Here is a 72,089-nt window from a genome sequence, read left to right as displayed (position 1 = left end):
CCCGGGAGGCACAAAAGGGTGGCTGACCAAAAACTGAGACGTCAGGTCTTCAACTTTGAGCCTGGTCGTGTGCCTGCTCACCTACATACATAATATAAATAGTGAGCTGGAGCCCAGTGAATAATAACAAAATAAAGGGGTTTTAAATGAATGATGTCCATAATAGGTACTGAAATCAGAGTTCATATTAAAAGCAGATATATTCATGTTCTTGTTTAACTACATACAAAAATCGGAGTTCATGCTTCATTATACATGGTACATCTGTTAGCATTAACTTGCTTAGTAGTTCCATTGGGAACCTCTGGTACTAGGAATACTTGTAACTTGCTCTAACCACAGTATTGTTACCCACGGGTAAGGGCCATGAGACCACAATATTATTACCCCCGGGCAAGGGCCTTGCTTATAAGGCACGGTATTATTACCCCCGAGCTAGGGCCTTGTGCTAAGGATGCCATGAATACATTTTAGAAACTTGGACAACCATTCATTACACAAAATATAACATTTCATAAAACAAATCTTAATTCATATCATCCAGAAAATAATTAAAGTTAAACATATTTTTATTAAGTTATTACTCACAGATGACTCCACTTTTAGAATAGGCAAATCAAATAACTTGAGGCGCGTGACCTACACATACATAGCAGAAGCACATAATGAAACACACATTCGGTTGGCACTTAATTTATTTATTTTTTTTTCATAGTATGTTTCTAGGTCTTAACGTCTTATTGAGTCTTAATTATGGCCTTGGAGTGCCTAGGATGCAATGAGGACACTAAAATGTACTTAAACACATTTAACAAAACTTGCTGAAATCAAGGGTCCCGCTTGAGCGCAACTTCCCTTGCTCGAGCGGACATGCAAATATGTGAGGGGACCCTCGAGCATGATTTCTCCCGCTCGAGCGGTCTGTAAATTTTGTAAAAGTACTGGTTGTGTGAAATTTTCGCTCGATGGTCGCTCGATCCTCGCTCGAGCGTGAGACTCATGCCCTCGCTCGAGCGCAACTTTCGCTGCTTGAGCGGTCTGCAAAACATGCAAACTTTTGGGAGCATGCATTTCACACTCGAGTGTACTTAAGGTCGCTCGAACGGAAGTGCAAAAACAAAGGTGGCTGGTTGAGCGCAGAATCTGTTGCTCGAGCGGAAGTGCAGAATCTGGAATTTCCAGATTGCACTCTCAAGCTCCAAGCTCGAATTCCACACCTCAAAACTCAACTTCTTGAGCCAAAATTCTGGAAAACATTTAGGAACTTGTAAAATATTATGATTTGAAGATCATTTATGGAAATCAACGCCCAAAAGCATGTTAATTGACCAAAATTCAACTTGAAATGTACAAAACATGCCATGTATGCATTTGTTTGACTCCAAAGCTTCCAAAGCATGATCAAGGGGTATAAATTGATGCAACACAAGATGAATTCTCAAAACACATGTAGGATGAGTACATGCAAGTTGAAATTCCTTGAGATCAACCTCCAAACTTCATGAATTACACATGCATATGAAAATTCTTTGATTTCAAACTCAAGATGCTATGATATATTCATGCATGTATGGAATGACTTAATCTTCTTCAATTCTAGCTCATTTACTTATAAATTCACCTCATTCTTGGTTCCATGCATAAATCAACTACATTACAAAGTCAAAGATTAGAATTCTTACCTAGAGTCTCAATTGTACAAGTGTAGAAGTTCACCTCTCAATTCTCTAGCAAATTCCTTGTTGAAGACTTCTCCTTGGTCTCTCACTCTCTATGTGTTTGTGAGCTCAATATATGTTGGAGAGAAAGAAAAGAATGAATGTGAGCACTTGAGAAGCCTTAAATAGGCTTGCCTAATGATAGTTAATTAAGACTAATCAAATGAGCCATTAAATTAATCTAATTTAATCGTTCTGAACTGAATTTTTATTAACCCTACCATAAAATTCTAAAAATTCTAATTAGCACATAAATCAAGTCAATTTCTGAATTGGATGCCAATAAGGGCTTTAATTTGCAAACCGAAGCGAAAACATGAACAGATCTTTTAACGTAAAACAGATACAAACACAAATAAGGCAACATATGATGCAAGATTTCACTTTATTTTCTTATTAGACATAATTAAGCATGGATTAACGTTAATCATTGGTCAGGATTGTTACATGTTGTATCCACTACCCTGTTTTCTATTGTAAAGGAAATAAATTCATAAATTTGAGATATAAACTTGGCATTGCATGGTTTTGGAAAGAGATATAAAAGGTTTCAACCCGAGCATTGCTTGTGCATTCACCTTATAACTCTGTTAAGATTCATACATTGTGTTAGAGTATTTTTATTGGGTTTTGGCTCACTTTATGTAGAAAATCATTTTCTGGTACTAATGATATACCTCCACCAAGGCAATAACTTCAGAGGACTGGGAGCCAAGAGCTTTTGTTTTATTTTGTTGTTGTTGTTGTATTTATTTTATACTAGCCCAGAGCTTTATTTGTATTGAGTTCTTACTTTTGTTGTACCAAGTACCGTCTTGGAAAGTTGTAGCCAATAGGGCATTGCTATATCTGTTTAACTCTTATTTCGTATCTTTTGCCCTGACACATGCTATAGATTCTGGGTTAGAACTTGCAAATGTATTACTGTATGTGTTACACATTTGTAATGAAATGAAACTTCATAATGGAAGAACACTATATTTAGGGATATGTTACTATTTAATATCTGTCATGGGATAATCTTATTGTAATATTATCGGGCTTTACACATTTCTACTTGCCAAGCACTTCTCAATATCTCATTTCCACTAGTGGATCCTAACCGTGCCAACCCCAAGGATCACAGAGATCATACAAATAAAAAAAAATTACATTTGAAATGTCTAAATTGCCGTGTGGCAGTATTGTATTTAGGTTCAAACATGGAGCCAATGTAATTTTTGATAGTTGTTGACAGAAGTATAACTATATATTATTTATTCAATGCACTCTCACATAAATTTTAGTGAAAAATCAATGCATAAAAATTTTACAATAAATTTAAATAAATATTTTTTTTTGTAAATGCTTATTATTTTTAACTTTTATAATTTTATATTTATCTATTAATTTTAATATATTTATGACATAATTATGACATCACAGGTCAATTCCTATTGATCCAACGGTTGAACCAGTGATCCGTGACTTGTCTACTTTTCCGATTTGATCAACGGTTCGGGTTTCAGAACATTGCCTTGGAGCACTTTACCCCTTATCGTTCAAATATAGACATAAAACCCTCTTATGTTTTGGACTAAATTGCAATTCTAACTCTGTTAAAAGTATATGTAAAGTGACCAAAATACCCCTTCAATCTTATGTTTCATTTTACTTCTTTTTTTTTTTCTATTTTTTCTCTCTCTTTTATTATACATAATTTCTAACCTAAACAACATTTATTTTCCATATTAACTCAATTAAATCGTAAATGTAGACGTCCCCCGAACGCCCTGGGAGGAACGAGTCCCCCGTTCCATTCGATATTGGGCTCACTACAGTTCAGGACTCTAAAATTGTCACGGTTCTAAGTCTGAACCAAAGAGTCCAAATCCGGCAAATCGTTTTGAGAAAACAAATTTTGAAAGAAGTGCCAAACATGGACTGCTTTGCCAGATACAGAGTCGCCACCTAAATATTTTATTTTGGGGAAATTTAGGAAACCCTGACTCGTTTGCCTAAGGCCACGTGTCCGTCATCACCAAAGTTGCCTCGGCTCGGGAACTTGGGTACGATTGGGGAAGGTCACTTCGTGAGCACCCCCGCTCGCCCGATCAAAGATCGGCCTCTACTAACCATGATATCTATTTTTGAAAACATTATGTGTTCTTATTTCGGTTATTAGCCTAGATTTACTATGTGATGCGCACAGCATACAAGTATAGACTGGATCGCCTGAATTGGAACAAGACATTTCATGTTTGTTTGTTTGAAAATGGTTTGATGGTGCTACCCGCAAGTAGGCTAAGACGTGGATTTGCCACCCTCAGGTGGGCTTAGAAAACATGATTTTGCCACTATCTAGTGGGCTTAAAACACAGATTTGATGAATTGTTCCAATTCAAATAACCCAACCTTCACCCACAGGCATTCAGGCAGTTATATCACATAAGCATATAGCCTCATGGTAAGCATGCTATTCATGGTAGTCACTCACACGCATGCAAGGATGCTAAAGCATAAAACTTACGAAGTACTCCAAGCCAAAACAGAAGCTAATTAGAAATCCATGCATGATCCTAATTATACGGAAATGCCTAATGCAACACATGCAAAAATGCAACTATAGCAGGCTCGGCTATTCTAAACATGGCATATGAAATGCTACAGCTAACATGTATTCAACTTAGAATTGAAAATACAATGCAGTTAGTATGATGCGCCGAGCCCGGTGCATGCAAAACAGATGAATGAATGCAAACATGCTATCATACTGTATGCTAATTGAAACATGCCCTAATCTAACCATCATAAGCGGGTAAATAAAAGGGAGAAAGACGTGGGGTTGGAAGACATACATCACACACACGCACGCTTATTACAACATTGCCCTCGCGCAGAGGGTCCGAATAAAATAATATACAGTCCCAAATAAATAGTACAGTCCAAATAAATAATACAGTCCAAATATGTACAGAATCCAAATTAAATAACAAATTTAACTAGGAAAGCGGTAAACTAGCATGCAAGCTAGGGACTGCCTCGACTCTGTTCCGAATGATGGATGATGCATGCTCGGGTTGCTTGGCACGGAAATCCACTACGATACCCCAATTAGCCTCTGTTTGCGATTGATGCCGGAATGCTGTGCAAGGCCTTTGAAAGGCTACTGATTCTTGATTTGCTGCAACAGAGAGCAGGCAAAAGGGCATGGCAATGTATTTTCACAAATGTATGCATGCTTCGATCCTCGTGCCACCAATCACGCATCTCGATGCATGATGGTTGAGGAGTCGAACTGCACAACTCAATATGAAATGAATGCACATATAAACACAACAAAACCTAAACTCTATCACAGATAATCCGGAGTGTAGGTGACTGGGAATTGAGACACGTTCCGTCACTCGAAGTACGAAACGTCCCTCGTTTCCCGTGCTCGGGCTAACTCCTACCCCAAACACAATGCAATATGCATGACATGCATGAAATGCAACTAAGATACAACCTATCATGCACAATGCTAGGAAATGGCATACACGATGCATGAGGTAACATGGCATACACAATGCGCTAACATACAACCTAGCATACGCAATGCTATGAAATGAAATGGCATACTCAATGCACAATGGACTTACACCAACATGAGTGGACCTCAGCCACACTCACGTAGGAGGCCATGAGATGAAAAATGAGACACTCGAAATGCATGCACACATGCACGCAAACTGAGGACCGAACCTAAGGCACCAAATGCCACTCTAACAAGACATGGCAAGGCATGGAATACGGCATACTAGCATGCAAATTTCGGTAGCAAAATATGATGCAAAACAGCCCCGAAACATGGCAACATGGTACCCGATGCATGGAATGAGACCCGAAATGCAAAACTAGGCACATGCAATGGCCTATAGCTATACAAAGCATGCATTATTTGAACATGAAGTGTGAAGACAGAATCAAGAAAGTCCCAAAACAAGCATATTTACAGTTTTAAGAAAGGCCAAACAATGGACACAAATAGGATTAAACTAGCATGCAAAAATGGCCCCAAAAAAGAGATAATGAAGCAAGTAGCAGCTGATGGCCCTAAATGGCCAAGAGCCCTTCAACAAAGTTGAAGAGGGGTTCAAAGTGAAGCACATTCCAGTTTACAGCAAGCCACGAATCTAAACACAAACAGGCCTAAAACATTGTGCAAGAAATGAGCCAAAAGGGAGACAAAGAAACAAGTGATGGTTTCTGGCCTCAAACATAGGAGGGCCCTTCAATAAAGTTGAAGAGAGGCTCAAAACATGGTGTTTTACAGTTAGTGACCAAACCCAAAACAGTGCACATGCAAACTAAAAATACTATGCAAAATAAGGCCTAAAAAGAGGTTTAAATACAAAGAGAAAAAAGGGAGCCTCAAACAGCAAAGGACCCTTGATCAAACATGAAGAGGGGATTAAAATAAGGCTATTTATAGTTTGGACCAGAGCCCAAAAATATAAGAATAAGGGGCTAACAAAACATGCAAAAATGAGGCCAAAAGAGGGATAAAGAGGCAAGTGACAAAAGGAAGCCTCAAACAGTGAAGAGCCCTTCAAAAATTTTGAATAAGGGCTCAAAATAAGCCACTTTACAGTTTATAACCAAGCTCAAAACAGTTTACAAATAGTCCTAAAATACTATGCAAGATAGAGGCATACAAGAGAGGTAAAGAAGCAAGTGTTAAAAGGAAGCCTCAAACAGGGAGAGGCCCTTAAAGAAACATGAAAAGGAGCTCAAAACAATAGTATTTTCAGTTAGGGTCGGATCCCACATATGCAATCAAGTATAGCTTAGATTGTATGTAAAAATAGAGCCGAAAAGAGGAGAATGAAGACTCACCCTTGTAGACAAAGCTTTGACAACTCTTGGACCAAGTTTGGTGGCTCCTTAGCTCTAGAAAACAGCTCCAAGTGACTGGAATGGATGGTGGTGGTATGGTGCTAGGTGGTGGTGTGGAAATGGTGTAGGGTTTGGAGAGGTTTTGGTGCTTGGAAGAGAAGGAGAGGGAGGATCAATGCAAGAGGCTTAGAGCAAATTTTTGTAACCCTCAGATAGGAGCTGGAGCTGCTGTTATATAGGTAAAAGAGGGGAGAAAAGAGGGGAAAAATGGGGGGGAAAGAATTCAAGTTTTCCCCCAAAAGTGCAGCCCCCCGGATACAAAATCTGGGGAGAAACAGAATGCATATCTGTAAAGTACCTGGAGAGAGGATCATGGCCGGCCGGGCATTGGAGTTGCAGGTGGCCGGTCGGCCTTCCCCATGGCCGGTCGGCCAAGGGTCAAAAGGGTCAAGAAGCATTAGTGGCCGGCCACCCCAGATTGGTGGCCTCCCATGTGTGCACAACACAACCATGTGGTCAAAAACTGGAGAAAGTAAATCAGGAGAGAGAAAATGCCACTTTTAGGAGGGGTTCAAAAGGGTCACACACAATTACTGGCCGGCCATGTGATATTGGTGGCCTCCCAGGTGTGTACAACACAAATATGTGATTTAGGGCTGGAAAAAGTGGCTTTAGGGTGGTCAACATTGGCTTTCAAATGAGAAAAACGGGCGACGGAGGGCGATGGAGGAATAAAACTGGTTGTTAGAACAATTACTGGCCTCCCACCCTTCTACGACCTTCTTAGCAGTGAAAATAAGGTCTCCACCAAAAATGAGCCCAAACCGATGCAAAATGAAGGTTCGGGGGCCGAAACGCGCAGCCCGAGGCCCCGAAAACTGACTGTTGGGCACCGGAAGTGGTGTTCGACTGTGAAGTTGGTCTCTCGAGCCACAGTGTCCCCCAAAAGGGAGCAAATAAGATGCATTCCAAAAACCGGAGCAAACGGAGGTGGTTAAGCGGTCCCGAACCGAGGCACACGGCCAACGGCTCTGGAAAATCGGAAACCGGACTCCAAACAGGCAAAATGGCCTATGACCATGAAACGTAGTCTACGGCCACTGAGAGATGATCTACGAGACCTCTCCCTCCCTTTGGAAAGAGAAAATAGAGAAAATAGAGCCTGGTTCGTAAACCGAGGCAAAACATGAAGGAGTCCGGAAGTCCGGAGGCAAGGCTCGCAGCGGAGACTCTGAAACCTCTGAACGAGCACGATATGCAACATCACCAAGCGCTTAATCGGTGACATCTGAGTCTTAAGGTCGGTCAAAAATGGGGTGTCTACAGTTGCCCCTCTTTGACAGAACTCGAAAGTTATAAGTGACGGGAGTGAATGTCAAAGCCCAGAGACGACCCATTTTTGACAAGGCCGAAGACTTAGACAAACAGGCAAGATAACAAAGATGTGCCCGCAGGCATGCCCGCTGGCAGGGGGCAAGATGCAAAATGATATGCAGGAAGATTTTGATAATTGGACTTATACGCTACGCGAAGCCGTTTTGAAAATTGGATTTATACGCTACGTGAAGCCGGTTTTGAAAGTTGGACTTATACGCTACGCGAAGCCGGTTTGAAAATTGGACTTATACGCTACGCGAAGCCGGTTTGATAATTGGACTTATACGCTACGCGAAGCTGGTTTGATAATTGGACTTATACGCTACGCGAAGCCAGTTTGAAAATTGGACTTATACGCTACGCGAAGCCGGTTTGATAATTGGACTTATACGCTACGCAAAGCCGGTTTGATAATTGGACTTATACGCTACGCGAAGCCGGTTTGAAAATTGGACTTATACGCTACGCGAAGCCAGTTTGATAATTGGGGATTCATGCAATGCACTGTAATGTAGTGGCTAAAATGCAATGTAATAGCTAAGAGGTAAAGGTACCTTACAGGGGCAATTGGCAATGTCTTACCTCATGCTGTTGGGGATCTTTCGCTTCTCTTTGGTTGAACCGCAGGTACTACTTTTCTCCCTGACTATGGTCGCAGTTTTCCCTATTCTCCAACAAGGTGACAGACTAGGTTGGTTCAGTATCCAGAATTGAGGCGCATACACATGCTATCTTAATCTATGGGGCTACCATACAGATTTCAAGCCGAGGATATACCTCTGGGTATTTAAACCAGACTTTAGTCTCGGAAATCCCGAACCTTTGCGTTCTAGGCATGAGCCATTCGAACTCTAGTTTCCACCGTCTCAGTTGGTCTTCTAGGAACTCACCGCAAACATAGGCAGGTGGCTATACCAGACCACGGGAAGTCGTTCGGGCACGACAAACACCAAAGGAATTGCACCTTTAGAGGATTTAAGGTCTCCTAGACCAGAAAGTGCACAAGACGGTGCGAATAAATGCAAGTGCGATGCGCAAAACAACGCGAATGATGATGTAGGATTTAAGGTCTCCTTAGACCGAACGATAAAACAGATATGGTGCAATAGATGTAATAGATAATAGATGCGATGCAACAGAGAGTACAATAGATGCAAAATGGTGACATACTCCAACCACGTTGGACTCGTGAGTGGAGGAAGAATAAAGAAAATTAATCAGGAGCACGCTCCATGCATCCTAAGATAAATTCCAGACACACTGGAATGGTGTGAGGAAGGGGACAAAGAGAGAAACATAGGGACTTATCCCAGTGTTTCGGAATGGTATAAGTATTGGAACGTATTCCGAACGCTTTTAACCGAAGAGGGAGAAACATAGGGACGTATCCCGGTGTTTCAGAATGGTGTGAGCATTGGAACGTATTCCGAACACTTTTAACCGAAGAGGGAGAAACCTAGGGACGTCTCCCGGTGTTTCGGAATGGTGTGAGCATTGGAACGTATTCCGAACGCTTTTAACCGAAGAGGGAGAAACATAGGGACGTATCTCGGTGTTTCAGAATGGCGTGAGTATTGGAACGTATTCCGAACACTTTTAACCGAAGAGGGAGAAACATAGGGACGTATCCCAGTGTTTCGGAATGGTGTGAGCATTGGAACGTATTCCGAACGCTTTTAACCGAAGAGGGAGAAACATAGGGACGTATCCCGGTGTTTCGGAATGGTGTGAGCATGGGAACGTATTCCGAACGCTTTAACTGAAGAGGGAGAAACATAGGGACGTATCCCAGTGTTTCAGAATGGTGTGAGTATTGGAACATATTCCGAACACTTTTAACCGAAGAGGGAGAAACATAGGGACGTATCCCGATGTTTTAGAATGGTGTGAGTATTGGAACGTATTCCGAACACTTTTAACCGAAGAGGGAGAAACATAGGGACGTATCCTGGTGTTTCGGAATGGTGTGAGCATTGGAATGTATTCTGAACACTTTTAACCGAAGAGGGAGACACATAGGGACGTATCTCGATGTTTCAGAATGGTGTGAGTATTGGAACGTATTCCGAACACTTTTAACCGAAGAGGGAGAAACATAGGGACGTATCCCAATGTTTCAGAATGGTGTGAGTATTGGAACGTATTCCGAACACTTTTAACCGAAGAGGGAGAAACATAGGGACGTATCCCAGTGCTTCAGAATGGTGTGAGTATTGGAACGTATTTCGAACACTTTTAACCGAAGAGGGAGAAACACAGGGACGTATCCCAGTGCTTCAGAATGGTGTGAGTATTGGAACGTATTCCGAACACTTTTAACCGAAGAGGGAGAAACATAGGGACGTATCCCGATGTTTTGGAATGGAAAGAGAAACATAGGAACGTATCCCGTTGTTTCAGAATGGAAAGAGAAACATAGGGACGTATCCTGTTGTTTCGGAATGGAAAGACAAACATAGGGACGTATCCCAGTTTTTCGGAGAGAAGGAAGAAACATAGGGACGTATCCCATTGTTTCGGAATGGAAGAAGAAACATAGGGACGCATCCCGGTGCTTCGGAAAGGTAGGAGAAACATAGGGACGTATCCCGGTGTTTCGGAAAAGAAGGAGAAAGGGAAACATAGGGACGTATCCCGGTGTTTCGAAAGAAGGGAGAAACGGAAACGTAGGGACGTATCCCGGTGTTTCAGAAAGGTATAAGAAACAAAAGGACGTATCCCAGTGTTTCCAAACAAAGGAGCGCGCAAAACAATGCAATACAGGTGCACAAGACAGTGCGATAAAATGCATTTTCTATGCAAGTATGGGGGCATTTTCTATGCGACATTGAAAGCATATTCTATGCAGAAACATAACGATGCGCAACACGCATGCAACCGAAGTGTATATGAAAGTTCACATTCTATGCAGTAGAGGAGCATCAAATATGTACTCTGGTGCCTCTGACTTACCTCTTAGAGGACTTTGCAACACACTCAGCTCAAAAAGGGCACACCCTGTTCATATTGGCGAGAGATAACATCTGCTGCTGCTTTAATTGCCATTCTGACTTGAAGCATGCTTAAGCTTGGGGTCGAGATACACTCATACTCCAGAGAAATAGCGAGGCCTGAGAAGGTGCACCTGGAATGCAATCTCGGATTTTGCTAAAGTTGAAACATGCTAAGATGCTCCAAATTTTCCCTCTTTTCTTTTGCTCTGCAGTCTGGAACCTAAATAGCTTCAGATAGGTCCTGGTTTTACTGTTCTCACATGACCTGGGTTGAACCGTGCAGTTTTATGAAAGAACGAATCTTGTTTTACACAAACGTGAAGAATGGCACAGCACTCTAAGCACAAAGCGATTTTATTTTTGAAATTGAGAGATGAGTTTTCGACCAGGTATTGAGCCTACGAATGAACACAGCAAGACAACTCAACACAGAAATAAAAGGCACACAACCTAAACACCACTTAACAAAGGAAAAACAAGGTAAAACAACCTAAACACATCGAGACACGCTCGGAACGACTCAAAGCAAGAATCGAGACAAACAAAACATGAGACAAGACACACAGACATGTTACAAAGACGAGAGACCTCTCCGTACGTGAGGAGCCAGTTTCTCCAAGTACTATTTCCCATCCTTTCTCATTTGTGATTCTCACATCACTCGGCCCTCAAGCTCTGTTTTTCTGAAAAAGCCCTTTTCTCACTTTTTCTCTCAGCGCACACTTCTCTATTCTTCAATCTCTCATTTTAAATCCCTCCCCTAGGCGGTTGATGGATAAACAGAAAGTTGTGGGCCCTTGCCCCTAGCATTCCGCTAGATTCTTCTTCTTCTATACGCAGTTAGTGAGTTTCTCCCACAGAGGGGCTGTGCTACAACTGGGTGTGTAGCAAATCTGCAGCTGACATCGGTTGACGATGCTCTGCTGGGGAGTTTGGACGTGATCAGATCTGTCCAGATGAGGGAGTGGAATATCTTGATCCATTCCAGTTCGTGCTTTGCACTTGGCTTGACACCTCGTTGCTTGGAGGATGCGAGAGCTTTCTGCCCTTTTGCGGATAGCTTCAGTGGTGCCCTTTTCTGGCAGGTATGGTGCCCTTTCTGGAAAATGCATTGACGACAGGGAAAAGACAGGAAGCCTGACTCAACTGTGCCCCTAGTTCATTATTTTGACCATTTTTTGTTTTGGTTTTCTGCTAAAACAATTTTGACCAACATGAGAGTTAGATTAACATGCTTGTTCGATTTTCTGATTTGAAATCATGCGAGTTAGGTTATGAGCACTGAAAATTTTCCTTTTTTGGGTCCAAGAAAAAGGTCTAGTTTTGGAAAAATGGAATAGTTTTCGAGAGAAACTCAGTCAACCTTAGTAAAAATCCTCAAAAACTGTTTTTGCAAACGGCCACTGCTCAACGAGCATAGAACCCACTCTCGAGATGCACAACCTCAGATTCGAAGGAAAATTGCCCCTTACTTGAAGAGAGCTGCACGGCAACGGAAAGTTGCCCCTTGTTTGAACGGCACCGCAGCGCATTAAATGGCAACGAAACGTTGCCCCTTGTTTGAATGGCACCACAGCACATTGAATGGCAACGGAAAGTTGCCCCTTGTCTGAATGGCCCCGCGGCGCCTTGTAGTCAGTCCTCAGAGTGACGAACACAACCAAATTCTCGGATACAGAGAAAGCAAAGATGATCAAAACCATTACATGGGCATAATCGATTTGGAGTGTTTTACGGCTGGACTTCAGAATGAAGTTGCCTACGTATCCCAAAGACGGGAATCAAGCCTTACGTAGTTCGGGGGTTAAGGTACACTCGGGTATTTAACCTCTCATTTTGCGCTCTAACTTTTGCCAAGGCCGCCCTTCCGGGTTTTCAACCTTGCGAGCTATGTTCTTATTTTCTTTTCAATTCTTTTCATTTCTTTTCTATTTTGTTCATTCTTTTTCAGAATTTTTCATTTCTCTTTCTTCATTTCTTTTTTTTTTGTTCTTTGCATTTTCCTTCTTTTTTTTTTTTGTTCTTTTTCTTGCTCTAACTTTTGCCTGGGTCGCCCTTCCGGGTTTTCGGCCCAGCGAGCCTCTCAAGGGTAAAAGTGTAGCTTGGTCCATGCCAAATGGTTCTGAGATCTTGAATCCGTCTGAATCCAAGAGAGTGGCTGCTGTTCGCTGACGATGCAGGAGTCCATCTCATGGAGGCTGAATTTGCCCTAGTGTTGTAGATCAGAACTCAGTTTTTCTTCAGCAATACTTTCTTCTTTCTTCCCCTCTGGGATTTGGCATTCTTGCTGATCTTTGTTAGCTTGAGAAACATCCTAATTTTTTGACTCTTCAAGCACATCTGACAGTTTTGCCCCTAGTTTGAGGGCTTTTGATCTAGCTTCGCAAGCTTCCTTTGAAAACACTTGATCTTCTTGATCTGACTCTTCTTGCCCCTAGTTCGAGGGCTGCTCCGAATCTGGCCACGCAGGCCTCACATCGCGGTTGACCATTGAACACTCTGAATCCAAGGTCCAGGTTTTGAAAGCAAGGGCTCAAGTCTCAACGCTGAGAGCGATCCTAAGCTGCACAATCTCAAGAGCGATTCCACACAAGTCTTCGCAGGACCGCGCAAAACATTTTTTTTTTTGAAATCTTTTAAGAAAACGACTAATCGCTCGCACTGAAGATAGTGTGAAACCAGTCTGGATCAAGCCAGGGTCCTTCTCAGTACTCACGCTAACAAGCATGATTTCATTCATTAAGGGGCTTAGCACGCCTCTCTTTCTCTCAATTGATCAAAATTTTGCAAAACCCGAGGAATTCCTTCCTCTTCGTTTTCACCGCAGTGTTCAAAAAGTTTTGGAAAACTTAGGTCGATGCAATGAATTCAAGGCACAGAAAAAGACACAGCTTCTAGTCAGGTACTGCCATCTCATTTGGAATTTCTGGTACAACTGGCACACGGCAGAAGCAAACATAAAAGTATGAAAAACCACTGCTGTTTATTCGAATCTGCTGGCGTTACTGGCTCCAAGGTAGAAATAGACTCAAAACAAAACAAAAAGACAAACACAAAACAAAATGGCGACGCCCGAGGTAGCACCCCCCGGAATCACCCGACTCCTATACAACAGGACTGACTCGATACGACAAGACAAACCCAAAACAAAAGAGACTGACTCAAAACAAAAAGACAGGCTCAAAAACAACAAGACTGATCCAATACCTAAGTCAGAATGTACAAAAACCAGCATTCACAAATGCTCAAAACAGTGCGTGCCATACACCATATCTGAAATAAACTGAACACCGCCCGCAGGTGGTTCATTCCTCGATCACATCACATTATCCCCTACAAGTTCACTAATCAAGTGCCGATAGACTTTGCAGGACCTGGTGCGGGGATGACCCCGTTGTCAATCAAATTTTGTATCTCGTGGCGGAGACGGACGCAACTGTCGGTGTCATGACCGACTTGTTGATGGAAAGCACAGTACTTAGTCGGGTCATGTTTTGAAGGGAGAGGATCGGGTAGAGGCCGTTGCTCTAACGGTTTCAGATGTCCTTTCCTGAGTAGGACCCCTAGGGCTTTAGACAAAGACATATAGAGTGGGGTGAAAACCCTCTTGCCTCGGGGTAGATAGTCTGAAGTTCGGGGGTTTAAAGTGGATGCACCAACAAAGGGGGTGGCTGCTCTCGGTGTGGTGGTGGCGACCATGCCCACTTCGGAAGATCTTGCAGCTGCGTCACTGCTGGTGGTCGTATTCGAACTGCAGGTAAACGCCCTCCTGGGCTGCTCCTTCTCCTAGTCAATGAGGCCTTGCTTCATAGCATCCTCGATCTGTACTCCCATCTCATACAAATCTGAAAAGGTAGGGAAGGGGAGCACGATCATTTTCTGCATTAGTTTGGGCTGGAGGTTGCGCACAACCATCCGTATTTGATCCTTATCCGTTGGCCTAATGGTCATCATTGAGGCCTTGGCCCTCCAGCGGGCCACGAATTCTGAGAAGCTCTCCTTGGGCTCCTGCCTCGTCGTCTCAAGATCACAAGTCGTAATCTCAATTTGGGTATTGTATGAATATTGTGCGACGAAGGCCTCGGCCATCTCCTCCCAGCTTCGTTTCACTGAATCCTCTAATTTGGCGTACCAGATGGCCGCAATACCCGACAGGGTCCTGCCAAAAAGGGAAAGCTTCTGTAATCTTGTCAAGCCCATCGAGCGCAGAACATCTGAAAACAAACTCAGGTGGACCATGGGATCTCCTGACCCGTCAAAACAGTCGATGTGAGGCATCTTGAACCTGTCCGGCAGTGTTACAGCTGCGTCGGTGTACCCGTCCTCAATGTCCGGGATGGACTTTACCCCCTGGGATTTTTTGAACGACTTTTCAAGCTTGCTCAACTTCAGTGCTGTAGGGTCTAACTCGAACTCAAATGGTGAATCCGGCAGGTTGATCGGTGCTTTAGACAGCTGGGGTAAGATTGGGGGCAGAGCCGGCCTTGTCGGAATGTCCGTACCTTCCTGGACATTTGGCGTCTCCCCGGGTGCTGGAACTCCTGGTGGGGGAGGGGCTTGGTGCGAAGCTGATGCTCTGTTTTGCTGTTGCAGCCTGGTGATTAGCTCAGCCTGCTAGGCCATGATCGCAGCCTGCTGTTTGGCAAATTCCATTTGCTAGGTAGCGTCTTGCTGCATGAGTTTCATACTTCTTTCTTGCATCTGGCGCATCATTGCCTCCATCCCTGATGTGTTCTGCTGATCCATCTAACTGACTGGTATCTATCACTGCAGTAGAAGCTGAGACCTCAGCCTGACTGTTCACTGGTGGGGTGGATAGGGGCCACTGATCTAGTAACTGCTAAACTGGTGATTTGTGCCTGACTGACCCTTTTACCCTACCTCTGGCAAAGGAACACTGATTGCCCTTGAACTGAATCTCTGACCTGACAAAGTCTATCAGCACAAGTTCGATGAACCTCGGGGGATATCGGAGCCTTCTGAAGCTATGGTTCCCAGACTACCTAGCAAAAGAGAAAACATGCAGCATCTCAGCTCAACTTCACCAAAACAGATACGAGTGTAACAGGATGACTGTGCCCTCTATTGAATTCTGCCTCCAAAATTCAACCTCAAATCTGATACCCTCAGGTAAACTGAATCCCAAAATACTGAACTGGTGCCCGCAGGCCTGATGCCCAAACTTGCAAACTAATACATGCATTCCTGTAGAGACGCACTCTAAAAGAACATAACAGATAATTGAGAGCCAAAACGCCCCTATGGAGGGGTAGGGTTTCCCTGTCCTATTTTGTCAGGAGCTAGGGTTTCACCACGCACGCAGCGGTTTCAAACAACCTAAATCGGGTAAGCAACCTGTCCTAGCTTGGAATGGTCACTATAGATTCCGAATATGCACTAGGTCAAATGGTCAAAAGGGTGCCCCGGTAAAACCGGGGTTTGTGTTCCCATACTGGCAGAGCCCACAACCGGTCAGCATTATGGTCATGCCTTGACAAGACAAGCCTTCGGCAAACCGTTCAGGAATAGCAGATGGCAAACACGGTGTCCTAGGCGCACCAATGCAAATGCAATGCAAAGAAACACATAAGTGTAGTCAAAACCAGATATCATGAGTTTGAGTCAAGTTCTCTAAGTCCCCAACAGAGTCGCCAGAAACTTTAGACGTCCCCCGAACGCCCCGGGAGGAACGAGTCCCCCGTTCCGTTCGATATTGGGCTCACTACAGTTCAGGACTCTAAAATTGTCACGGTTCTAAGTCTGAACCAAAGAGTCCAAATCTGGCAAATCGTTTTGAAAAAACAGATTTTGAAAGAAGTGCCAAACATGGACTGCTTTGCCAGATACAGAGTCGCCACCTAAATATTTTATTTTGGGGAAATTTAGGAAACCCTGACTCGTTTGCCTAAGGCCACGTGTCCGTCATCACCAAAGTTGCCTCGGCTCGGGAACTTGGGTACGATTGGGGAAGGTCACTTCGTGAGCACCCCCACTCGCCCGATCAAAGATCGGCCTCTACTAACCATGATATCTATTTTTGAAAACATTATGTGTTCTTATTTCGGTTATTAGCCTAGATTTACTATGTGATGCGCACAGCATACAAGTATAGACTGGATCGCCTGAATTGGAACAAGACATTTCATGTTTGTTTGTTTGAAAATGGTTTGATGGTGCTACCTGCAAGTAGGCTAAGACGTGGATTTGCCACCCTCAGGTGGGTTTAGAAAACATGATTTTGCCACTATCTAGTGGGCTTAAAACACAGATTTGATGAATTGTTTCAATTCAAATAACCCAACCTTCACCCATAGGCATTCAGGCAGTTATATCACATAAGCATATAGTCTCATGGTAAGCATGCTATTCATGGCAGTCACTCACATGCATGCAAGGATGCTAAAGCATAAAACTTACCGAGTACTCCAAGCCAAAACATAAGCTAATTAGAAATCCATGCATGATCCTAATTATACGGAAATGCCTAATGCAACACATGCAAAAATGCAACTATAGCAGGCTCGGCTATTCTAAACATGGCATATGAAATGCTACAGCTAACATGTATTCAACTTGGAATTGAAAATACAATGAGTTAGTATGATGCGCCAAGCCCGGTGCATGCAAAACAGATGAATGAATGCAAACATGCTATCATACTGTATGCTAATTGAAACATGTCCTAATCTAACCATCATAAGCGGGTAAATAAAAGGGAGAAAAACGTGGGGTTGGAAGACATACATCACACACACGCACACTTATTACAACATTGCCCTCCCGCAGAGGGTCCGAATAAAATAATATACAGTCCCAAATAAATAGTACAGTCCAAATAAATAATACAGTCCAAATATGTACAGAATCCAAATTAAATAACAAATTTAACTAGGAAAGCGGTAAACTAGCATGCAAGCTAGGGACTGCCTCGACTCTGTTCCGAATTATGGATGATGCATGCTCGGGTTGCTTGGCACGGAAATCAACTACGATGCCCCAATTAGCCTCTGTTTGCGGTTGATACCGGAATGCTGTGCAAGGCCTTTAAAAGGCTATTGATTCTTGATTTGCTGCAACAGAGAGCAGTCAAAAGGGCATGGCAATGTATTTTCACAAATGTATGTATGCTTCGATCCTCGTGCCACCAATCACGCATCTCGATGCATGATGACCGAGGAGTCGAATTGCACAACTCAATATGAAATGAATGCACATATAAACACAACAAAACCTAAACTCCATTACGGATAATCCAGAGTGTCGGTGACTGGGAATTGAGATACGTTCCGTCACTCGAAGTACGAAATGTCCCTCGTTTCTCGTGCTCGGGCTAACTCCTACCCCAAGCACAATGCAATATGCATGACATGCATGAAATGCAACTAAGATACAACCTATCATGCATAATGCTAGGAAATGGCATACACGATGCACGAGGTAACAAGGCATACACAATGCGCTAACATACAACGTAACATACGCAATGCTATGAAATGAAATGGCATACTCAATGCACAATGGACTTACACCAACACGAGTGGACCTCAGCCACACTCACATAGGAGGCCATGAGATGAAAAATGAGACACTCGAAATGCGTGCACACATGCACGCAAACCGATGACCGAACCTAAGGCACCAAATGCCACTCTAACAAGACATGGCAAGGCATGGAATATGGCATACTAGCATGCAAATTTCGGTAGCAAAATATGATGCAAAACAGCCCCGAAACATGGCAACATGGTACCCGATGCATGGAATGAGACCCGAAATGCAAAACTAGGCACATGCAATGGCCTATAGCTATACAAAGCATGCATTATTTGAACATGAAGTGTGAATACAGAATCAAGACAGTCCCAAAACAAGCATATTTACAGTTTTAAGCAAGGCCAAACAATGGACAAAAATAGGACTAAACTAGCATGCAAAAATGGCCCCAAAAAAGAGATAATGAAGCAAGTAGCAGCTGCTGGCCGTAAATTGCCAAGAGCCCTTCAAAAAATTTGAATAGGGGTTGAAAATGAAGCACATTACAGTTTACAACAAGCCACGGATCTAAACACAAACAGGCATAAAACATTGTGCAAGAAATGAGCCAAAAGGGAGACAAAGAAGCAAGTGATGGTTTCTGACCTCAAACATAGGAGGGCCCTTCAACAAAGTTTAAGAGGGGCCCAAAACATGGTGTTTTAAAGTTAGTGACCAAACCCAAAACAGTGCACATGCAAACTTAAAATACTATGCAAAATAAGGCCTAAAAAGAGGTTTAAATACAAAGAGCAAAAAGGGAGCCTCAAACAGTAAAGGACCCTTGATCAAACATGAAGAGGGGGTCAAAATAAGGCTATTTAAAGTTTTGACCAGAGCCCAAAAATATAAGAATAAGGGGCTAACAAAACATGCAAAAATGAGGCCAAAAGAGGGATAAAGAGGCAAGTGACAAAAGGAAGCCTCAAACAGTGAAGATTCCTTCAACAATGTTGAAAAAGGGCTCAAAATAAGCCACTTTACAGTTTATAACCGAGCTCAAAAAATTTTACAAATAGGCCTAAAATACTATGCAAAATAGAGGCATACAAGAGAGGTAAAGAAGCAAGTGTTAAAAGGAAGCCTCAAACAGGGAGAGGCCCTTAAAAAAACATGAAAATGATCTCAAAATAATGGTATTTTCAGTTAGGGTTGGAGCCCAAATGTGCAAGTAAGTATAGCTTAGATTGTATGCAAAAATAGAGCCAAAAAGAGGAGAATGAAGACTCACTCTTGTAGACAAAGATTTGACAACTCCTGGACCAAGTTTGGTGGCTCCTTAGCTCTGGAAAACAGCTCCAAGTGACTGGAATGGATGGTGGTGGTATGGTGCTAGGTGGTGGTGTGGAAATGGTGTAGGGTTTGGAGAGGTTTTGGTGCTTGGAAGAGAAGGAGAGGGAGGATCAATGCAAGAGGCTTAGAGCAAATTTTTGTAACCCTCAGATAGGAGCTGGAGCTGCTGTTATATAGGCAAAAGAGGGGAGAAAAAGGGGGGAAAAATGGGGGGGAAAGAATTCAAGTTTCCCCCCAAAAGTGCAGTCCCCCAGATACAAAATCTGGGGGGAAATAGAATGCATATCTGTAAAGTACCTGGAGAGAGGATCATGGCCGGCCGGGCATTGGAGTTGCAGGTGGCCGGTCGGCCTTCCCCATGGCCAGTCGGCCAAGGGTCAAAAGGGTCAAGAAGCATTAGTGGCCGGCCACCCCAGATTGGTGGCCTCCCATGTGTGCACAACACAACCATGTGGTCAAAAACTGGAGAAAGTAAACCAGGAGAGAGAAAAGGCCACTTTTAGGAGGGGTTCAAAAGGGTCACACACAATTACTGGCCGGCCATGTGATATTGGTGGCTTCCCAGGTGTGTACAACACAAATATGTGGTTTAGGGCTGGAAAAAGTGGCCTTAGGGTGGTCAACATTGGCTTTCAAGTGAGAAAAACGGGCGGCGGAGGGCGATGGAGGAATAAAACTGGTTGTCAAAACAATTACTGGCCTCCCACCCTTCTATGACCTTCTTAGCAGTGAAAATAAGGTCTCCACCAAAAATGAGTCCAAACCGATGCAAAATGAAGGTTCGGGGGCCGAAACACGCAGCCCGAGGCCCCGAAAATTGACTGCTAGGCACCGGAAGTGGTGTTCGACCGTGAAGTTGGTCTCTCGAGCCACAGTGTCCATCAAAAGGGAGCAAATAAGATGCATGCCAAAAACCGGAGCAAACGGAGGTGGTCAAGCGGTCCCGAACCGAGGCACACGGCCAACGGCTCTGAAAAATCGAAAACCGGACTCCAAACGGGCAAAATGGCCTATGACCACGAAACGTAGCCTACGGCCACTGAGAGATGATCTACGAGACCTCTCCCTCCCTTCAGGAAGATAAAACAGGGAAAACAGAGCCTGGTTCGCAAATCGAGGCAAAGCATGAAAGAGTCCAGAAGTCCAGAGGCAAGGCTCGCAGTCGAGACTCTGAAACCTCTGAACGAGCACGATATGCAACATCACCAAGCGCTCAATCGGTGACGTCTGAGTCTTAAGGTCGGTCAAAAATGAGGTGTCTACAGTAAATAAATCTTAAATCTTTTATTCTAAATCCTAACTGTTTAATTTAATATTCATTTAATTATATATTACATAATCAGTTACATAAATATAAATATACACAGTAAACACATTATAATAATATAATCATATTGTAATATGTATATATATAATTTATATACATACATAATATATATTTTGGCAAATTATGATAGTAGTCGTTGTATTTTACCGCCTTATATCATTTTAGTCCCTGTACTTTTAATTGGTTCAATTTTGACCTTGAGTTTATGATTTTGTTTCAATTTGGTTTAATTGATTACAATTCTTAACATTTTTTAAAGAAAAATAAGCATATAATTGTCATGTGCCATATTTTTAAAGGCAAAATTATAAATTTATTCAACTAAGTTAGTTAACCTCAACCAATTTATTGATAATTTTCTTTAAAAAATACTAACGATATTATTAATTAGACCAAATTGAAACAAAATCTAAAATTAAGGGTGAAAATTAAACCAATTGAAAGTATAGGGACTAAAATGACTCAAGGAGTAAAATATATGGACTACTGTCATAAAAGATCATGATAATAAGCCATTGCCCTAAGAATCACAGAGATCATAAACAAGTATGGTAGGGAAGAAAATGTGTTTCCCACAACAAAAGCACCAACCCCACAGTGTCCGTTTAACCTTTCTCGGGTGAAAATATGATTTTTACAAGGAAACAAAGAGAAGAAAAAAATTCAAACTAATTTCCAAATGAGTTATGTTATATGTAGACACCCCATTTTCACCGGCCACTAAGACTTGGGCATTTTTATTTGATTACCCAATGATGAAAATTAGAATGTATTTCTCACATAATTTTCAGTAAGAAAAATGGAATTTGTGGTTCATTCCTAACCCTAAGCCTGTTTTGGCCACGTGTTTTAGACCCGTTCAAAACTCTCTTTTAAAATATTCCTTTTGTGCGTAGTTCCAATAATTTTGCTGAAAAACCCTGTTTTCCCTAAGAAAAAGAAAGAAAAAGAAATTTAGTGAATAGTGCCTGGTGAATAGTGTTGGTCGGCCAATTTGCCCTAGAGTAGGCAGTTTTGGCAGAATTCTTATTGATTACGTGTGGGTCATGCAATTTTAGATATTTTCTTATTATATTCATGCACGAGGTACACACCCACCCTCTCTATTATCCTCATTTGACCTCCATTGTCAAAAAGGGGATTGTCTTCTTCTCAAAAGGTGGTATCCATTTTCAACCACGCTTGTCATTTCCATTATCCTTGTCTCCCACCTTATCTTTGACTTAGCAACCTTCCCTAATTGCATATAGAGATAGAGAGGATCATAATGGATGGGAGAGAAGAGATTTGAATGAAGAGAATTGAATTGAGAGAGTGAATTGAGAGTTAGAGAAAAAAGAGAGAAGTTTATGTTTTGAGACAAAACACCACTATTTTTCCATACACTGATATACCATCTTTCAATTTATCAAAACCATTTCATAAATTCAATTATAGCTATATTCTTGAGCCTTGATCAAAAGAGAGTGAGTGTTGTTGAAAATGGGAGAAAAATAGAGAGTTGTAACTCTCCCCACATATACACTGTTAAACAACCCTAAAACACCATCTAGAATTTTGAAATTTTGAACTGAGAATTGAGAACACACATCTTAAGCTTGAGGGTGATCGAAAGGAGGTTTGAAAATCAAATCCTTTCTTGGAAGGTAAATTTTGCACATTTTTCATTTTATTTTACTTTTCTTGCATTTTCTTTCTTATATTGTTTTTCTTGTTTCAATTTCATGTTATAAACCTATTATAAGCTACTTGGAAGTGGTTAGTTAAGCCACTTGCATATTTTCTGTTTGTTTTTTGGGTGTTTGAACAAAACAAAGTTTTTAGCCAGCCGACCAACTTTTTGGCCGGCCAACTCATCTTTTGGCTGGCTAGCCTCTTTTTTCTAGACAAAACTCAACAGCCTCCTGGTGTCAAGCAGAACAGTCTCTGACAGTCTCCGAGGCCCCCTTGAAGCTTCTGTTTTATTTTTAATTAGAGAGATTGTGAGGATTTAATATTTGTTGTAATATTTTATTCCCCTTCTCTCTTTATTTGGATCCTCCTCTCTTATTCAGATTGGTAATATTCAAAGTTGTAATAATTTACCCCTTCGTTTCTTTCTATTCTATTCTTTATTTTGCTTTCCATATTCTGTAAATATGCATGTTCTTTTGCTTGTCATCATATTCATGCCTTGCATCCATGTTCCATGCCTTAAGATTCGACTAAATTTGTATCTGTGAGTTTAATTGATTATTATGTGATTCTGTGCACTACCCCATGTCTTGAGATGAGTCACATGTCATACATCAGAAGCTAGATCTTTGGTTGTATTTCATGAGTGAATTGCATTAGGATCATGCATATAGGATCATGCATTTGTTTACTAACTTTGTTTTTCTACCTATTTGTAGGATATCAGTAAATATGTAAGTTTTTGTGTTTTAGCATCCTGCCTGTGTGTGAATTTATTACTGTGTTTAGCATCCTAGTATGTGACTATGTGCTTATTTGATATAACTTTATGCATACCAGTGGGTGAAGGTTATGTTATTTAATTTGGAATAAAATTAATTTTCACGATTGCACTATTCAAAACATTTTCAAGATAATAAAATCAAGCTGTTCTAAAATGGATGACACACTCTATATTTGTTTGTTTCACATAGTAAATTTTAGGATTTATTAAATAACTGGAATATAAACATATAAAGTTAATAAAAATCATATTATGGCTTAGTAGAGGCCGATCTTTTGATCGGGTGAGTGGGAGGTGCTCAATTAATAACCTTCTCCCATCATAACTAAGGTTCCAAGTCAAGTATTATCAGTTACGTCGAACAGTGGCCTTGGCACGAGTCACGAGTTTCCTAATTTTTCCAAAATATTAGGCGACTACTCTAACATCTGGTGATGTAGTCCATTTGCTGGCAAAGAATTTGTAATAAAATGGATTTTCTATAAAAGTTGCCAAATCTGGACTCTTATCTACGTTTCACATTGCACTCGTGAGACTAGATCGAAGAAATCAAGGGTCCGAACTGTTAATGCGCGCGAGTACCCCCCAGGCGGTGTTATAGTTTCTAGCGACTCTGTGGGGATATTAAGAAACCTTGACTCGAACTCTATTGTATGACTTTTGTTTTCAATTATATGTTCATTGCATTTCATGCATTGGTGCGCTTAAGTCCTGTGCTGGTCACTTGTTATCCTAGACGACTATTCGGCTTCGGGCGGATAGACAAACATGGGCTCTAATATGGTGGGAGTACAAGCCTTGGAATCGGGATCACCACGTACCGCTTGATTCGTCGGATAGGGCAAGTATATCGGTGTCTCGTTAAGGTATTGTTTTTGACCAAGATTGACCTAGTGCATATAGTAAGCACTAGCAACTTCCAACATTAGGAGAGAATGCTTCCCTATTCTAGGATGTATGATGCCGTTTGTTTGAATAGTGAAACCCTAGATCATTTCAAAGCTAGGACATGATAACCCTACCCTCCATAGGGGTGTTTGTTCTCTTTCCTGCTATGCGCAATGTATGAGATCTATACAAGGGTTCTTAAATTTAGATGAATGGTTTGGGTATGTCAGTTTGTGGGGTTCAATTTTTTCGGTGGGGCATATAATGATGAGTTGTCCGAATTGAGTTGAAGTGTTGCCGAAATTCTGATTTGGGGCATTGATTTGTTTTTGCTAAGTCGTTGTAGCACCATAGCTTCAGAAAATTCTGATATCCCATAAAGTCTACTAGTGTAAATAAATAGAACTTATGGAGATATCCAACCATTTTTGTGATTAGGGAGTGACCACCTGTTGATTTCACGAGCTTTGTTCTGAATGTGGAGGATGGCCCGCACTTTAACTATCAATTTGCGAATGGTTTTATTCTGAGTTCTGAATTAAGTGTTGAGTCTAAGTTTGATTCCACCAAGTTTGTAGAGTTGGGATCAAGCTCGAGTCATTCTAGCATGTCTAAGTTTGGTGATTTCAGGGGTGATACCCGGGCATCATTATCCTTTATGTGTCTGTCTTCTCATTCATTCTTTCGAGTCTATTTTGACCTTTGAGCCAAAGTTCTGAATAAAAATGTAGTAATTTTCGCCTACTTCTCTGTGCCTTCAAATCATTTCATTGACCAAAACTTTTCAAAAACTTTTTCCAAAACTTTGATAAAATAGAAGAGGAAGGAATTCATCAGGATTTGTAAAATTTGATCGTCTGAGAGGAAGAGAGGTGTGTTAAGCCCTTAATGAATGCGATCATTTCCGTTAATGTGGGTATTGAGAAGGATACTGGTTTGGCCTAAATTGGTTCTACACTGTTTTCAGAGGAGTATGAGCGATTAGTCACTTTATTAAAAGATTTCAATTTTTTTTTTTTTTTTTTTTTTGCATGGTCTTACGAAGATATGCCTGAAATTGATCATGAGATTATACAACATAGAATTCCTCCTGACCTTGAGACCTGACCCCCCTTGCTTTCAAACCTTGATTCAGAATGTTCAATAATCAACCAAAATATGAGGCTTGCATAGCCGGATTGGAAGCAACCCTTGAATTAGGGCCAATAAGGTTGGATGTGATCGAAGAAGGCTTGCATAGCCAGATTGGAAGTAGCCCTTGAACTAGGAGCAATAAGGTTAGATGTGATCAAAGATTCAAACTAAGTCGTTTCTCAAGCCAATGGAGATCGGAAAGAAAGTCAAATCCCAAAATCTGAGAGAAGAAGATTTATTGCTGAAGAATAATCGAGTTTCTATCCATGACACTAGAGGCAAATTCAGACCCAATTGGAGGGGTCCCTACATCATCACGTTTATCTGGTCAAGAAGAACAACCATTCCAATGGATTTAGATGGCCTAGAGATCTCACAACTAATCAACATAGACAAGTGACAAAGGTACTACCCTTAAGAGGCTCGTTGGGCCGAAAACCTGGAAGGGCAACTTAGGAAAAAGTTAGAGAAGAAAAAAAAATATGAAAAATAGAAAAATAAAAAATGAAAAAATAAAAAAAATCGTAAGGTTGAAAATATGGAAGGGCGTCTTTGGCAAAAGTTAGAGCACAAACGGAGAGTGTTAATGCCCAAGTGAACTTTACCAGGGAATTACGTAAGGCCTGATTCTCATCTTTAGGATACATAGGCAGCTTCATCTTGAAGTTCGGCTCCAACCATGTTCAACTCACTCGTCCTGTCCATGTTTGATGGGTACATTTTTACTTGACTCGGTTGTCTTGTCCATGTTCAATTGGTTCATCTCCATTGAATTTAGTTGCCATATCTCTTATTTACGGCTGATTCAGCTGCAAGATAATTCAAGTTCGGATTTGAGATTGTGTATCTTAAGGGTTAATTCCATGTTGGTCGGCTAGTGGCCATTTGCGAACATAGGTTTTGATGATTTTTAATCAAATCGACTTATTCTCTAGAAAAGTATTCATTTTTTTTGCAAAACCAGACCGTTTCTTGTACCCAAAAAAAAAAAAGGAAAATTTTGAGTGCTCCCGACTTGACTTACATGATTTCAAAACAAAGAGTGGAATAAGCATGTTAATCTAACTATCATGTTGGTCAAAATCTATTTACTAGAAAAAAAAGAGAAAAAAAGTTAAAGCAATGAGCTAGGGGCATAGTCGAGTCAGGAATTTTGTCTTCTCTCCGCACTCTTGAGTTTCATGCATATTTCAGCCAGCCAGCTAACAATTCAGTCGACCGTCTAAATTTTTAGTTGGGTCCAGGTATGATTCTTGATTGTTTCAACTGTCTGGCTACTTGTTTAGCTAGCCGGCCAATTTTCTAGCCAGTTCATCAATTTAATTAGCTGGCCGGTTAATGAATTAGTTAGCTCGTCAACTGGTTTTAAGCTGGTGGGACGACTAATCAGCCAGCCAGCCAATCAATTAGCCGGTTGACCAATTTTTGAATTTAAAATGGAAAACTGTAGAATTTGTGTAGGCTCAATGGTTTGTCTTTTAGAGTCGTGTTTTGAGTGTCTCTCATTCTAGTAAGTGTAAATAAGTGTGTTTAGATTGCTTTTGCTTTGTTTTTCTTTCATTGAGTTGTTGTTTGATTTCTGGTCAGTTGAGGATTCAATGTCCAATTAAGAGTTTGTTAAAATGTAATCATTCTCATATTCGAATTCAAAAAAAAAATGTTTTTGAAGTTCAAGTGTTGTGCCATTCATGCTATGATGTGCAAACAATGAAACTCATTTTATTGAAAATTTAGGGTGAAGCCCCATATCATCATTACAAAAAAAGAAAAGAGAAGAAAATTTTGAAACAACAAAAGGGAAATTTTAAAGCATTGGTGCTCCTTCCTAAGCAAGAACAGAAAGGACAAAGAAAAGAAAAAAGAATAAGAAAAAAAGGAAAAAAAAATTGAAAATACAAAAATAGAGAGATGGACATTTTCTCAGTTTTTCAGTAGTAGCCCGACGACAAAGATTACAAATTGACATCATTTGCAGACAGCTTCATCGCTCGACTCTACCATCAGTTGCCTCGCCACAACATTAGTCTCGGGAAGCCCTTGAAGACTCTTCCTCGAAATTGGTAGAGTTTTCGAAAGAAATTACTCACCGCCGAACATCAAATGCGAAGTACGAAGGACCTTCAAATCAGTCCGCAGAGGTCGCCTGCCATTTCAGCTCCATGTTTTGCTTCTTCAATGAGCTGATCTTTGCTCAAGTATCCTTGTAAATACTCTGGAGCAGAGAGAGTTAGGCGTTTAATCGGTGTACCTCACTTGTCTTGTTTTGCAATTGGTGGGACAAATTAGAGATTGTGGTCACCGTCTCCACACAGGACTTCGAAGTGAAGTGATTGGCATTGATATTAGACTGCACTGCCATTGTTTGCTCGATTGACAGCGCAAGAAAGTTGAGAACAAGGGCAGGGGTAGAGGTAGGGCCACTCTGCTGAGGCTTAGAGGAGCTGGCCTTAACATTGTTAATCAGGGAAGTGTTAAGGTCAGGGAAGAGAGTGAGGGGATAGTGAGAATAAGCCATGACAAGAGAGTGTAATGCCTCCAAAGAGAAATTTGTAGAGTAATGGTAGGGGAAGTTTATAGCTTTCTGCTTTGCTCTCTCGCCGGCCTCAATTTAAGAAAAACACGGAGAAGAAGAAGAGGCCAAAAGAAGAGTGGATTACCGAGGAAATCTTCAACAAACAAGACTGTCCAGCTACTGTCAATCAGGTGCGCTGTGATTGTTGAAATTGCACGCCAGACACGCCGCTCAACAAAGACGAATGGGTCAAAGAGAGAGTTAAAAATAGGAGAAGAGTGTATATTTGTATATATGTTTATGTATCCATATATCTGTATTCGTATGTATGTGTCTGTATATGTGTATGTATACGTTATGTCTGTATATGTATATATAGCTCGTATGTGTATATGTACATATATATATGTATGTATTCGTATATATATGATTTGTATGTATATATTTTGTCTGTGTGTATGTACGTAGTACATATTTTGTACGTATATTATTTGTATCTATATATGTATGTATGGTATGTATATAAATCGTCAAAAAAAAAAATCAAAAAGAAGTTTTCAAAGGAATAAAACAAAAAAATTTCAAAGGAAATTTTGAAAGAAAAATAAAGAAAATTTTGAAAACAAAATAAAAAATTTCGTTCACCTGTTGTGCATCCATCATATAGTTTTACATCCATTGTATTATTGTTATGCATTCATCATTATATATTGTTTGTCTTACACTGCCCCTTTGTGTTTTTTTTTTTTTTTTTTTTTTTGCATTCACTATCACACTTGCTTTGTCTATTATATTTGTTGTGAATGGTTACAATCTATTCACACTAACAAACATTTTTCATCAATTAATATTGGCCCCCGTTTTGGGTTGTAGGTTCAAACCACTTGATTTGTACTAGCCATTTTCGGGATGACGAAACTATCCCTTTCTCGGTTTGGCAGTCCAAACCACTTTCGGTTAATACCTTTATTTTCTTGGATTGTTAGTTGAGACTATCCATCGGTTAACACCTCCTCCGTTTTGGGTTACAGGTTAAAACTACTCATCGGTTACATTCTCTCCTCTCGTGTGAGTGTGTTTGGATTGTACCACTTTATTTTGCTTCATTTGCATGAGGCTTGCCTCACCACCTATCATATATTACATATTGCATTGCACACATCTAGGGCTACAAAGGAACTGAGCTGAGCCGAGCTTTGCTGAGCTCGAGCTCGAGCTCGAGCTCGGCTTGGTAAGGAACTGAGGTCGAGATCGGCTCAGCTCGTTAATATAATTTTTTAAAAATATTATTTATAATATTTTAATAAAAAATATTATTTATATTATTTAATACATAAATAATGTATTTATACTATTATTGATATATATTTATATATTATTTAATATATAAATAATATATTTATTATATAATTTAAATAAATATAAAGGAGCCGAGCTTGACAAGCTGAGCCTAATATTCTAGCTCGAGCTCGACTCATTTACTAAACGAACCGAGTCGAGCTGAGCCCTCAACGAGTCGAGCCGAGCTTGTTTATGAACAGCTCAGTTCATTTGTAGCCCTACACACATCATGCATTTTCAAAAAGAAAAAGAAAAAGGAAAGAAAAAAATTCAACTTACAATTACATTAGCATATCATGTGCATGGTTACATTGTTGCATCACTTGGCTACAATCTATTCACATCAACATTTGATTTAAACCTTTTTCATCAGTTATTGTTGCCCACCGCTTCCTTTTTTTGGGTTGTAGGTTAAAACCACTCGTTTGTACTAGCCCTTTTTTGGGATGATGAAACTATCCCTTTCTCGGGTTAGTATTCCAAACCATTTTCAGTTAATACTTCCCCTTTCTTGGGTTATTAGTTGAGACTAACATTCGGTTAATACTTCCCCTTTCTTGGTTTGTTAGTTGAGACTATCCATCGATTAATGCCTCCACTATTTTGGATTGTAGGTTAAAACTAGTCATCTGTTACATTTCGTTCTCTTATGTGAATGTGTTTGGATTGTATCCCTTGTTATGCTTCATATTACTTATTGCACTGCATTGTAGATCATGAATTTTCAAAACAAAAATGGCTTCGTGAATTATGTAAGTCCAACTTTTCAAATTGTATTTCAATTGCATATCATTTGCATTCTGTCCCTGAATTATGCTAGTTTGATTCCTTACAAAGGGATATTTAGGCAATCCTCGGGTTCAACCAACTGCATTGCATCTTGTTTGTTTGCCGAAGCCTAATAGCCTTGTCAAAAAGGTCATCTTTGAGCTTTGACATTCACTCACGTCAAGAAATGACTTTGAGTTCTGTCAAAGAGGAGCAACTGTAGACACCCCATTTTGAACGGCTCTAAGACTTAGGTGCTTTCTTTTGATTACTCGATGATGAAAATCAGAATGTGTTTCTCACATAATTCTCAGAAAGAAAGATGGAATTTATACTTCATTCCCAATACTAAGCCTATTTTAGCCAAGTGTTTTAGACTCATTCAAAACTCTTTTTTAAAATATTCATTTTATGCATAGTTCCAATAATTTTGCTGAAAAACCCTGTTTTTCCTAAGAAAAAGAAAGGAAAAAAAATTTCCCAATAGTGTTGGCGGGCCAACTAGTGCACGTGAATAGTGCTGACTGGCTAATTAATTTGTCGGCTTGCCAACTTTTTGGTCGGTTGGCCAAGAAATTGGTCGGTCGGCTAATTTGCCCAGGAGCAGCGCAATTTCGGAAGAATTATGGGTCATGCCATTTTAGATATTTTCTTGTTATATTCATGTACGAGGCACACACCCACCCCCTCCATTATCCGTTTTTGGTATCCATTGTCAAAAGGGGGATTGTCTTCTTCTCAAAAGGTGGTATCCATTTTCAACCACCCTTATCACCCCATCATTCTTGTCTCCTACCTTCTCCTTGACTTAGTAACCTTCCCTGATTGTATGTAGAGATAGAGAGGATCAAAATGGATGGGAGAGAAGAGAGTTGAATAAAGAGAATTGAATTGAGAGTTAGACAAAAAAAAAAGAGAAGAGAAGTTTATGTTTTGAGCCAAAACACTTCTATTTTTCTATATACCGACATACCATCTTTCAATATATCAAAACCATCTCATAAATTCAGTTATATCCATATTCTTGAACCTTGATCAAAAAAGAGTGAGTGTTATTGAAATTGGGAGAAAAACAGAGAGTTGTAACTCCCCCTCTCAACACACTGTTAAACAACCTCAAAACCCTATTCTAACTAGAATTTTGAAATTTCGAATTTCGAATTGAGAACATACGTCCTAAGCTTGAGGGTGATCAAAAGGAAGTTTGAAAATCATATCTTTTCTTGGAAGGTAAATTTTCACATTTTTCATTTTGTTCTACTTTTCTTGCATTTTCTTTCTAATATTGTTTTCTTGTTTCAATTTCGTGTTATAAACATGTTGTAAGCTAATTGGAAGTGGTTAGTTAAGCCACTTGCATATTTTTTGTTCGTTTTTCTGGTGTTTGAAAAAAACAGAGTTTTCGGTTTGGCTGATTAATTGGTCGGCCAACCAACTTTTTAGTCGGCCAGCTCATCTTTTGGCCGGCCAGCCATGTTTTTCTGGACAAAACCCAGCAGCCTCCCAATGGTCTCTAAGGCCCCCCTGAAGCTTCTATTTTTGTTTAGATTTTGTTTTAATTAGAGAAACTGTGAGGATTTAATTTTTGTTGTAATATTTTATTCCCCTCATCCTTTATTCGGATTGGTAATATTCAAAGTTTTCATAATTTCTCGCCCCGTTTCTTTCTATCCCATTCTTTATTTTGTTTTCCATATTCTGTAAATATGCATGTTTTTTTCTTTTCATGATATCCATGCCTTGCATCCATGTTTCATGTCTTAAGATTCAACTAAATTTACATTTGTGAGTTTAATTGATTATTATGGGATTTGGTGCACTACACCATGCCTTGAGATGATTCACATGTCATATATCAAAAGCTGGATCTTTAGTTGCATTTTATGAGTGAATTGCATTAGGATCTTATATATAGGATTATGCATTTGTTTACCAACTTTGTTTTTGTACCTATTTGCGAGACGTTAGTAAATATGTAAGTTTTTGTGCTTTAGCGTTCTGTCTGTGTGTGATTTTATTACTATGTTTAGCATCCTACTAAGTGGTTATGTGCTTAATTGATATAACTGTATGCATGCCAGTGGGTGAAAGTCATGTTATTTAATTTGGAATAAAATTAAATTTCATGATTGCACTATTCAAAACATTTTCAAGATAATGAAATCAAGCTGTTCTAAAATGGACGACACAGTTTATATTTGTTTGCTTTGTATAGTAAATTTTAGGATTTATTAAATAACCGGAATATAAACATATAAAATTAATAAAAATCATATCATGGCTTAGTAGAGGCTGATCTTTTAATCGTGTGAGCGGGGGGTTCTCAAATAATGGCCTCCCCTCCTTATACCTAAGGTTTCGAGCCAAGCATCCCTGGTTACGACAAACAGTGGCCTTGGTACGAGTCACGGGTTTCTTAATTTTTTCACAATATTAGGTGGCGACTCTAAAATCTGGTCATGTATTCCATTTTCTGGCAAAGAATTTGTAATAAAATGGAGTGACACTTGATCGAAAAAATTGAGGGTCGAAATTGTTAATGCGTGCGGGTACCCCCAGGCAGTGTTACACAATACAAATAAACAAAATTTACAAAATTTTCTTTGTCAATGATGACACAACTATCACATTAAAAGAAAAAATTGTAATAGTAACTGTTAATTTGTAGGTATAACAACTTTTTGTCAAATTATACAAGATTAAAGAACATGAAGCAATGCTATGTGAATCCAGAAAAGTGTTATTGAGTGGGCCCATATAGTTTGGGAGCCACAAACTTGTGAAATATCAATCCATTGCAAATGTATTTTTTGACGCACACAAACTTGTCCCATAATAATACTTGTAAGTCCTCACAAAAAATATTTAAAATTTTATCAAGAAAAATGGTGTTGTTGAAATTTATTTTAACTGTAAACCTCATTCAATATATTTATGATACGTTAGTATAGACCACACAAAGTGGGAACTATCAACCTGTGAAAGGTTGGTATATTTTCAAAATCAAGAGTAGATAATGTATGATCTAGATTCATACAGAAACTTCTTTTTTTTTTTGATCAGCAAAGAAAAATTTCATTTAAACAGCATGAAATTAAGAGTACATGAAGATGACATGCATCGAGAGAGATTCGAAAAGTATAAAAATACCCCTACTACTGCTATTCGCATCCATACAACCAACCCCTTAGCCTCTCGATTTTTTAAACAAAAAAAGTTAAGAAGGACTTAACTAGAAAATAAAATACAAGAATTCCCACATAATCAACCCACCAAAACACCCAAAACAAGCCAAATAAACTAAACTAACACCCAAGCTGCCCAAACCACCCAAACTAAAGTCTAATCACCAACCCGCTCTGCCAAGACCCACACCTCTGCAGCTACAACTCCCAAAGCCTTTACCACCCACGCCTACTCTGCTGCCCACGCCACCCCTAAGATGCTGCAACTCCCAACACCCAAAGCCTGCGCTGCTGCCCACGCCACAAAGCCTACACCAGCCACACCTAAGCTATTAACAGGACCAATAAGGCTCCATAGCCAACACCGGGAAAAAACTTGAAGATGCTTCGCTCCTGCCCACGCCACAAGCAACTACTCCCATGGTGCAACTCCCCTGCTGCAACTCGAGAAGACTCCAAGCTGCTTCAACTCCCTTGCTGAAACTTGGCATTACAGCTCCAACATAAGCTGCCGAAAATAGAACAACACCCACTGCCACCACTAAACTCACCCACAAATTAACTCCCACCAGGACTTCTTCTTACACCTCTTTTCTTGCTCACACCCACTGCAGCCCCATGCACCGACCAACGCCCACTGCAGACCCATGCACCGACCAACGCCCACTGCAGACCCATGCACCGCCGAGACACCTCTATACACCCACTGCAGACCCATGCACTGACCAACTCACACTGCAGACCCATGCACCGCTGGGACACCTCTAAACAATAGGAATAAGTTCACCCCTCAAACTCTCACTCGAATAGGAGCGCTCGAATGAAAAATCAAACTGATCTGGATCGACTACGACACCCAAGTTCCGCCCAAACAAAGCATCAATACATTTCCACCAAATCTGAGTCAGAGTTCATCCCTCAAACTCCTACTCGCAAAAGAGCGCACGAATGAATGATACAACAGTTAAACCGGACCCCGAAACACCAAAACAAATTCTACCGCAGCAACACATACACACCAAGGTGGGAAAAATGGGGGAATCAAGTTTATTGAAGGAAAAAGCTAACAAGCAAACACAAGAAAAAGAACAAGCTAGGCCAGCCGACCACCATGGCCAAAGACGGCGACCGGCTGGCCCAAAAAAGAGGCCTGGGGCGGAGGTTTTAGAGAGAGAGAGAGAGAGGGAATGTTTGGTCTATTGTGAAAGAAGCTTTGGACAATTTCGGATGTTTCATACAGAACCTGCGTGTCCTAACAAAAGAAGGAAATCCACTGATAGTCATGAAACTCAAGAATGCTGCAACAAACATGAGCATCAAACCACTAGCCTACACAAATCAGAAGCAAATAAATAGTTCATTATGTGTTTGTGGATCAACATGCTCATATAAAAAAAATCAAATGCATACATACTAGTTTAGTTAACTATATATAGTTAGTTAGTTTCCTGAATGGAGCCAAAACTGGAATCAATGTTATGGTAGATAGTCCCAACACATAAGCACAATGTTATGTAAATTGCAAGGCGAAGCCAATAATAACCTAGATCACGATATATGTTCACAAAAGATCTCCTTGTGAGAACAAGGCACTGATTAAGAAACCTTGCTTGACTTCCCTTCTTCTCCATTGTTCCTCTATTGTACACATAACAAACCAAAACAAAATAAAACAAAAGCCTTTTAAAACACGTCCTTCCAATTGAGGCTAATATGACTATGACCCCTTGAGTTCCATTCAAATTTTTTCCTAAGATATATACTAATTAAATTTGCATAATCTAACTTATGTACAACATATTTTTCAATAGATTACATACAACATATTTGTCCAACATATTGTGATAGCTAATTTATTCAATGTTTCCGAACATTGCGTGAACTAAAACTTTTAAGGAACCTAAGTAATTGCATCAAGCTTATCGGGTGTATTTGTTTTGCTCGGATAGACTAGTGTAATTTATCCTTTAGACTAAAAGAAACGACACACTTCATTATACTAGGGACATGTAGAATAGTAACACAAATTACGATTACAACTTTTTGTTTTGCATTAAGTCTCACACTTAGAACAAAAGCTACTCCAACCATTATGATTGACACTCAGCTATTATTTATCACTCACAAAATACATTACTCACACCATTATCAAACCAACAAGTCACTGATCAGGAACATAATTACAATACTCTTGATTAATGAACTGGTGTCGAATAAGGATCTTCCATATGTGTCGACTGTTTAGAAGAAGCAGCCATGAGAGACCTGAGAATGGGCTTAACTTTCTCAACAGTCTTTACAATTCCCAAAAACATGAGCCTATATAGAACCACCATCCCCAGCAAAATACACACATCAACCCACTTGGAGTAACCCATCTCTACTTGCCAAGTACTTCTCAATATCTCATCTCCACTAATGAACCCTCCTGTTGGGTTAGGAAAAGTGAGTCCTTCGAACTCGTTCTTGTAGAACCCTTGGTTTGCATACTTGTGGAAGGCAATGTAGTACATTGGATATCTCCAAAATGGCTTTGGAAGATCATTTGGCAATCGAAAGAAGCCTCCATTCAACATCATCACGCCTTGAATTCCAGCTCCTATCATTCAAAATATAAATAATTAAATTATTCCTCTTTTTAATAGTTTAGGTTTGGAAATTAGTTGGTAGTTAATAATTTAATGTAGTAGTAAAGAAAATAATATGTTCGTAGTTTATTGCTTATTCAATCATTAAAATATTGGGCAAAATTTAGTTTACCCTCATGTTGTTTGGCCTCGGGGCACTTTACCCCCTGTCGTTCAAATATAGGTAGAAAACCCTCTTATGATTTTGGATTAAATTGCAGCTCTAACTCTGTCAAAAGTATATGTAAAATGACCAACATAACCCTCTAATTTGTTGTCACATTTTGCTTTCTTTTGTTTTTGTTTTTTTTTCTCTCTCTCTTCTATTATATACATAATGGACCATATTGTAATAAATATACATACATAATGGATACAAAATTATATAGAGCGAACAACAAAAGCGATAATCAAGAGATGAAGCAACTGAAACGAAGTGATCACGGGCTGGATGCCATCGACAATGGTTAAGAATATTAGAGGACTCAGGTTGGAAAGGCGAGAAGAGGCAGTGACAATGGTAGGAGAGAGGAGAATAGGCGATAGCGGTGGTCAGGGAAAGGAGAAGAGGTGATGACGATGGTCGGTAGTGAAAGGGTTGATACGTAAGGGTTACAGTTTTTGGATCTGGGAATGATAGAGGAAGATGGTGGATTTGGAAATCAATGAGGAAGATAAGGGTATAATTGTCATTTTCTAGTTTAATTTAATTTAAATTTTTAAAAATGATGCCCACTCTCGAATTTGGTGAGTGGATTGCACACTCCGTTAGATCAGACGGAAAATGTGGCAGTTGCAATTTAGTCCAAAACCATAGGAGGATTTTTTGCCTATATTTGAAAGATAAGGGGGTAAAGTGCTCCAAGGCCAAACCATAGGGGAGTAAATTGAATTTTGCCCTAAAATATTTGCACGTATTTAGGCCATTTATAAAGGAGAGTCTGGCCACATCAGAAGAGCATATCGAGAATATAAATAACATAAAGTTATTCTCTCTCTAGAGATTGAAGCTTTTAATGAGTTTATTAAAAGCAAAGTCAAATGGAAAACAACATATTAATAATTTAATACCTGTTATGATTCCCATGAGAAAATCAGGAACAATGCTGGCGACAATCATCATTAGGCTTTCGACTAGCAACATGCACGCGAAGAGCATAACAACAAAGTAGACAAAATGATCAAGTCCTTTTTGAAGTCCGGTGAGGTAATAAGCCATTGCCCCGGGGATTACAGAGATCATAAACAAGTATGGCATGGAAGAAAATGTGTTTCCCACAACAAAAGCACCAACCCCATAGTGTCCGTTTAACCTTTCTCGGGTGAAAATCTGATTTTCACAAGGAAATAAAGGAGGGAAAAAAATCAAACTAATGTCCAAATGAGTCATGCTATACAAATAAACAAATTTTATAAAATTTTCTTTGTCAATGATGGCACAACTGTCATATTATAAGAAAAATTTGTAATACTAATTGTTAGTTTGTATAGCAACTTCTTGTCAAGTTATACAAAATTAAAGAACAAGAAGCAATATTATGCACATCGAGAAAGGTATTATTGAGGGAGCCCCATATAATTTGGGAGCCATGAACTTGTGAAATGTCAATACATTATCAATGTATTTTTTGACACACACAAACTTTTCCCATAATAATAATTCTAGGTGCTCACAAAAAATATTCCAAATTTTATCAAGAAAAATAGTGACATCCAAATTTATTTTAAATATAGACCTTATCCAATGTATTTCTCATATGTTAGTAGGGCCATACAGTGTGGGAACGACCAACATGTGAAAGGTCGGTATATTTTCAAAATTAAGAGTAGAAAATATGTGATCTAGATTTATAAAGTACCTTCATGTCCTCGACAAAAGAAGGAAATCCACCGATAGCCATGAAAGTCAAAAATGCTGCAACAAACATGAGCATCGAACCTCTAGCCTACACAAATTAGAAGCAAATAAATAGTTCATTACATGTTTGTGGATTAACATGCTGATAAAGACAAATCAAATGTGTACATATTAGTTTGGTTAGCTATATATATGTAGTTAGTTACTTGAATGGAGCCAAAACTGGAGCCAATGTTATGGTAGATAGTCCCAACACATAAGCACAGTGCTATGTAAATTGCAAGGCGAAGCCAGTAATAACCCAAATCTCGATACATGTTCACAGAAGATCTCCTTGTGAGAACAAGGCACTGATTAATAAACCCTGCTTGACTTCCCTTCTTCTCCATTGTTCCTCCATTCTACACATAACAAAACATAAAAAAATAAAACAAAAGCCTTTTAAAACACGTCTTTCCATTTTAGTCTATTATGACTATGACGCCTTGAGTTCCATTCAAAATTCTATACTATACATAATTTTGCCTATCCAAAATAAATTACATTTATAATGTCTAAATTTCAGTGTGGTAGTGTTATATTTAGGTTCGATTTGACAATTATTTCGATGTTAAAAATTATATATATATATTTGTGTTATTGGGAAAGTTTAAGTAAGTTAATTTGTTCTTTTAAAAAAAAAATTCTTGCAGACTAAAAAGACTTGAAAAATAAAAATTTTAATGCAAAAACTTTAAAAACTTTCATTAAAAAAATAAACAATATGATTTTAAACCATTGTAAAAAGCATAGATGAATTTTGTAAAAAATTAATTTTATCACAATTATAACTCTAAAAAATCATAGCCAAATAATTTTTTTTTTTTTAATTCTAATAAAGTGTGGATTTCATCGTAGTGAATGCAACGTTGTGAAAGGCATTATTTTGGGGGGTAATGCTAGGGACACCAAATTTTCTACCAAATAAATGACCAAATGTCTCACATGGGTGTGGGGTCCGCAATTTTGTGGGCCCCACACCCATGTGAGACATTTGGTCATTTATTTGGTAGAAAATTTGGGACCTCTAGCATTTTCCTATTTTGGGAGAATGGGCTTCTCTCTAGTCCGTGTTTGAGCCCGTAGGATTTACGATGAGTCCTATATTGATAATTCAAACTGTTTATTTTATTGGACCCTTTCTATATATTATTCATAAGAAAAAATAAGTCAATCTAATAATTATAAATTAATCAATTTACCACATTTGTTTATGAAAAAACGAACGGCAAGTGTGGTTTTAAAAATAGACCATTTATTTATTTTTGTTTGTGATAAATGCAAAATTGAATAAAGTACAAATATTATAGCAACTTAATTTTTTACGTAAATGATATACACAAAAGACCTGACAACATGAATAATTTGAATCATGAAAACGGAACTCATAATAGACTCTACGAACCCAAACAAGACCCTCCAGATCATGGACTGGACGGGATCCAAGTCCTTATTTTTTGGACCATTTTGTGAAAGTTTTATTCAGTCGTTGTGGTTTTCCTAAATTTGCGGCAGTGATGAGTTGTGTACCTGTTGGCATAAACCGTGTACACTCTGTTCAACTTGATGATGAGCCTCTGATAATTTGTATGACTTGACAAGTGTGTTAATAGCTTCTACAGTCGTCATCCTTTTGCCACATCCGTGTTCAACATCCTATTGAATTGCAAACAATTCATCAAACTCTATGGATACTACACACATATATACGAATAAAACTAATCACTCAAAATATGTAATTTTTTAAAAGCATATCCAATAAGGAGTTGTAGTGAACGAATATATAAACTTACCACATCAAAGTCCTTATTGACAGTTCTAAGAAAGTGATCAGATGGGTTCCTCATTGGTGGACATGGGAACCCATTCAAAGCAAAAAACTGCATCAAAACAATCCACAATTCATTAACCAATCCACCATGACTATTTAATTAATCAATCTAAAGGCAATCTTGCTAAGATTATTATTAATTGATTGATTATTTATTTATTTATTTTGAACAAATTATATCAGTGGTCTTTTAATTTTTTCCTTTGTATCATTTTAGTCTTCGTTAGTTCGATTAGTTCGATTTCAACCATTTTTTCTATCAACAAAAAAAGAATCCTTTATTAATGATAAGCAAAGTACAAAGTACAAGAACATAATCACCAATAAAAAAAGGAGAATGCAAAAGTATCACAGTGAGAAAGATCATCCTAACAACGTTTTACACCAAAATGCATACATTATCATTTGTTAGCACTCCACACAGTTTGATTTTAACCATTAGTTTTAAATTTCGTGTCAATTTATTCTAATTAATAACGCTAATTAACATTTTTGAAGGTAAAATGATCACTAAGTTTGTTGACTTTAACTCACTAAGTTGAATAAATTTATAATTTTGCCTATAAAAATATCACATGTCACTTATTTGGATAGTTTTCATTAAAAAAATCACTAAAAATTGTAATCAATTAAACCAAATTAACACAAAATCATAAATTGAAGGTCAAAATTGATTCAATTGAAATTATAGGGATCAAAATAGTACAAAGGGCAAAGTATAAGGTCCAGTGTAATTTATTTATTATTATTTTGTTTTTGAACAATTATTGATTAGTGCTATACTAAAATAACATTAAAAACCAAATTTTTATACTGAATCGACCGAGCTATGGCCTCCCATTTTAAACTCATTTTATTTACAAAAATACCAGAACACCATGCCATTCACCTAAAAAAATGAGAAAATCATAAATTAGTGGTATTTCTACAAAATATTTATAAAATTAAGGAAAATTTTGTAATTTTAATTATTAGAATTGATAAATTTTTCCAAAATTTTCCACTAATTTGTAATTTTTTTTTAAAAAAAAAAACTTGCATTGAAGTGCAATTTTTCCTAAAAAAGGTTGTATAACAATTTTGTGAAAATATTATTTTCTTTGTTTAATGTATTTATTTATTTTTATTTTTAAGTTTTGGGCTCATGTTACCTCATTTGCAGTTGAAGTGGAACCAAAATAGACAGTTCTACCAGAGGTGAGAAGGCAGAGATTATGAAAGAGCTCAAAGACTTCACTACTTGGCTGATGAATAGATGCAATCACAGTCCTCCTATCTTGCTTTGCTAGTTTGATGATATGGTTCATGACATGGTATGATGCAGCACTATCAAGCCCGCTGGTAGGCTCATCGAGGAAGAGAAGCTTAGGGCGCGTCAAGATTTCGATGCAAATACTAACTCTCCTCTTCTGTCCACCGCTGAGGCCTTTTGATGTCCACCCTCCGATCCTTTTGTTCATGGAGTCTTGCAAACCCATCTCTCTTATCGTGCTCTCTGCTCTTTCCTTCTTCTCGGATCTTGACATGGAATCCGGAAGTTGGAGCTGAGCAGAGTAGTACACGGCTTCTTTTAGCGTTAGGGTTGTCATTAGTGTGTCATCTTGAGTCACATAGGCCTAAAATCATAACCACCAGCCAAAATAATTAATGAGGGAATAAATAATTTTAAGGAAGATTTATTAATTAATTGAAGTTGTAAATTTATGATTTAAGATTATTATTGACTCATTTTATATGAGATACTCATTTGGGAACATATTATTTTAGTAATTTTTCAATTAAAATATGAGGTAAAAAAATTAGTATGTTTAGGATAATTTTTTGACTTTTTATGAAAAAAAAAACGTAAAAAAAAATAGAGAGAAAATAGAAATTTTGACATTTTTTTTCTTTTTTTATATAGTTTGTTAACTTTTTGACATTTTTAATGACTTTTTAATTTTTAAGCTAAAATACCAACTCCCAAATTAAAAAAGCAATAGAGATTTAACAGAAGTTTCTAAGGTTCCATTTTGAAGAGCCGAGTCATCAATCTTACTTATTCTCTCATTTTCTATATCATACATTTCTCATATTATGATCACACCAAAATTAGGATGATTATTTAGTATTTCCAGAATATGGACACGCGGTACTCCATAAGGTTTTGATTGATAGAGAGGGATAGGGGCTCACGATTTATGTTGGGAGTAGGGGAACAACATGAGGCTAAGTAATTAGTGATTTGTTTGGAGTATGACCACGTGATGTTCCAAAATTATTCAATAATTTCCCCCAAAATTAATGGTTAAAGTATGAGACGAGATAAAACGTGAAGTGTGATAGGTGATCTTATGCCTATTATCAAGTTGAAAAAGTTCTCATTTTGAGTTAAAAAGTTGATTAATTAGTGAAACAATCTCAAGAAACAACAAACAACAAACAACTGTTTTTCAATTTTAAAAATAAAAACTTAATTAAAGAAGTCCTAACATCTGTCTCATAGGAGGAAATATATATATATATATATATATTTAGTACTCGGTATTCGATCTTTTGAATCGATTAATTCGGAGAATTAATCTCACTATCTACAAGTGAGGAATCCCAATTAGAGTCAGGGTAAAACCTTGTATGTTGTGGTCCCAATAAATTATTTGCAGCTAGGAAATTTTGAATTTGAAACTATGGAGAGAATACACCCCAAGTCTTAAGCTTTGACCCAATCCCTCAGAATTCATTGAAAAACATATAAAATGAGGCACTAATTTAGGGTCGGCCCTGAGTTTTGTTCTGGCCTTTATACTTATTACAATAAATTATTAGTAAAATAGTATGTATGCATATTTTTTTTTGTTTGTTAATATTCACACAAAGTTTGCTTAGACATATATATATATATATATATATATTAAAATTATGTATTAAAATTTACTTATATAGATTAAGATAAAAACACATCATTACAAGTCAAAAAGATTTAAAAAAAAAAATTGATTTTGTTGCTTTAGAACTCAAAAGGATATATATTCATTGGATTTGCATAATCTAATTTATGTACTACATAATTTTCAATAGATAATATAATTAATTTATTCAGTTTTTATTGTGATAGCTAATTTATCAATGTTTCTTATGATATGGTTGAGTGAATATAAGATTTGATTAACTTCAACTTTAAAATTTTTATTTTTCTATAGGCAATTGTAGTCAACAAATTCAACAATATTTATATAAACAATCAATGCATTTGACAAACAATTACTCATTGTTTTTAAATTATTCACCACTTGTGTTGTTTTTTAATTGCTTTGATAAAACTTAATTTTTTTAAACTATTGATACAACAATGTTATGTTTGATTCTCTAAAATGAAAGTGAAATGAAATGTTATGAAATAACCATTTGCTTACAATGGTAAATAATAATTTCATTTGCAATGTATTTTTTTTTTTTTTAGTAAATCAAACATGATAATCGACATTAAGAATGGAATGATCATTCTATTCTATTTTCATTATAATGAATTAAGCACTACTTAAGCCTTAAAATATTTAAAAATCTTAATTTTTAAATAAAATTTCAGGGCCCGAAGCTGTTAGTCTGAATTTAATTAATTATTTGGTCATTGAGAGATATATAGCCACCATGACACTCCATGACACTTTTTTTTCTTGTAAACATATCACATGTCATGGCAAACTGGCTTCGTAGTTCACACTCGATGACACTTTTTTCTTCGTGGCGAGTTGTTGTCACATTATTCTATATTTACACAAATATATTTTGTTCACAAGTAATGACCCTACTATCTACAAGTCAATGCCTGTGTAACTTGATTTGAGAAATTTGAGACCATTAAGGTGAATAAAATATGTTAATACGTAAGCTCGTTCTGTCATAAGGCATACACGAATTCTTTCTCCGGAATTTTCGATCCCCATGTCTTAAGAATTTTGAAATAATTTATCTCTATACTACTATTTGAGTCATTCATCTCGTAAATTTAGCAATAAAGACAAATTATACAAAAATTCAATTTCATTGAAAATCACTAGGCATATTAGCAAATTATATTTTATTTTTTAAAATAAACAACAACTATGAGTTTAAACTTAAGTCATCTATTTTATAAAGTAAAATGTGATTTGTTCATCTATTTATCAATATTTAATAAAATTAATTTTTTACACAGACAACCTTTGCCAAGAGATTTAGAATATAAACTTTTCGAATTATTATTGTAAGTTCAAAATAGGACCCACAAAATAAACAAGGATAGATGATAGTGGTATGAATTAGAATCATTTCAATGAGCCATTTCTTTGGAGTTGCATCTGATTGGTTTGCTTTGGGAGCCAACATAATTGAAATTCGTTGCATTGACAATGATGTAGATCCCCATTGGATTTTATTTTGTAATCTTTTTTTTTTTAATTAAAATAATTCTCTTTGTCTTTGCTGATCACAACAAAAATATAAAATAAAAGTAAGTCATTTCCAAAAGTCCTCTCTAACAAATAATCCGGTTAAAAATATGTATACTATCATTTTCCAAACAAAAATCTCCCAAAACAATCCCACTTCGTTTTATTTTTATTTTATTTTTATTTTTTATTTTATATCAATTTATTATTATTATTATTATTATTATTATTATTAAACATACCGAAGTGCCAAAGGCTAGGGTTTGTTTGCGGCCATTGATGAGGATCTCTCCAGTCTGCCTTGTGTTTGAACCTAATCTCCCTGCAATTAGTTGTTCATCAAAGTCATGAAGTGTTCTTAAACACGTCACGTTATTGCATAGTTATATATTAAATCAAACTAGCTAGGTAGACTAGTCAAAACTTTGAGAGAAAAATGAAGAAACAGACAAGAGACAATATACAAAGGATTTCATGTTTTTTGTCCATTTGTCTCTCTGTCTGCATGCTTATATACAAGATATTTCATGTTTATATCCATATTTGTATTCATTTTAATATTTTAAATCACAATTATTATTTATTTTTATAGATACAAATGTGAGAGGATGAATGGGTAAACGATATCGGATTGACTTGATATTTTATAGACATGTTCTACTTGATATATTCTAAAATGTGAATAGTTCGTATTATCGAAATGAGCCCCTAAATGAGCATATTTCGTTGCACAGCTGTGGTTGCTATGCCCCCGCGCGCACAGCAGCCACCCCAAATCCATTTTCTTGACCCAGTGATATGCCAAAAAATGATTGATTGATAATTAAACACATCACTTGATATATTCTGTAATTATCAACTAATCATTTTTTTAACACGTTACTGGGTGTAGAAAATGCCTCTAACTTTTGGGTCTAAATAACAATGCTTTATTCTAAGAGAGCGAATTGATTTTTATGAAATTTGTGATTGTTTTTTGTAATCGAGTGTTCATCTCATTACCTTCCCTGTATCATACCTTATAGTTCTAGAAATTACAAATGTTCTCTTATCAGAATTGGTCATTTAATTAAATTAACAATTTTTTTTTTAACTATTCTCCTATAAAATAATGAAATTATTATAATTGTCAATTAAAATATATTCACAGAAAAATTGTTGATTGACTTAATACTTGATTAATGAAAGAGGTTATGGTTATGAGGGTGGGATGTAATTTCTAGAATTAAAATAAAATAAAATAGTATTGAGTATTTTAAACAAAAGATTGTATATGTAATTTACCCTTTTTTATTAGAAAGGTCAATTATAGTGGATGGTAATTATACATAACTAACATATTTTTGTGATGTGATGAGGTTTGAAAAGTTGAATTGTTTTAGTAATTTGATCAAGGTATTAGGATAATTAACATGGAATTAAGTAGGTAGGTCAATTAGAGTGGATGGTACGTGGTCCTAAACAAGTTTTTAATTGTAAGGTTTGACTAGTTTCTATTTATACTATTCTTTAAAAAAATCATTCCCAATAATATTGACAAATATGTGAAAATTACTCCCATGTTTTGTTTACAATATTGCATGTAACTTAAACAACCCATGGCTATTAGCACTCCACTTTAGAACCAATGTACTTTTTGTTGTTCCCTCTTATTTGAAATAAGAAGACAATTCAAGTCAATAATGATTTTAATTGTGAATGTCTTTGTATATATTTTTTAGTACATAGCGTTTGTGCAGATGGAGGGAGATATGTTGCTTGGAAGAGTTTGTTGGGTGGAGTTCAGGACAGCAGGGGCTCTGGTGTGTGGCTTGAGAGTTGGTGGTGAAGCTGAAAGTTATATTTGCTGCTGTACAGTGCAGAAGTGCAGTTGCTGTGGTTGGTAGCTCGCTGGTTTGGGTTGGTATTGGTGAAGACGGGCTACTGTTGCTGTTTTTGTTAATGCTGCTGGTTTCATTTGGTACCACATAGTTTGTTGCTGCTGTTATTGTTTGATTTGGTGTTCCTTCTTGTTGCTGATATATATTGTTGCCTAGTTTGCTGTTCTATATTTTTCTCTTTCTTTGGTTGCTTTTGATTGGTTTCTCGTAAATCTTAGATCAAATACTAGCAAATAATTGTACTTTCTTTACGGTGCTAACCTAGTTGGGATTGTTTAGGTTAGTTATGATGCTCTGTCTATTTCCCTACTTTGTTGATGTAAATTTTACATGTTATGTACTTACTTTGTTGATGTAAATTTTACATGTCATATATTTTTTCATTAATAAAACTTTGTTTTGCTGATCAAAAACACAGCGTTTGTGCTTGTGGGCCATATATATATAGGTAACACAAGTTCATTCTAAGAGCATCTCCAACGGTAGTAGGTATTTTACCTATCTAAATATTACTATAAAGTATATATTTTATTTTCCCTATCAACTGTTTTATGTTTTTACTCCAACCATACTCTTTATTTTAGCTATTAATCCAAATACTATTAATTTTATAGAATGTCACGTCAACAACAAAGATGGAGGGAAATGATCCTAATGATTGAATACATTTTGCCTAGCGTTGAAGGCTAGCTACATGTAGCTAGTGAATATGAGTTGAGCCAAAATGCCTAATCATATGCCTAGTGCGTTGGAATTGAAAAAAGTGAATCACACTAGGCATTTTAACTAACAAGTATTATATGCCTAGTGCATTGGAGATGCTCTAACATGAAATTCACTTCTAGAAATAAATTACAAAATTAGATACAATCCACTCATATTAGGTAAGTTTTTTTTTTTTTTTTTTTTTTTTTTTTTTTTTTTTTGAGTTTGTACTAACATATGAGATAAATATTTTTTGATCGGCAAACATATGAGAGAAATGTACATTATAAAAAATTAAAGTTTTAGAGATCAAAATTTAGGGACAAAATTAATTTTTAGGGACCAAATATTTTTATTACGAAAAGTGTCATTATTATATTGTTAGTAACGAAAATTGAACATTAGTGATGAATTATTATCTTTTTGGGATAAAGTTTTTTGTTTCAAAAAATAAACTATTTTGAGACCAAATTATTGTTCCTAAAAGTCTATTTTTTAGTGACATTTTCAAAATTTAGTTTCAAAAAGCCTTGTTTTTGACTTTTCGGAATAATCTTTTAGCGATTATCCTTACGATTATAAAAATTGGTCTCTTAGTGTCTTTTACAATAAAATTTTAACTTTTAGAGATCAACAAATTTGATTTCTAAAACTCTTATATGTTATAGTGATATACGATCTTTTAGTTGATTTCTTTGCAAAATGAAAGTATTTATTTTGAGTTGTGCTAAGGATGAATTTTGTTTGCCCTGCATATATATGGGTAGGCTCACATGATCCGCAAATGCTTTTTTTATTTATTTTTATTTTTTATTGACACCCGTTTCAATTAAATTATGTGAGAGTTAGATTATGTGTCATGAGAATTTTTAGTGTTCATTATAAACAACTTTTAATTTTTTTTCTACACGAACTGTGTTTTGATTTGTTTTGTTTTTTTCAAAAGTGTACCCATAATACTAATACTAATAATAATAATAATAATCATCATCATAATAATTATAATTTCCACGTTTGAAACACTGTAACTAACAAATTGACAAATGAAACAATATTAACAGAATCAGTACTGAAAAAAATAAAATATAAAAAAGAAAGAGAGGAGTACCTGCTAAAGCATCAAGAAGAGTAGACTTGCCACAACCAGAAGGACCCATGATGGCCAAGACCTCACCTGGTTCAACATAGCCAGTCACCCCCTCCAAAATGGCCCTCCTCTCACCATTCTTCTCTGGCACCGTCACGCACAATTCCTTCCACGTCAAGTAAATTTCGGTCCCCTTCTTCGACCCCCCTTCCTCCCCACCCACATGATTGTTAAATCTTACTACGTAGTCTTCTTGCTTTGGCAGTGGTGGTGGTGGCTCAACAACATGAACTGTCTCCACCTCCAGCGACCTTTTGATCTCCACCTCCACCACCCTCAGTGATGCCGCTTCAATGGAGCCAACATGAGGTGGTGGTGGTGGTGGTGGTGGTGGTGGAGGTGGAGAATCAATGGTAGTAGTGGGAGGGAGAGAAGGGCCAGTGCTAAATGGGAAATTGGTTTTTTTGATGTTGTTGAAAGGCAAGTCATCTTCCTCAGAAGCCAAGCTTTCTATTTCTACATCATCATCATCAACAACACTCTTTTTTCTCGTTGGCTCTGTTGAGACTGCTCTTGATGGGCTTGGAGTCGGTGTCCATCTAGGCACGTTAACTTGAGAATCCATGCTACACACAGAGAAAGAGAGAGAGAGAGAGGGAGAGAGAGAGAGAGAGAGAGAGAGAGAGAGGGGTATGTATGTTTGTATTGAAGAAATAGGGAATGAATGAGAAGTGAGTTGTGGAAAGGAGTGATATTTATAGGCAGGGAGGGAAGGTTCTATGCAGTGACGGACTGATGACTAAATGGGAAATTAATGGTAACCTAAGGTTCCACGCTTTTGACTTTAGAAGCGCTGCAACCTGTTTTTCATCATATACGTACACATTCCTGTTTGGGAATTGGGTTGGAGAAGTTTTTTTTTTTTTTTTTTTTTTTTTTTTTTTTTTTTTTTTTTTTTTTGACTAAAACAATTAATAAAGATAAACTATGTTAAAATAATTAATAAGATAAAATATTATTATAATTATTTTATTTTTTCTTCCATAACCATTAAATCAATCAACAATGATTCATCCCACTAAAAATATCACCACTAATAGCACTAATGCATTAAAAAAATAAAAAATAAAAAAAAAATACAACTCCAAGACCAAAACATCACATCATTAATGGCGGGACTCACTGCCACCTAATTAGTGGGAGCACTAATTAGTGCTCCCAAGCATTTTTCTAAATCAATTACAAAAAAAAAGTAATTATCACCTAAACATACCTTTTTTAGCCAATTTAAAATAGTTAAAAAAATAAAAAACCTAAAATAATCAAGTTCCCAAACGATCCCTCATTATTGTCTCTTAATCTTGGAAAATTATATGACAGTCTAAAGGCAAGTCTATGTAACGTTTAATTTAATTTTTATTAATTAAAATAATAGATTTTACTATTTTTGAATTAGTTTTGAAGGGCAACATGATATGTGTCATATGATGAATAGTATGAAGTAATATTTGCAAATCACTAAGAGAGATGGGTTGCAAATACATCACAATGAGTAAGATCATCTCAGTTATGTTGGCGCCAAGAATCTCATCCTATCATTGTAGACGTCCCTGAACGCCCCGGGAGGAACGAGCTCCCGTTCTGTTCATTTAGGGTCACCACAGCTCGGGATTCTCAAATTGTCACGGTTCTTAATCTGAACCAAAGAGTCCAAATCCGGCAAATCGTTTTGAGAAAAACAGATTTTTGAAAGAAGTGCCAAACATGGACTGCTTTGCCAGATACAGAGTCCCCACCTAAATATTTTATTTTTGGAAAATTTAGGAAACCCTGATTCGTTTGCCTAAGGCCACGTGTCCGTCATCACCAAAGTTGCCTCGACTCGGGAACTTGGGTACGATTGGAGAAGGTCACTTTGTGAGCACCCCCGCTCGCCCGATCAAAGATTGGCCTCTACTAACCATGATATCTAGTTTTGAAAACTTTGTGTGTTCTTATTCCGGTTATTAGCCTAGTTTTGCTATGTGATGCGCACAGCATACAAGTATAGACTGGGTCGCCTGAATTGGAACAAAGCATTTCATGTTTGTTTTTGAAAGATGGTTTGCTACTCGCAAGTAGGCTTAAAATGCAGATTTTGCCACCCTCAGGTGGGCTTAAGAAGAGATGGTTTTGCCACTATCTAGTGGGCTTAAAACAAACAGTTGATGATTTATTCCAATCCAAGTAACCCAACTTTCACCCACAAGCATTCAAGCAGTTATATCACATAAGCATATAGCATCATGGTAAGCATGCTATTCATGGCAGTCACTCACACGCATGCAAGGATGCTAAAGCACAAAACTTACCGAGTACTCCAAGCCAAAAAAAAAGAAGCTAATTAGAAATCATGCGTGATCCTAAAGATACAGAAATGCCTAATGCAACATATGCAAAAATGCAAACTATAGCAGGCTCGGCTACTCTAAACATGGCATATGGAATGCTACAGCTAACATGTATTCAACTTGGAATTGAAATACAAATGCAGTTAGTATGATGCGCCGAGGCCGGTGCATGCAAAACAGATGAATGAATGCAAACATGCTATCATACTGTATGCTACTTGAAATATGTCCTAATCTAACCATCATAAGCAGGTAAATAAAAGGGAAGAAAGACGTGGGGTTGGAAGACATACATCACACTCATGCACACTTATTACAATTATGCCCTCGCACAGAGGGTCCGAATAAATATACAGTCCCGAATAAAAGAATAGTACAGTCCAAATAAATATTACAGTCCAAATATGTACGAATTCCTAATTAATTAACAAATTAACTAAGAAAATAAATAAACCGGCATGCAAGCCAGGGACTGCCTTGATTCCATTCCGGATGATGAATGATGCATGCCGGGGTTGCTTTTGCGCGGAAATCCATGACGATGCCCCAATTAGCCTCTGTTTGCACCTGTTCTTGAAATGCGTGCCAAGCTTCGGAAGACCGCTGATTCTTGATTTGCTGCAATAGAGAGCAGGAAAGGGGCATAGCAATGTATTTTCACAGATATATGCATGCCTCGATCCTTGTGCCACCAATCACGCATATCGATGCATGATGGCCGAGGGATCGAATTGTGCAACTCAACATAGAATGAATGCACGTATAAATACAACAAAACCTAACTCCATCATGGATAATCCGGAGTGTCGGTGACTGGGGAATTGAGACACGTTCCGTCACTCGGAGTACGAAACGTACCTCGTTTTCCGTGCCCGGGCTAACTCCTATCCCGAACACGATGCAATATGCATGACATGCATGAAATGCAACTAAGATACAATCCCAACATACGCAATGTTATGGAATGGCATACACGCTGCACGAGGTGATACACAACCGAGCATACACAATGCTATGGATGAAATAGCATACGCAATGCAATAATGGGCTTATACCAACATGAGAGAGCCTCAGCCACACTCACATAGGAGGCCATCAGATGAAAACAAGACAACTCGAAATGCATGCACGCGTGCACGCAAACCGAGGACCGACCCTCAGACGCCGAAATGCCACTCTAATGAGACATGGAAAAACATGGAATATGGCACACTATAATGCAAAAATCAGAAGTAAAATGATATGCAAAACAGCCCCGAAACCCGGTAAAATGAAACCCGATGCATGGAACGAGCCCCGAAACATGGATTTTGGTGCATGAAATGGCCTATAGCTATGCAATGCATGCATAATTTGAACATGAAGTATGAAGAAAGAAGCTAGGAAGCCCCAAAAAAAGCATGTTTACAGTTTAAAGCATGGCCAAACATGGAACACAAATAGGGCAAAACTAGCATGCAAAAATGGCCCTAAATGTGAGATAAAGAAGCAACTCAGAGCTGCTGACCCCAAACAGGTTAGGGCCCTTCAGCAGAGTTGAAGAGGAGCCCAAAACATGATCTTTTATAGTTTATGTCAAACCACAAAAACCAGCACAGGTATGGCTAAACTCTCATGCAAGAAATGGGCCAAAAGATGGCCAAAGAAGCAAGTAGTGGTTGCTGGCCTTAAACACAAAGGAGCCCTTCAACAATGTTGAAGAGGGGCCAAAAATAAATCATTTTACAGTTGATGGCCGGACCTAAAACAGTATGAAAATATGTCCAAAATGCTATGCATGAGGCCAAAAAGAGAGATATAACACAAAGTATATAAAATATGCCTCAAACCATGAAAGACCCTTAATGAAATATGAATAATGGGCCAAAATAAGACTGTTTTAAGTTCTGAAAAGAGCCCAAAAATAGAAGCACAATAGGTTAATAAATCATGCAAAAATGGGGACCAAAGAGGGGTATAATGGCAAGTGGCACATGGAGGTCCCAAACAGTAATAAGCCCTTCTTAAATGTTGAATAAGGGCTCAAAATAAGCCTATCTATAGTTTACATCATGCTCCAAAACAGATCACACATAGGCCAAAAATACTATGCAAGATTATGGCATATAAGAAGGATAATGAAGCAAGTGTATCAAGGGGGCCTCAAACAGTGAGAGGCCCTTAAGAAAAAGTGAAAAGGAGCTCAAAAAAATGCCGCTTTCAGTTAGGGCCGGAGCTCAAAACAGCAAGCATGTATGGCTAAGAAATGATACAAGAAAAAGCTCAAAAGAGAGGGAATGCTACTCACCCTTGAAGACCAAACTTTGATAGCTTCTTGGCTTGAGTTTGTGGCTCCTTAGGCTTTGAAGAACAGCCTCCAGCTACTGGAATGAAGGATGGAAGGGTGGGGGTTGGTGGTGTAGTGTAAAATGGTGTAGGGTTGGAAGGATGGAAGCTTGGAGATGGAGAGGGAGAGAGGTTCAATGCCAAGGGCTTGAGGGAAATTTTTCTAACCCTTGGACCAATGTTAGAGGCCAGGTATATAGACCAAAGAGGGGGAGAAAAGGAGGGAAAAATTGGGGGGAAAACAAGCCAAGTTTCCCCCCAAAAGTTGTCCCCCGAATACAGGTTTTTTGGAGGGAAAACAGATATACAGCTGGAATATACACACTGCAAGGATCATGGCCGGCCAGGTTTTGGAGCTGCAGGTGGCCGGCCGGCCACCCCCCATGGCCGGCTGGCCAAGGGTCAAAAAGGTCAAAAAGATTTTCTGGCCGGCCATCACAAAATGGTGTCCTCCCAGGTGCCCTCAACACAACCTTGTGGTTCAAAATTGTTAACTGTAAAACAGGAGAGAGAATAGGCCATTTTTAGGAAGGGTTCAAAAGGTTCAGGTGGAATTACTGGCCGGCCACCAACTTTTGGTGTCCTCCCATGTGTGTACATCACAAATATGTGGTTAAAAGTTCCAGAAAATGGCCCAAGGGTGTTCAACATTGGCTTGGAAGTGAGAAAAAGCGGGCGTCGGAGGGCGCCAGAGGGATATAACTGGTTGCTGAAACAATTGCTGGCCTCCCACCCTTCTACAGCCTTCCTGGTGATGAAACAGAGGTACCTGCCAAAAATGAACAAAAACCGATGCAAAACGAATGTTCGGGGGCCAGAACACGCAGTTCGGGGCCCCGAAAATTGCCTGTTAAGCACCAAAAGTGGCATTCGACCACGAAGTGGGTCTCTCAGACCTCAGTGTCCCTCAAAAGGGAGTAAATAAGATGCATGCCAAAAACCGGAGCAATAGGAGATGGTTAAGCGGTCCCAAACCGAGGCACACGGCCTGACGGCTCCGAAAACCAAGAACCGAGCTCCGAAATGGGCAAAATGGCCTACAGCCACAAAATGTAGCCCATGGCCACTGAGAGATGGTCTACGGGACCTCTCCCTCCCCTCAGGAAAAGAAACAGAGAAAACCGAGTCTGGTTCGCAAACCGAGGCAAGGCATAGAAGAGGGTTCAGAAATCCGGAGGCAAGGCTCGCAGCCGAGACTCTGAAACTTCTGAACGAGCACGATATGCAATATCACCAACCGCTCAATCGGTGACGTCTGAGTCTTAAGGTCGGTCAAAAATGGGGTGTCTACAATCATTTGATAGCACCTCCCAAGTTAGTAAGCAACCAACCAAAGTAACAGAACAAAACACAATCAACAAAAAAAAAAAAAAAACCATATAGCACTTTGTAACATTGGTATATCATATTAGTTCAGCATATCAGTTCAGTACAAGCATATATGTTCATCAACTTCTCCCTTTTATCAACCACCAAGACTCTGCAGCCTGTTTACAATACGTGATTTCCCTTAAATTAGATAGGAAATCCTGAACATTTAGATGATACACCTTGATAATTGGTATTAACCAATGTGTAATTCTAATCTTGACCAGTTCACGCAACTCAGAAAAATTTGGTGAAATATCATTGAAGATACAATCATTTCTTTATTTCCATAAGGACCACAACACAACAGAGGAATAGCTCTCTAAATCTTCCTCTCCCTTTTTTTAAGTCTAACACCATCCTACCATAGTAGTAAGCTATCAATTTATCCTAGAAAGGCCCCTTGTAAATCCCACCAACTCAATATAGTAGACCATAACCTCCAAGCAAAAAGGCAATACAACAATAAATGGTTCATTGTTTCATTCTCATTCTTACAAAAAATACAAAAAGTTGAAGCATTACAAGGTAAAACACCAATTCTTTGGAGAAAGATAGAAGTTTTGATTTTATTTTTTCAGGATAACCAACATAAGAATTGGACATTGGAGGGAGATAATTAATCCACACAAGCTTATTGGTTAAAAGAGGTGGACCAAAAAAGTATTCAATAAATTTTAAGCAGATGATACTGAGAACACACATGTAACGCCCCAAAAATAATGACAATAAAACCATCTCACACTGTTAATTAAATAACAACATCTGCCAAAGTAATTATCTTTCATTCATATGATTCCAATACACAAAAAGTAACACATGTAGTTATACATTCATAAGTCCTAACACTTAATCTATAGCATGTGCCACAAGTAAACAATACGAAATAAAAGTTAAGCCAATAAAGTAATGCCCTATTGGCTACAACTTTCCAAGACGATACTTTGTTACAACAAAATTGAGTTTGAAACTTCATACAAATAAAGCCCTAGGCTTGCACAAAAATAATTACAACAATAACAAAAAAGAAGCTCTAAGCTCCAACTCCTCCCAAGCTACAGCCTTGGTGGAGACATATCATCAACACTTAAAAATAGTTTTCCACATTGGGTGAGCCAAAACCCAGTAGAGATACTCTAACATAGTGTATAAATATTAACAAGGTTATAAGATGAATGCATATGCTATGGTCGTGTCAAAATGTTTTACATCTCTTTCCAAAACCATGCAATGCCATATTATATCACAATTCATGAAATCATTTCCTTTACAATAGAAAATAGGGCAGTGGATACATGTAGACACTCAATTTTTGACCGACCTTAAGACTCAAACGTCACCAACTAAGCGCTCGGTGATGTTGCATACTGTGCTCATTCTGAGGTTTCAAAGTCTCGGCTGCGAGCCTTGCCTCCGGACTTCGAGGTTCTTTTATGCTTTGCCTCGGTTTGTGAATCAGGTCCTGTTTTCTCTTTTTTCTCTTTTCGAAAGGAGGGAAAGGTCTCGTAGACCATCTGTCAGTGGCCGTAGGCTACGTTTCGTGGTCGTAGGCCATTTTTCCCATTTGGAGACCAGTTTCCGGTTTTCGCGTCGGCCGTGTGCCTCGGTTCGGGACCGCTTAACTACCTCCGTTTGATCCGATTTGGCACACACCTTGCTTCCTCCCTTTTGAGGGACACTGTGGCCCGGGAGACCACCTTCGTGGTCATATGCTACTTCCGGTGCCTAACAGCCTGTTTCCGGGGCCTCGGACTGCGCATTTTGGCCCCCGAACCTTCGTTTTGCATCCGTCTTGGTCCATTTTTGGTGGGGACCCTATTTTCACTATTAGGAAGGGGGTAGTGTGGTGGCCGGCCACCTTTTCCCCTGAAAAACCAGTTTTCTCATTTTCTCTCTCCACAAGCCAGTTTTTTTGACAGAAAGTTGGTTTTTCCCACTTTTGAGCCACAATTTCTGGTTTTTCACACCATCATTGTGTTGTGGTCATCTGGGAGGCCACCTATATGGGTAGGCCGACCAGTAATTCCTCTTGACCCTTTTGAACCGCTCTAAAAAGCTAATTTTTCTCTCTCTTAGGTCACGTTTTTTGGTTTTTCATCACATGGCTGTGTTCTACTCATCTAGGAGGCCATCTTTCTGGGTAGGCCGACCAGCAATTTTGCTTGACCCTTTTGACCCCTGGTCGACCGACCAGGGGGAGTGGCCGGCCGGCCACCTCAACTGGTCGGCTAGCCTTCTGCTTTTTGCTCTTCTCAAGTGCTACACAGCTGTGCTAGCTGTCAAGCACTTGACCCACTGTCCGAGATTTTGAGCCTGTTGTTGACCTTTTTAAGTTGGTTTTGACCCTCTTGCTTAGCTTCTTAGAGAAGCTTGACTCTTTGTCAAGCTTCTTGAGGAAGCTTGACCCTTTTTGGTCTAGCTTCCTCAAGAAGCTTGACCCCTTTTAGTTAAGCTTCGTTGAGAAGCTTTGAACCTCTCTCTTGGCTTCTCCAAGAAGCCTTACTTCTCTCCCTCTATATAACCAACCCTCCATCTCATTTTGCAAGGGTTAGAAAAATTTGACCAAGGCACATGCACTCCACCCTCCATAGCCTTCTTCTTCAAAGCTCCAAATCCTAATTTTCTTGGACATTTACACTGCACCTCTAAGCCTAACACCTCTACCATCCATTCCAGCACCTTGGAACTCATTTTCAGAGGTTCAAAGCTCACTTTCTTGGTCCAGGGTTGGCTGCATTGCTGTGCTACAAGGGTAAGTCCTCATTTTCCCCATTTTTGCATTATTTTGCTCTATACCTTAGCTCCATTTTCAAGCATTTTCGAGCCTTGGTGTAAACTGAAAATAGTCTTATTTTGGGCTCCTCTTCATGTTTGTTTAAGGGCACTTTGCTTTTTGAGGTCATCTACTTCCCCTTATCCTCTATCTCACTTTTAGAGCTATTTTTGCATCATATTTTAGGCTTACTTGTGAACATTTTCGAGATTTTTCATAAATTGGAAAAGTTCTTATTTTGAGCCCCTCTTCAAGTTTTATTAAGGTAATTTTTCTGTTTGGAGTCATCTCCCCCTATGCATGCTTCATTCCTTCATGATTAGGGCCATGCATTAGAGCACTTGCATTGGCCATGGTTTGGCCTCTTAGCCATGTATTTTTGAGGGCCAAGATTAGAGGCGGGTGACCCCCTCTCTCCTTGTCTTGTTTGGTGGTCTTTTGGGCCTTCCAAAGGGACCCTATTTTGCATACATCGAAGTCATGTTTCAGGCCTCATTCTGTGAGTTTTGAGGTCTGCCTTGGCTCTGTCCAAGGCCCTTTTGGCCATATTTTATGTCTACAATGCATGTGTAGAGCAATCCCATCCAAGGCCTTTCAAAGGGGCCTTTCTTTGCATGTTTCCTAGACCCATTTCAGGGCCAATTTGGTGAGTTTTAGGGCTGTCATAGTCCATTTCCAGAGGTGGTTTTTCTATGCTTCATATCTATCTTGTATGTGCTTAACAACCCCTTGCATGGCCCTCCAAAGAAGCCCCTCTTTTTTGTATGTATTGGCTGCATTTCAGTGATTATTTGGGTATATTTTGGCATATTTTATTCACTGTTTTTGGCTGGTTTGATGAGTTCTCATATGCTTCATGTACATGCCATGTAAACCATGCTTGCTAGCCGAATTTGAATGCTATTTTTGTCCATCATGTTGGCACCTTTTGGCCATGCTCTAAACTAGAAATGTGCATGTTTTGGGACTGCCTTGGCTCTGCCTTTGTACTTCATGGCCAAATAATTCTTGCTTTGCATAGTTATAATTCAATACATGTGCCTAGCTTTGAGTTTCGGGGCTTATCTCATGCATCGGGTGCCATATTTCCATGTTTCGGGATCATTTAGCATCATGTTTCAGTGTTGGAAATTACACGTTTGTATGCCATCTTTTATCCCTTGCGATGCTGTAGACACCCCATTTTTGACCGACCTTAAGACTCAGACGTCACCAGTTGAGCGCTCGGTGATGTTGCATATTGTGCTCGTTCTGAGGTTTCAGAGTCTCGGCTGCGAGCCTTGCCTTCGGACTTCGGGGGCTCTTTTGTGCTTTTCCTCGATTTGTGAACCAGGTCCTGTTTTCTTTGTTTTCTCTTCCCGAAGGGAGAGAGAGGTCTCGTAGACCATCTCTCAGTGGCCGTAGGCTACGTTTCGTGGTCGTAGGCAATTTTTTTCATTTGGAGCCTGGTTTCTGATTTTCGGAGCCGTCGGCCGTGTGCCTCTGTTCGGGACCGCTTAACTACCTCCGTTTGCTCCGGTTTTTGACACACACCTTACTTCCTCCCTTTAGAGGGACACTGTGGCCGGGGAGACCACCTTCGTGGTCATACGCCACTTCCGGTGCCTAACAGCCTGTTTTCGGGGCCTCGAACCGCGCGTTTTGGCCCCTGAACCTTCGTTTTGCATCTGTTTTGGTCCATTTTTGGTGGAGACCCTATTTTCACTGTTAGGGAGGTGGTAGGATGGTGGCCGGCCACCTATTCCCCTGTAAAGCCAGTTTTCTCATTTTCTCTCTCCATAAGCCGATTTTTCTGACAGAAAGCTGGTTTTTCCCACTTTTGAGCCACATTTTCTGGCTTTTCATACCACCATTGTGATCTACTCATCTGGGAGGCCACCAATATGGGTAGGCCGACCAGTAATTCATCTTGACCCTTTTGACCCCTCTCTAAAAGCTAGTTTTCTCTCTCCTAGGTCACATTTTCTGGTTTTTCTCCACAAGGCTGTGTTCTACTCATCTGGGAGGCCACCTTTCTGGGTAGGCCGACCAGCAATTGTTCTTGAACCTTTTGACCCCTGGTCGGCCGACCAGGGGGAGTGGCCAGCCGGCCAGTTGAACTGGCCGGCCTGCTTATTGCTTTTCCTCTCTTTGAGTGTAATCCAGTTGTGCCAGCTGGGGACCATTTGGTGCATCCTCCATACACGTGTATGGAGGATCTTTGAAGCTTCCAAGAGAATCTTTGGCCTCTCTTCTCTATAAGAGAGGCCCTCCTCTTCATTTGTAGAGGTTGGACACTTTTGCTTAAGGCTCATCACCTCCCACCTCCATTGCTACTATTCCAAGCTCCAAAACCCTAACTTCCTTGGTCCATTTACACTACAACCCATAGCACCACACCACCATCATCCATTCCAGCCCCTTGGAAGTAATTTACAGAGGTTGAAAGAAAATTTTCCTTGGACCAAAGGCTGCTGGAAAGTTGGGCTACTAGGGTAAGCTCCTATTCTCCCTATTTTTGCACTATTTTGTTCTATATCTTAGCCCCTTTTTCTTACATTTTTGGGCTTCGGCCTAAACTAAAAAAGGTCTTATTTTGAGCTCATCTTCATGTTTGATTGAGGACTTTTCTCTGTTTGAAGTCTTCTACCCCCCCTTTGTGCTTTATCCCTCTTTTGGGGCTTATTTTGCATGATACATTAGCCCTATTTTTGAGCATATTCGAGATTTTCTATAAACTGTAAAGTATCTTGTTTTGAGCCGCTCTTCAACTTTGTTGAAGGGCTCTTTGCTGTTTGAGGCCTTTTGCTGCCCTGTTTGTTCAATCTCTCTTTTAGGGCTATTTTTCCATGATACATTAGCCTTATTTGTGAGCCATTTTAGACCTCGACCTAAATTGAAAAAAATCTTGTTTTGATATCATCTTTATGTTTGATGAAGGTCTATTCTCTGTTTGGGGTCATCTTCTCCCTATGCATGCTTCATCTCTTCATGATTAAGGCTATGCATTAGAGCACTTGCATTGGCCATGGTTTGGCCTCTTAGCCACTGAAATCCAGTGGATTTTCAGTGGCTTGGATACATTTTTGAGGGCCAAAATTAGAGGGGGGTGACCCCCTCTCTCCTTGTCTTGTTTGGGGATCTTTTGGGCCTTCCAAAGGGACCCTATTTTTCATGCATTGAAGTCACTTTTTGGGACCAATTTTGGGGGTTTTAGGGTCTGCCTTAGGTCTTTCATATTTGATTTCCAAAGTTGGTTGTGCCATGCTAAGTGTCCTTGATGCTTGTGCTTAATTACCCCTTGTATGCCCTTCCAAAGAAGCCCCTCATTTTTGCACATGTTGGCTGCATTTTAGTGATTATTTGGACATATTTTGACATGTTTTATTCATTGATTTTTGCTGGTTTGGTGAGATTTCATATGCTTCATATGCATGCCATGTAAACCATGTTCGCTAGCCAAAGTTGCATGCTTTTTTAGTCCATCACGCTAGCATCTTTTGGTCATGCTTTGAACTAGAAGTGTTCATGTTTTGGGACTGCCTTGGCTCTGTCTTTGTGCTTCGTGGTCAAATAATGCATGCTTTGTATAGCTACAAGTCAATACATGTGCCTAGTTTTGAAGTTTCTGGGCTCATCTCATGCATCGGGTGCCATATATCCATGATTTGGGATCGTTTTACATCATATTTCAGTGCTGAAATTTACATGTTTGAATGCCATGTTGCATGCCTTGCCATGCCTTGTTAGAGTTGCACGTTGTGCCTTAGGTTCGGTCCTCGGTTTGCGTGCATATGTGCACGTATTTCGGTGGTCTCATTTTCATCTTATGGCCACTGATGTGAGTGTGGCTGAGGTCCACTCATGTTGGTGTAAGACCATTATGCATTGTGTGTGCCATTTCATAGCATTGCGTATGCTAGGTTGTATGTTAGTCGCATTGTGTATGCCATCTCATTTGCATTGTGTTTGGGATAGGAGTTAGCCCGAGCACGGGAAACGAGGTACATTTCGTACTCCGAGTGACGGAACGTGTCTCAATTCCCTATCACCGACACTCCGGATTACCCATGATGGAGTTTAGGTATTTTTGTGTTTTCACATGCATTTATCTCATATTGAGTCGTGCAATTCGGCTCCTCGGTCATCATGCATCGATATGCGTGATTGGTGGCACGAGGATCGAGGACTACATTCCTTGAAGAGTAGTCATGCATACATATATGAAATACTTTGCCATGCCCCTTTGTTGCTCTCTGTCACAGCAAATCAGAAATCAGCGGCCTTCTGGAGCGTTGCGCAATATTCTGAAAACAATTGTAAACAGAGGCGAATCGGGACATCGCAATGGATTTCCGCGCCAGGCAATTCAAGCATGCATCATTCCACCATTCGGAACAGAGCTGAGGCAGTCCATAGGCTTACATGCTAGTTTATCGCTTTCCTAGTTAATTTGTTAATTAATTAGGGTTTTGTAATATTTAATTATTTATTCGGACTGTAATTATTCATTCGGACTGTATTATTTATTCGGACCCTCCGAGTGAGGGCATAACTGTAATAAGTGTGCGTGCGTGTGTTGTATGTCTTCCAACCCCACGTCTTTCTCGCTTATGATGGTTAGATTAGGGCATGTTTCAATTAGCATACAGTATGATAGCATGTTTGCATTCATTCATCTGTATTGCTTGCACCGGGCTTGGGGCACCATACTAACTACATTTGTATTTCAATTCCAAATTGAATACGTGTTAGCTGTAGCATCATCATATGCCATGTTTAGAATAGCTGAGTCTATCTTAGTTGCATTTTACATGTGTTGCATTAGGCATTTCTGTATAATTAGGATCATGCATGGATTTCTAACAGAGCTTCTGTTTTGGCTTGGAGTACTCGGTAAGTACTTATGCTTTAGCATCCTTGCATGCGTGTGAGTGACTGCCATGATAGCATGCTTACCATGAGGCTATGTGCTTACATGATATAATTGCCTGAATGCCTGTGGGTGAAGGTTGGGTTATTTGAATTGGAACAATTCATTAATTGCGAGTTTTAAGCCCACTAGATAGTGGCAAAATCATGTTTTCTAAGCCCACCTGAGGGTGGCAAATCCACATTTTAGCCTACTTGCGGGTAGCACCATCAAACCATTTTCAAATAAACAAACATGAAATGTTTTGTTCTAATTCAGGCGACCCAGTCTATACTTGTATGTTGTGCGTATCACATAGTAAATCTAGGCTAATAACCGGAATAAGAACGCATAATGTTTTCCAAACTAGATATCATGGTTAGTAGAGGCCGATCTTTGATCGGGCGAGGGTGCTCACGAAGTGACCTTCCCCAATCGTACCCAAGTTCCCAAGCCGAGGCAACTTTGGTGATGACGGACACGTGGCCTTAGGCAACGAGTCAGGGTTTCCTAAATTTTTCAAAATAAATATTTAGGTGGCGACTCTGTATCTGGCAAAGCAGTCCATGTTTGGCACTTCTTTCAAAAAAAATCTATTTTCAAAAACAATTTGCCGGATTTGGACTCTTTGATGATTCATTGGTCTTGCATTGCACTCCGCGAGATTAGATACAGGACCGTGACACCAATTGAGTCCGAACTGTAGCCTGAGCCCCGAGGGCGTGTCTACAGTTTCTGGCGACTCTGCTGGGGAGTTTAGAGAACTTGACTCGAACTTATGATATCTTGTTTTGACTACACTTATGTGTTTCTTTGCATTGCATTTGCATTGGTGCGCCTAGGACACTGTGTTTGCCATCTGCTATTCCTGAACGGTTTGCCGAAGGCTTGCTTTGTCAAAGCACGCCATAAGGCTGACCGGTTATGGGCTCTGCCAGTATGGGAGCACAAACCCCAGTTTTACCGAGGCACCCTTTTTGACCATTCGACCTAGTGTATATTCGGAATCCATAGTGACCACTCCAAACTAGGACAGGTTGCTTAACCGTTTATAGGTTGTTTGAAACCGCTGTGTGCGTAGTGAAACCCTAGCTCCTGACAAAATAGGACAGGGAAACCCTACCCCAACATAGGGGTGTTTTGGCTCTCACTTGTTTGTTTTGTGCTTTTAGAGTGCGTCTCTATACGAATGCATGTATCAGTTTGCAAGTTTGGGCATCAGGCCTGCGGGCACCAGTTCAGTGTTTCTGGGTATCAGGCCTGCGGGCACCGGTCCAGTATTTCTGGGTATCAAGGGCCTACGGGCACCGGTTCAGCATTTTCGGAATCAATTATCTGCGGGTATCAGATTCAGCTTCGGGGACAGTGATTTGGGAGTAGTGATTTGGGAATAATGATCGGTCTTTGAGAAGAGTGTATCAATTGCGTGTTAATTATACCCGACTATGAGTTGTGTTTATTTACGCTGTTATGCTGTCCATTTGTCTGCTCGTTTATTTCCTTATTATTGCTTTATTTATCTTTTTGCTAGGTAGTTTAGCGCAATTGCGCCAGACCAAGCAGATATTCCCCAAGCATCCTGGACAAGAGGTCGCCGACTCAATCGATCTGAGGATCTGGTCGACGGACAACCAGTGTTTCACTCTCTACCCCCGGTTATCAGACAGAGGTCAAAAAGGCGCAGTATATCTGAGTAGAGGTTACCAGAGCAGCGGATTACCCCATCAGTGGACAGTCGGATTGAGATCCCAATTGTTGCTATAGAGATAGACCTGCCAGTAGTTCAGACAGATCAGGGCAGTATGGTGGGACCGACAGGAGTTGAGGAAATGATGCGTCAGATGCAGGACACCATGAGAGCCATGCAGCAGGATGCTGTTCGCCGAGATGAATTTGCCAAACAACAGGCCGAGATCATGGCCCAACAGGCAGAGTTAATTGCCAGATTGTAACAACAGGCCGGAGCATCTGCTTCACACCCAGTTCCTCCTCCACCAGGAATCCCGGCACCGGAAGAGGCACCAATGTCCAGGCAGATACGGACATACCAACGGGGCCAGCTCCGTCCCTTATTCTGCCCCAGCTATCTAGGGCACCTACGCCTGTCAATCAACCGGACTCTCCCTTCGAGTTTGAGGTAGACCATACAGCACTGAAATTGAGCAAGCTTGAGAAGTTGTTCAAGAAATCCCAATGGGTAAAGGCTATCCCGGATATCGGGTGTGGCCGCTATCTGGTATGCAAAGTTAGAGGATGATGTCAAGCGGAGTTGGGATGAAATGGCCGGAGCCTTTGACGTGTAATACTCTTACAATACCCAAATTGAGATTATGACTCGAGATCTCGAAACGACAAGGCAGGAGCCTAAGGAGAGTTTCTCGGATTTCGTAACTCGGTGGAGGGCGAAGGCTTCGATGATGACCCTGAGACCTACCGACAAAGACCAAATCAGGATGATTGTGCGCAATCTCCAGCCAAAATTGATACAAAAAATGATTGTGCTCCCCTTTCCCACTTTTTCAGATCTACATGAAATGGGGGTACAAATCGAAGATGCAATGAAACAGGGTCTGATTGACCAAGATAGAGAGTAACCCAGAAGAACCTTTAACCGTAACAACAATACAGGCCCGAGTGGCGCTGCAACCGCAAGAGCTTCGGAGGTGAGCGTGGTCACCACCATTCCCCCTCCCCTTCCAAGACCCATGGCAGCTACACCTTTCTCCGGCACGTCCGGAAGCAACACACAAACCACTCGATTCCAACCCAGAGGCCAAAGAACCTTCACCCCACTATATATGCCCCTGTCCAAGGCTCTGGGGTATTAATCAGGAAAGGACATCTAAAACCCCTGGAGCCGAGGCCATTGCCAAATCCACTCCCTCCTTCCCATAACCCAGCAAAATACTGCGCATATCACCAGCAACATGGTCACAACACTAACCAATGTTTCAGATTGACAAGCAGGTGATTGTACCTCCAGAAAAACCCAATGTCACAACAAACCCTCTCCCACCACACAACCAAGCTCCACCTCCCAAAAGAATCAACTTCATCCAAACTGGGGTCGTGTCTTACGATCCCAACATATATATCACTCCTTCCCACCTACCTAAGCCGAAGGTGCTCATTCCTGACTGCACTGACTCTTTGTGCATATTGGATATCTGCAGAACCCAACCCGAGCCAATGGTGGTGACTGGCAAAGATAGAACAGAGGAGATTTCAGAGGAGGATGGAATTGTTCAATCAGGGTTTGAGCAGTCTGGAAGTGTCACTGGGAAAGCCTATGATCCGAGTAATTACATTCTGCCAGCAGGACAGTTTGAGCCTAATATTGAATTGCCAGAGAGGGCAGAGCTGTGTGTGATCCGAGGAGATGGATTTGAGCAGGGGACAGATGGTTTGACAACTGTGGAAGAAGACTTGGCCAACCTCCAATTTTTCAACGACCAAGATCCAGGAGACGCGGTAGTCAACTGGTTTGATTATGAGGAATCGACAAAGGCTACTGGGTGGCTTGATGACTTGCAGACGTTGTTGACGAAGCTCAATTAGAACAGGGCCCGGCAGGGGCGAGCATATCAGTGGTGGCCAGAAGGGCCGGAAGTCAGAATGAATCACCGGAGAGCGCCGGTGCTAAGAATTCCGCTCGAGACTTGGGCATTATGAATGCGGGAATTGTTGAACAGCCAGCTGTACTGACACAGCTGGAACAAGAAAGGTTTGAGGATGCCGAGAAAATTAGGAAAGCTAAGGGCCCTGAGGGGACTGAGAGTGCTGTGTGCACGAAGATAGAGAATGCTGCGAGCATGTGGACAGAGAGTACAACGGGTACAATTGAACCGGAGCCAGACAGGTGTCTGTTGGCTGCTGATGAAATGTGGTGGGAAGATGATGATTTATGTCTTGCCCACACGGATGAGGATTGGGGGAGTAATCAGCCAGATGATACCTGGTATATCGGTGAGGTCGATCATATAACGAGAAGCGGATGGTATTTCAAGCCCCCACACCTAGACCAGCCAGAGGCATCTGGGAAGGATAAGGAAGTTGAGAGACAGAAAGAGAAGCAAGTCGAAGAAGAGGCTGTACTAAAGCAGTTAAAGAAGATACAAGCAGACATCTCCATCTGGGGACTGCTTATGGCATCGCGAGTACACAAACAGGCTGTCTTATTGGCCATGGACAAGGCCAAGCTCTCTATAGATACCACGCCCAAACAGCTGGTGGGCTTAGTTTTTCCGGGAGGAGCTACCCCGATGTTGACCTTTTCTGACAAAGAACTGCCACCTGAGGGTGTGAACCATAACAAGCCACTCTACATCTCTGTGGAGTGCAGAAATAAATGGATACCCGTGGTGCTTGTCGACACAGGGTCTGCCATCAATGTATGACCAGCGAGGACTGCCTATGCAATTGGCTTGAAGACTGCGGACTTTGTGCCAACAGCCCAGGTGATTCGGGCATAAGACAACACAAGCAGAGAAGCCATGGGGACAGCGAAAATTCAAACCAAGGTTGGGCCGGGGCAGCATGAAATTGACTTTCACATCCTAGAGGTTCCCACCACTTTCAATCTGCTCTTGGGGCGGCCGTGGCTGCATCAAGTGAAGGCAGTTTCTTCTACCTTGCATCAAATGGTGAAATACCCCCATGGAAAGGGAGTAGCCATTGTTTTTGGGAATTCATCGATCCATCCACCGCCGGAAGTATCTACGCCAGTTTTGGAAATTGAGCACGATATGGAGGATGTGTTCTTATCCGGTTTTACTCTAGCTGAGGCCCGGGTCGTGCAGAGCATCTTAGCTGTTAATGAGGGGGTGCATGTCAGTGCTCAATCGGTATACCTCATGAACAAGCTTCAACATATCCCCGGGATGGGATTAGGAAAGAGCGACCGGAAAGGTGTCGCAGCATTGGCTGAGGTGCCACATAACCCACATACCTTTGGCTTGGGTTATCTGCCCACCAAAGAGGACTGGATAAAGAAGGGTAAGGAGATGGCTAGGAGAGCCAGAGCGAAGAAGGCGGGGAAGCCTTTTGACTTGATTCACCGGCCCATTCAGGGTACCCTGAGCGGACGCTTCGTCTGGGAGGGGGAGGACTTTCCGTTCTGTGGCTTCCCAGAGCCGTGGCTGAACGCGGAGAGGAAGCGCGTGCCGGGGTTTGAGATTTTCTTTGACCTGCAGTTACCCGGGGATGACGTTGTCGAAGAGCGGACAGACCCATTAGCTGAGGCTGAGCAGAGTAAGGAAGTGCAGTCTGAGGACGCTGAAAATGAAATGGGGGTAGCGCTGGCATGTCTACTTTCAGATCCTCCAATCGAACAGAAGTGCTTGGGAGATAACTTCTCGGTATGCATGATCGGGAATGGAACGGCTGCGGGCCTACCAGCAAATATTTTGGATGCATCTATCACACCCTCTCTCATTTGGCAGTATGAAGAGGGATTTTTGTCCAGCAGCACCGGGTCAGGTAGTGAGTCGGAATCTGATTCCACCGAATCTTGCGAGTCGGAATCAGGTTCCAGCTCGATTGAGTCTGAGTCTGGTAATCCTGGGGTTGATAACCCGGATCCCACAGTCTTGTCCAGGTCATCTTTTTCTTTCTCTTTTGAGTCTGTTGTAACTGAGGAATCAGACGATTTGGATGTGCTTAATGAGAATCAAGTAGCTGTGGTTTCTGAGTACTTTTCTGTGCCCTTGATTTATTGCATTAACTCAGACTTTCAAAATTTTGATGAAAAGGACGAGGAAGAAATTCCTCCGGTTTTGCAACGCTTAATTGAACAAGGGCAGGAAAGATTTGTTAAACCCTTAATGGAAGAAATCACTGCTGTGAACATCGGTACTGAGAAGGACCCGCGGCTGTTCCAGATCGGGTCCACGTTGTCTTCGGAGGAATGCGAGCGCTTAGTCGCTTTATTAAAAGATTTCAAAGATGTTTTCGCGTGGTCCTACAAAGACATGCCTGGAATCGATCCTGAGATTGTACAGCACCGGATCCCTCTTGACCCCGAGGCCCGACCTGTCAAGCAAAAACTTAGAAGAATCCGCCCTGACTGGGCCATCAAGATTAAAGAAAAGGTCACCAAGCAAATCGACGCAGGCTTCCTGCTGGTATCCGAATACTCGACTTGGTTGGCCAACATTGTTCCAGTGCCGAAGAAGGATGGCAGGATCAGGGTATGCGTGGATTTCAAGGACTTAAACAGAGCCAGTCCGAAGGACGACTTTCCCTTGTCGCACATTGATGAGTTAGTGGACTTCACAGTGGGGCATGCTTTGCTGTCGTTTATGGATGGCTTCTCAGGCTACAACCAGATAGTGATGGCACCTGAAGACCAAGAAAAGACTGCCTTCACCACCCCGTGGGGGACATACTGCTACAGAGTGATGCCGTTTGGGCTGAAGAACGCTGGAGCTACATATCAATGAGCTGCGACCACAATATTATATGACATGATCCACAAAGAGGTTGAGGTGTACGTGGACGACATGATTGTCAAGTCCAAAGAAAGGGAGGGCCACTACACCGCCTTGCAAAAGTTCTTTCAAAGGATCAGAGAATTCCGGTTGCGGCTAAATCCTCAGAAGTGTACGTTCGGTGTCACAGGAGGGAAGATGCTGGGGTTTCTCATTACACAGAGAGGTATCGAAGTCGACCCTTCCAAAATCAAGGCCATCCTAGAAATGCCACCACCAAGGACTGAAAAGGAGGTGCGAGGCTTTCTGGGTAAAGTGCAATTCATAAGATGGTTTATCTCAAAATTAACCTTGACTTGTGAACCACTTTTTGGTCTCCTGAAGAAAGGAAAGAAATTCCAATGGGACGGCCGATGCCAAGCTGCTTTTGAAAAGATCAAGGAATATTTACAGAACCCACCCATGTTGTCACCGCCGGAGCCGGGGAGACCATTGATATTGTATCTTTCAGTAACTGAGACTACAATGGGCTGCATGCTCGCATAGGAATCAGAGGACAAAGTGGAGAGGGCCATCTACTAATTGAGCAAGAAGATGCTAGAGTATGAGACTCGCTACACACCGTTGGAAAAGGCTTGCTTAGCTTTGGTATGGGCTACCAGGAAGCTGCGGCACTACCTGTTAGCTCACTCCGTAATGTTGGTTTCACGACTCGATCCCATCAAATATCTTTTCAAGAAACTAGCACTTACGGGTAGGCTAGCTCGTTGGTTACTGTTGCTTTCCGAATTCGATCTGAAATATGTGACACGCAAGTCAGTCAAGGGAAGAGTAGTAGCAGAATTCTTAGCCGATCATCCAGTGGAAGGAGGTGAAGCAGTTGAGTACTTATTCCCAGATAAGGCCATTTTGCATATCGACGATGAGTTTTGGACGATGTATTTTGACGGAGCGTCAAACTAGTACGGGTATGGGATAAGGGTGTTACTAATAGCACCCGACAACTCCTGTATCCCTCTAGCATTCAAACTCCGATTCAAAGTCTCGAACAATGAAGCAGAATATGAGGCATGCATTACCGGTCTAGAAGCAACCCTGGAACTAGGGGCAAAACGGTTGGACGTCATCGGGGACTCGAACCTTGTTGTATCTTAAGCGAAAGGAGATTGGAAAGTCAAAGAAGAAAAGATGATGATGTATCATCAGGCCTTGGATTTGTTGATTCCTCGGTTCGAGAAGTTAAACTTTGCTCATCTACTAAGAGAGAACAACAGGTTCACAGATTCTTTAGCAACTCTATCTTCCATGATAGACATCCCGTTTGGAGTCCGGATGCGTCCAGTCATTATTGACCAGAAATTTGCACCAGTTTATGAGTCAATTGCTACTATAGACGAGGTTCAAGATGAGAACCCTTGGTATTACGACATTCGGAACTTCTTGGAGAAAGAGGTGTATTCACCAGGGGCAAATGCCAAGGATAAAAGGGTAATCAGAAGAATGGCCGTTCAATTCATCATCTGCGGAGGTAAATTATACAAGAGAGGTCATCTGGAAATGCATAAGCTATGTGTTGAAGCTGAAGAATCAAAACGCCTGATGGAGGCCATCCATGGAGGAGAATGTGGAGCACATATGAACGGGGTAATGCTGGCACGAAAAATCCTCAGACAGGGTTACTACTGGTCCACCATGGAGGATGATTGTATCGGCTTTGTTCGGCGATGCCACAAATGTCAGATCCATGCAAACCGCATGAACATCCCACCATCAAAGTTGTACAATATGACTTCGCCATGGTCATTTTCAGTTTGGGGAATCGATGTGATCGGGGCTGTCACTTCGAAGGGGTCTAATGGGCATGAGTTCATCCTGGTCGCGATAGATTATTTCACGAAGTGGGTTGAAGCCCAATTCTATGCGGTGTTGAAAGCTTCACATGTTGCGAAGTTCGTCAGAAACAACATCATCTGTCGTTATGGGGTCCCAAACGAGGTCATTTCAGATAATGGTTCCCACTTCAAGAAGGAAGTGATTGACTTGTTGGAGAAATACAACGTGGCTTTTCATAAGTCATCCACATATCGGCCGCAAACCGATGGAGCGGTCGAGGCTGCCAACAAGAATATCAAACACATATTGCAGAAGAAGGTGGAAACCTATCGGAATTAGCCAGACAAGTTGCCGTTTGTTCCGTGGGGGTACCGGACTTCAATTAGAGCTTCTACTGGGGTGACTCCGTATTCATTAGTTTATGGGATGGAGGCCGTTCTGCCTATTGAAATTGAGGTTCCGTCTTTGCGAGTGCTGGCTGAGTGTCAGATAGTCGAAGCAGATTGGCAGCAGAACAGATTTGAAGAACTCATGCTTTTTGACGAATGCAGACTGAAAGCACTATAGCATGTTCAAGGATATCAGCGCATAATTGCCAGGGCTTTTAACAAGAAAGTTAAGTCTAGAAATCTAAATGAAGGAGATTTGGTGCTCAAGGACAACCGAGCTCCCATCCACGACCCAAGGGGCAAGTTCAGACCTAATTGGACTGGTCCCTACATCATCAAAGCTATCTGGTCAGGTGGAGCTGTGGTTCTAATGGACCTAGATGGCTTGGAGTTCTCGCAACCGATCAACATGGACAAGTTGAAGAAATACTACCCCTAAGAGGCTCGCTAGGCCGAAAACCCGAAAGGGCGACCTAGGCAAAAGTTAGAGCATTGAAAAAATTGGAAAATATAAAAACTGAGCTCGCAAGGTTGAAAACCCGCAAAGGGAGGCCTTGGCAAAAGTTAGAGCGTAAAAGGTGAGTGAAAATACTCGAGTGAACCTAAGCCTGAACTACGTAAGGCTTGATTCCCATCTTTGGAATACGTAGGCAACTTCATCCTGAAGTTCAGCCATAAACTTTTCCCCGATCAACTTTGTCCATTTGATCATCTCGGTCATCTTTGTCTATTTAGCATTCAAGAATTCGGTTATGATCTCCGGTGCAGTGCCCTTCAGACTAGGGGCAACTTTCCGTTGCTGCGCAATGCTGCGGTGCTCTTCAGACTAGGGGCAACTTTCCAGTTGCAGGGATCCGAGGTTGTGCATCTCAGTGACAGATTTCAGGCATGTCTGGTTCTGATCCATATCGAAAATGGTTTTGAAAAGTTTTAATAAAAGTTGACTTTGTTCAAATTAATCTTTTTACAACTTAGACCATTTTCGGACCCAAGCGAAAAAATTTCAGTACCCACAACCTTCAATTTCATTGATTTCAATACAGAGTTCTCCTGCTCTTGCATACAAATTGAAGTTATTTTTTTATTACAATCATAAAGGAAACTTGAAAGTACTAATAAAGCAATAAATTTGGGGCATAGCTAAGTCAGGTGTTCCTGCGCCCCCTCCCAAAGCTGGTCAAAGCCTCTGATGCCAAAGTAGGCCCTTCCTGTGCCTCTTCATTGAGCCAATCCAAGCACTCATCAGACAAGGTGCAACTGAAAGTGGGAGTAGGGGCCAAGAGCTCTCTAGTCCTCCATGCTGTGGTACACTGGGCAAGCTGTGCACCTCGAACTGAGAATGCAGCAGGATACTCTATCCTCTCTGGCGGGCAAGTCTGATCATGACCGAACTGGCGCCGAAACCAGAACAGAAAGTAGAACACACAGTGAGTCAGACCAATCAACTGGATCCCGGTCTGCCGGAACATGCTATAGCTCATTGCCAGAAGATTGAGCCAAGGACAGCGCCAAGCAATGCGATCCGCAGACAAATTGCACATCCAGTCGAACCACCATCCCTCATCAAGGGCGTCGACTAGTCGTTGTCGGAAGAAGTAGCCGCGAGCTGAGTAGGTTGGGCAAGAGTCCACAACCTGCAATTTATCCATCAACCATACCTGGGAAGGGATGAAAAATGAAAGAATAAAGAATAGAGAGATGTACGATGAGAGAAAATTAAGAAAAGAGTTTTTGTGAGAAAAGCCGAGCCTGAGGGCCGAGTGATGTGAGCAATACATATGTGAGAAATGGTGGGAAACATTACCTGCAGTAGTAGTGGACTCCCCGCGAATCTGGACGTCTCTTGGTGATAGAAAGCATCCAAGCCCATCAGCG

General features: G+C 40.1%; 1 protein-coding gene across 1 annotated transcript; it reads right to left on the bottom strand.

Moving 5' to 3' along the window:
• Positions 1–35,357: 35,357 nt before the first annotated feature.
• Positions 35,358–48,457, bottom strand: LOC114285786 (ABC transporter G family member 1). Its single transcript, XM_028228872.2, has 9 exons — positions 47,839–48,457; positions 44,388–44,467; positions 40,891–41,355; positions 39,702–39,788; positions 39,439–39,564; positions 38,076–38,270; positions 37,871–37,957; positions 37,083–37,341; positions 35,358–35,983 (listed from the first exon to the last, which is right to left on the bottom strand). The coding sequence occupies exons 1-9, from the start codon at positions 48,440–48,442 to the stop codon at positions 35,580–35,582; spliced, it is 2,307 nt and encodes a 768-aa protein (XP_028084673.2). The 5' UTR covers positions 48,443–48,457; the 3' UTR covers positions 35,358–35,579.
• Positions 48,458–72,089: the final 23,632 nt, after the last annotated feature.

Source organism: Camellia sinensis, chromosome 1 (assembly GCF_055761805.1).
Source record: "Camellia sinensis isolate YWXY chromosome 1, ASM5576180v1, whole genome shotgun sequence".
Lineage (NCBI taxonomy): Eukaryota > Viridiplantae > Streptophyta > Magnoliopsida > Ericales > Theaceae > Camellia > Camellia sinensis.
This window is presented reverse-complemented; position numbering and strand designations above follow the sequence as displayed.

What these genes read in the sequence shown, in the direction of transcription:
- LOC114285786 (XM_028228872.2), bottom strand. Translation starts at nt 48,442, where the DNA reads ATGGATTCTCAAGTTAACGTGCCTAGATGGACACCGACTCCAAGCCCA. An exon ending in TCTTCTTGATGCTTTAGCAG is followed by an intron (nt 44,468 to 47,838) that starts GTACTCCTCTCT and finishes AACTAATTGCAG; the next exon opens with GGAGATTAGGTTCAAACACA. An exon ending in TACACGGTTTATGCCAACAG is followed by an intron (nt 38,271 to 39,438) that starts GTACACAACTCA and finishes TGTTATGTGTAG; the next exon opens with AATGGAGGAACAATGGAGAA.